Here is a 61,686-nt window from a genome sequence, read left to right as displayed (position 1 = left end):
AGAGAGAGGAGAGAGAGAGAGAGAGGAGAGAGAGAGAGAGAGAGAGGGGAGAGAGAGAGAGAAGAGAGAGGAGAGAGAGAGAAGAGAGCGAGAGCAAGAGAGAGAGAGAGAAGAGAGAGAGGAGAGAGAGAAGAGAGGGAGAGAGAGAGAGAGGAGAGAGAGAGAGAGAGGAGAGAGAGAGGAGAGAGAGAGAGAGGAGAGAGAGACAGAGAGAGGAGAGAGAGAGAGAGAGAGAGAGAGAGAGAGAGAGGAGAGAGAGGAGAGAGGAGAGAGAGAGGGAGGGAGGGGGAGAGAGAGAGAGGGAGCATGCTCTGCCTGGTCTTCTTGCAAGGACATGAATCCTATTACAGGGCTCCACCCTCATTACCTCATTGAAACCTAACTGCCTTCCAGAGGCCCTGCCATCACATTGGGGGTTAGGGCTTCAACCTATGAATTTGGGAGGGGGAAACCTTCAGTCCATAACAATAAAGGTTAGACAATATGGTTGAATTTATTCATCTGGGAAGAATGAACAGACCCCCTACTGTGCAGGGGAGGAGGAGGAGCAGAGAAGTTGTAACAGGTTTAGGGAGCAGTCAGACATGGACCTTGCCCTTCAGTCAGCTCCACAGAAATTCTAGATTAAAGGATGAGAGGTGGCAGTTAAGGAGGCTAGGGAGAGCAGATCCTAGGATCTGAGAAGAAGTAAAGCAGAGGGGTTGGGGATGAGGGCTGGGGAGGACATAGCTGGAATCCCAAATTTACTCTTGATGAGTAGGCATTGGCAGGAAGCCCAGGACATTTTCTGACCCTTCAACACTGAGGATGCATGTCTGCTGGGGAACAGCAAGAGGACTAAGGGTATGGGGGTGTTAGTGCCTGGTTCAGGAGCTCTGGATAGTAGAGATGTCTGGGACTTCTGATGGGTAGGGCTGAGGGCAATGAAGTCCGGAGATAACCTGTTTGACTCTTTCATAGTCTTGACCATTCTGGCTGGGAAACTGGGAAGTGCTAAAGGGGCTGTGCAGAGAAGGGCAGATGTGATAACAAGGACTTCCATCCTAAGAGCACTAGATGAGGGTAACGATGGTAGTGATGACACCCCAAATTAGTGTCATGACATTTTGCAAAGGGATGGAATTGGGTACACTCATAAGTGTCATTTTTATTAAGATTTCAAGATGCCATGTAGGTGTCATTTAAATAATTTGTTGGAAAAAAATACTGTATGCAGATCACCGATCAGTTACAAGTAACTACACTGTCTTCTGCTTCTGCTGAATTAGTGCCACAACATGGGCAAGTCATGAAACTGACTTAAGAGTTAGTTCTTCTGGAAATGAAGTGGGTGATCCTGGTGGGTGCTCTCACTTGAATATCAGATGACTCCCAACATTGCTCACGAAAATAAAGTAGTATTGGTAGCATTTTTGCCCAACAACTATAGTCACTGTTATCCATTTTTGTGGGGAGAGGGGAGGATGGGGATAATATTTCCAATAAGGGCGTTTTCCTGTCGCTTTTCTTCAGGCATCGTTGACCTCGATGGAAGTCTCCAGGAAGGAGACAAGGAGCAAATCTCTGAGTCACTCAAAATCGCAAAGGCCTCTCCGGAGACCCATCTTGAGTCGTTGTTATGGATCAGTTTGCACAGTGCTCTGCAGGCTGACTCTCTCAGGGGCTCCAAGTGGTCAAAAGTGACCAGCAAGTTGGTTTTTAAAATCGGAGACTGAAGAAGCTGGGTACCCTCTGGGGCGGGCGCGTTCCACCTTCTCGGAAGGCCCGGGCGCCGCCCCCGCCAGGCCAGCAGGCGGCGCGCACGCGCCGTGGGGCCCGGAGGGGACAGTGGGCCTGCCGCCCAGGCCGGGGCGTGCGCGTGACCGGCGGCGGAGCCGCGCACGCCAGGGCTGGGGAAGGGGGCGGGCACCGTGGGAGCCGTTTCCGGACGGGGCGGGGAGGGGCGGGGCCACCGGCGGCCGGATCTCTAATCTCCGCGGCGGCGGCGGCAGCAGCGGTAGCAGTAGACGCCGCCTGGGGAGCTTTCGCCCTGCGGCCCGCGAGTCGGTTTCGCGGTGAAGAGGAGCAGGGCCGGCGAGACAGTGTCCGAGGGAAGGAGCGCAGAAGCTGCTCCTGGCTGAGGAGGTGGACGGGGCCGCGGCGAACCCGGAGGAAGGAGGAGGGTCCGGGCTGGGGAGGAGGGCTTCGGCTTGGGATAGGGGAGAGTCGGGACTGAATGGGAGGCGGGTCCTGGCCGGGGAGAGGGAGGAGTGTCTGGACTGCGGGGGGTCCTGTTGAGGAGGGGTCCTGTTGCGGAGGGGTGAGGAGAGGAGGAAGGGCCAGGCCGGACCGAGGGGCTAGCAGCTTGGGGCGGGCTCGGGTTCGGGCTGAGGGAAGGGGCGCCGACCACCTGAGGTCTGAGTGAGTGCAGGGTTCGCGAGTGGGTGGGGGAGGGCGCCAGGGCCGAGAAGGAGCGGGGTCCGAAACTCCACTCGCTGGCGGGGTAGGAGTGGTCTTGGGGTGGGCAGGTTTGCTGGTCCTTCGCAGGCGAGGAGAGGGTTGTGGGGAGGGAGGGATGAAGTCGAGAACGAGGCCTACCTGCTTCTAAAGGGAGTCCACCGGAGGCTGGACCCTGGGACTGGACTGCCTGTAGCGTCCGCTCCTTGGCCGGGTTAGTTTGAATGGGCGGGGCTCCGGGCCTTCAGGCCCTGGTCCCCTGCAGGCTGGGCGTTTCCCCCGGTAGCTACCTGGGGGGGATTGCTTTGTGGGAGGGTGGCTCTGGAAGCGTTTGGGCAGCTGTGGGAGGGAAGCAGAGTGCCAGCAGGATTCTGATTCGCTGGTTTGGGGTGCTGGGGTGGAGTGTGAAAGCTAGGAGTGAAATCTGAGCTCTTAAAGGAGGGATAGAACCCTTTCTCTGCAGCTCTGGCGAATCTCGGCGGGCCGACGGGAGCGTTTAAAGCGTTAGAAGTAAACAAACGTGATTCCCTTTTGCAGAGGGGAGGCACTGAAAGGACGCCTGGAAGAGGAAGATGCCGAGTACGGACCTTCTGATGTTGGTGAGTCCTTTTTGCATCTATTCTCCTTGTTGTAAGTCACTTGTCGTTTACGTTTTATTTTTAGTCCGAAGGATGAGTGTGTAGATTTCACCTCTGATGCTTGCTTTTGGTAGCTGAGAGTTTCTGCCACCTTTTATTTTGGGTTCAATGATTAAGATGGATAAGTGACTGATTTAAGTGTATATGTGTATATATATATATATATATAATGAATATGAAGAATCATTTTCAAAATTCTTGCAGTTGATTTTAATCTCTCCTTTCTTATACTACCAGAACAGTTTTCAAACTTCTATTAAATTTTGTCTGGATCTGCCGTATATTAGTTTATAAGTGTTTGTTTCCCAGACTAGAGTTTTGATTCCCTGGAAGGCAGATATCTTGTCTTATTTGTTTAGAGATGATAAACACCTGTCGTGGTGCTTCGTATATGGTGAATTGCTTAATTGCTGAATTGAGCTGGTTTGAATTTACTTTCTTCTGCTGTGCTGAGGAGTATGCCTGTTTTGGTAAAGGCTGTTTTTTTCCTCTCTCCTCTTGAGATCTTTCTGTGCTGTTTTTTCCCTGAGCAGGGAAAATACAATTGCCAAATGAGTGTTTACCAAAATGACGTTTTATTCTTGGGACATTCATGATTCCATGGAGGCTCTTTATTGATTTTTATTTTTTTCATAGAGGCTTGTTACTGTGAGGAGCCCGTGGTTTTCAAATAGCGATGTAGAAGTGTCTGCGTTTAGTTTTGAATAAGTTACTTCTTTGAATCTGATATCTTTTTGTGCAAAAAACACATTGATTTAAAACATTTCCTTTCCCTCTCTTTACAATTGGTAGTTGGTAGCTGTCACTGGGAAATTGGTGAAAACTAATAGTGAGGTTTTTTTTAATATCCAGTGCTGATGTCCTGTAGTGTCAAAACCTGTAAGGTCTGCAGGAGAGATTAAGAGGGCAACAAAGTTGTGATTGGTTCTGGTTTGAGGTGGGGAACAAAGATGATTTTTAGAGACATAGATCAATACTTGGTTTATCCACAGGTTCAGATGAAGAGTTCACCTAAAATAGTTTTTTTTTGCCCCAGATTTCATGGATTGTCAGTAGATAATAAATTGTGTTGTGTAATTTTGAATTCTCATTACGAGAGCAATGTGTTAGAAGAATTGGAAACTATTAATAAGCAAAAGGAAGCAACCCCTGATAATTCCACTACTCAGAAATAACCACTGTTAGCACCTTGCAGAATGATTTGCAATAATTGGCAACTTCTGTTTTCTGTTTTATGAAGCAGTATGTGTATGTAAATTAAGATTCCTGTATGTCAGTAGGATATAACTGCATGCCCAGCCATGTGCTTATTACTTCTTGGGCCTGTGGGCTCCCTTTAACAGCCTGAGCAGTGAGTGCTTTTATTCAGAATATTAACTCTGGAATCAGTTTGAAGTATTTCTCTAGCTGTCACCACTAGTTTTCACTTCCTTGTTTGAAAATCTAGATGTTTAGGGGTGTTGCTTTGCTCCTTGGTGTAAGGAATAAATTCATATAGATAACAGCTGGCCCTTGAATCATCACTCTCTGAAGACACTGTACATGTTGCTTGAGGTGCTCTCTCTGGAAAAGTTGTCCTTCTTTCTTTGACTGTCCTGTGCTAAATGGTAAAGAACCAATGACCAGGGCTGGGCTTTCAAGGGGGACCCTAAACTGTCATGATCTGAGTTCAAGGTGTTTCTCCGTAGCTGCTTTGTACAGTATGATGCATTAGACATGTTCTTGGTCCTCTAACTGGGAAAAAAGGACCCCAGTTAATAGAAGATAACTTCAGTGTAGGGCAGCATATGGTAGAATCTCAGAATTAGAAACAACCCTACAAGTCATATGATGCAACTTCTTTCTTATATTGTACCTGAATCCTTTTTAGACTATCTCTGCTAAATGAATATCCAGTCATCCATACTTTCTCCTGGGAGAGTAAGATGGCATAAGCTAAGACATAATATGAGGTGGATTCAGGAATAATACTTTAGGTCTGATAGCTAACATTTATTGAGCACATATTATGTGTTGGGTGCAGAAATAGATATTCTACATGCTCATTTAATTTTCCCAAAAACTCTGAAAAATATGCTGGCATTCTCTTTTTATAGGTGAGAAACTAGGCTTAGAGGGTACCATAGCAGTGAAGTGGCGGAGCTGTGTTTTAGCCACAGCTGGTTTGACTTCAAAGCCCTCTTTTTTTTTTTTTTTGGCTGCGTTGGGTCTTCGTTGCTGTGCGTGGGCTTTCTCTAGTTGCAGCGAGCGGGGGCTACTCTTCGTTGCAGTGCGCGGGCTTCTCATTGTAGTGGCTTCTCTTGTTGCAGAGCACGGGCTCTAGGCGCGTGGGCCTCAGTAGTTGTGGCACACGGGCTGAGTAGTTGTGGCTCGTGGGCTCAGTAGTTGTGGCTCATGGGCTGTAGAGCGCAGGCTCAGTAGTTGTGGCACACGGGCTTAGTTGCTCCGTGGCATGTGGGATCTTCCCGGACCAGGGCTCAAACCCGTGTCCCCTGCATTAGCAGGCAGATTCTTAACCACTGCGTCACCAGGGAAGCCCCAAAGCCCTCTTTCTTACCTATTTGTGATGCTGCCTCTGTGTCATATTCATCGAAAGGGATGGAGGTTGCTGAACTGTGTGACTGCTGAGAGCAGGTTTGTGTGGAGCAGGAGTGGGATAGCTCTGCCCTCTAGGGGACACTTCGGAAGAGTGGTGGGGATGCTTTTGTCTTGCAGTCTCGTCTTGTCGGAACATACGTTTTATTATACAAATCTTCTTGTTTTTCTTCCCTTACATTGCAGTTGGGGCGCTATATTGAAATTTTAAAAGTTATGTCTATGGGTATAATGTTATAATCTTTGAATTTCATTTCAGAATAAAGAGCATTACAAAATATTTGTTACAGAAGGGGACGTTGGGTCTGATAGGGTAGAAAGCCACTTTTGTGGACAGTATGCTATGGCAATAAAACTTGAAGATGGACTGGAGTCCATATATGACAAACTTTGGATTCCAGACAAAGGTTCTTGGGCTGTCAGCCCTCAGTGCTTTGTCCTCATTTGATTAAAGGGTTTTGCCTGCCTATTTCCATTTGTTCATTTATGCCACGGACTGTGATATTTCCACGTAACGTCTCAGAATAAAGTGAGTGAGTGTATTCATTCATCTGAGAATTGTGATGCTTTCAGAGGGAATTCAAGTCTGGAAATTTTTTAGCAGTCTTTCTCCACTTTAGCAACCATTCTTTTCATCATCTTCTCCTCCTTCCTAGTGCTAGGGGTCTGTATTGCTTTGCGAGTTGCCAAATACTCCTAGCTTTAACAACAAAAAAAGGTACTTTATGAAGCTAAATCTACTCCCATAGACTATCCAGATGGATGACTCAGAGTTACCGTATGCACTGTGGTAGTGCTGGGTGGGGTGTGAGTGATAAAAGTTGATCTAGGGTCGAGGTTCTCAGCCAGGGGCAGTTTTTGCCCCAACCCCCATTCCCCGGACGTTTGGCAATGTGTAGAGATACTTTTGATTGTCATACTGGAGGAGTGCTAGAGGTCAGAGATGCAACTGATTGCCCTACTCTGCAGTGTAGTCCCTCACAACCTAGAATTACCTGGCCCGAAATGTCAGAAGCGCCCAGGTTGAGAAACCCTGCTCTAGGTTCCTTAACATAAGTAACAGTATCTGTGCAGCCCTGGCATTCATGTGGATGGGGCAGTAGGTCTTTTCTTAGAGTTTAATGGGTCTGTTACAGTGATACTTGGGTTGTTTTGCCCATGGATCAAGCTCTGCTACTTTGGAATATATATTGGAGAGTGTGCAGCATGATATTCTGAAGCACAGTAGAAGTCCTAAGAAGTGCTGTCTTTTGCAACATTTCTGCAGCACTGTTGATTTGGAAACGGTAAGCCTGTCTCAGTTTTGTTTTTCAGGTGCAAAAATCACATCTTTCCAGATATTAGAGCTTTATCTTTGACCCTTGAATCTTTTTCAGGGATGCTTTCTTTATGACTCTCAAATGGGATTTAACCAATAAACTGAAAGATTGACGTTAAAAGCTCATTTCTATTATTTGAATCTGGTGTCTTACTTGTAGGCTTGTCTGTAAGAAAGGGAGGATTCATTGGAACTGGTAGGACATTTCAATTTTTGTTGACAATTTGAGTGGCCATTGTAGGATGAGCACTGTTTTTGGCCTTGTTCCATTCTTGTAAATAAAGCAAAATATAATAACAAGTATGATAATTTCTCCAGCTTTTGGTCTAAAGGAAAGGAAAGTTATAAATAGATAAACCCCAAATCCCAGTCTTTGGCTTGGCTTTGCAGTCTGTGTGTCAGGAATTTTTAGTAACATTTACCTCTTAATTAGGCATTGCCCAATCTAGTATTACATGTAGTTTGTATGCATTGGTGGCAGAAATGGGAATCAGCCTGGGATTAAGACTTTTCCATAGGGAACTGATTTGTAGTGAATCAGTCCATATGTGGAAGCATACAGAATGCAATTACTGAGAGAAAAACAATGCTATGGGGTAAGGGGAGATGGGAGCCATCAGGGATGACGGAACAGTGCAGGCTGAAAGTAGTTTGTTGGGTCTGTCAATTATCTCCTGGTGCACTCCAGCAGTGTGATTGCCCAGAGTTAAGGAACACCAACAGGGGTTGGTGAAACACTTCAGGGCTAAGAGCAATTAGCGCCCTTAGGCCTGACGGAGCAAGAGAGGGAGTAATTTCTGGAACTTGAGAGAGCTTAGCGGAAAGAGAAGGTAACCTCTGGGAATGCAACCACTTCCAACCAGTGGCCTAGCAGCAAGGGAATCAAGGGGAATAAACACCTCACATGTTTTCTTTTCCCACCCTCTGGTCTACTGGAGCTTTTCATTGGTCAAAACCAACTGGAAACCAGAGGATACAGGAACCTGGGTGATTTAATTTATAGGACAGCCCCATGAAGCACATAACAGAGTTGAGGAAGGTTCGGTAGAGGAGTATACTGAAGTCAAGGTCAAGTTAGTTTTGAAATGTACAAGTGAGAAGATAGTGTTGGAGCAGTCTTGAAGAATGTAGGTCATGGAACGTTATAGAAAAGGAATGTTCTTGCTGATAACAGAAGGATAGGTTCAGAGGCAGAGTTGCCACAGCTTCAGAGCTAGTTTGTTCCCGTAGTAGCCTTAGAATCTTAATTGCCAGAAGGGCCTTTAGAAATCTTGCAGTGCCACTTCCCTTCCCATGTGGGAATTCCTTCCACAATGCCTGGCCAGGAGTGGGCGCGGTATAGTTTCTCAGGGAGTCCTTTCCATTGTTGGACAGCTTTAAATGTTAGAAAGTTTTTATTTGTCCAAATCACTGAATGTATCAGGATTAGGTTTGGCTGAATATAAGAGAAAAGTCTACAGAAATAGAGATTTCTAAAAAGTAGAAATAAATTTTTCTAAAGTAAGAGAAATCCAGAGTCAACAGTTGGTGCTGATACTGCCATTCCTAGGTCTTTGAGGAGGTTCCACTGCTCAGTGCATCCTCTCCAGGTCAGGATAACTGCTTTGAGCTTGAGCTGTCAGGTTCACGTTTCATTCAGCGGGAAGAGGAAATGGGAAGGAAAAGAGCTTGCCTGCATTCTTAATTTATTGTACATACAGAAGAGTGTATAAAGCACATATCCTCATTTTAAAGAATAACAATGAAGAAAACAATAATATATCTACCACCCAGGTTAAGAAATAGAGCGTTCACCACCAACCCCATGTGCCCCACCCTGGTTACATCTTCTTCCCTTTTCTCTACTGATATCACTCTACTATCCTGATTTTGGGGATAGTTATTCCCTTGCTGTTTAAGAAAAAAATTGTGTTACCACCTAGTTCTACATCCTGAATTTTAATTTTGTTTGTTTTCAACTTGATACAAATGGATTTATATGTATTTTTTTAACCTTTAAAAAAAATTGAAGTATAGTTAATTTACAATGTTGTGTTTGTTTCTGGTGTAGAGCAAAGTGATTTGGTTATGTATATAGATATATATGTGTCTATCTATATTCTTTTTCAGATTCTTGTCCATTATCAGTTATTACAAGATAATAAATATAGTGCTATATAGTAGGGCCTTGTTGTTTATTTTATATATAGTAGTGTGTATATGTTAATCCCAAACTCCAAATTTATCCCCCCTCCTGCCCCTCCACTATCCCCTTTGGTAACTGTTAGTTTGTTCTCTATGTCTGTGAGTCTATTTCTGTTTTGTAGATAAGTTCATTTGTATGATTTTTTTAGATTCCACTTATAAGTGATTTCATATGATATTTGTCTTTTCCTTACTTCACTTAATGTGATCATCTCTGGGTGCCTCCATGTTGCTGCAAATGGCATTATTGCATTCTTTTTTATGGTTGAGTAGTATTCCATTGTATATATGTACCACATCTTCTTTATCCATTCATCTGTTGCTGGATAGCTAGGTTGCTTCCATGTCTTGGCTGTTGTAAATAGTGCTGCTGTGAACATTGGGGTGCATGTATCTTTTTGAATTAGAATTTTCTAGGGATGTATGCCCAGAAGTGGGATGGCAGGAGCATATGGTAACTCTATTTTTAGTTTTTTAAGGAACTTCTATACTCTTCTCCATAGTGGCTGCACCAGTTTACATTCCCACCAGTAGTGTAGGAGGGTTCCCTTTTCTCTACACTCTCTCCAGCATTTATTATTTGTAGACTTTTTTTTTTCTTTTGCTGTACATGGGCCTCTCACTGTTGTGGCCTCTCCCGCTGCGGAGCACAGGCTCCGGACGCACAGGCTCAGCGGCCATGGCTCACGGGCCCAGCCACTCAGCGGCATGTGGGATCTTCCCGGACCGGGGCACGAACCCGTGTCCCCTGCATTGGCAGGCGGACTCTCAACCACTGTGCCACCAGGGAAGCCCCTATTTGTAGACTTTTTAATGATGGCCATTCTGACTGGTGAGAGCTGATACTTCATTGTAGTTTTGATTTTCATCTCTTTAATAATTAGTGATATTGAGCATCTTTTCATGTGTCTGTTGGCCATCTGTGTGTCTTTTTTGGAGAAATGTCTGTTTAGGTCTTCTGCCATTTTTTAATTGGGTTGGTTCTTTCTCTGATATTAAGCTGCATGAGCTGTTTGTGTATTTTGGAAATTAATCCCTTGTCGGTAGCATTGTTTGCAGATATTTTCTCCCAGTCCATAGGCTGTCTTTTCATTTTATGGTTTCCTTTGCTGTGCAAAGGCTTTTAAGTTTAATTAGGTCCCATTTGTTTATTTTTGTTTTTATTTCCATTTCTCTAGGAGAGAGGTCCAAAAAAAATAATGCTGCGATTTATGTCAGAAAGTGTTCTGCCTATGTTTTCCTCTAGGAGTTTTATAGTATCCAGTCTTACATTTAGGTCTTTAATCCTTTTAGAGTTTGTTTTTATATATGGTGTTAAAGAATGTTCTAATCTCAATTTTTTACATGTGGCTGTCCAGTTTTCCCAGCATCATGTGTTGAAGAGACTATTTTTTCTCCGTTGTATATTCTTCCCTTCTTTGTTGTAGATTGACCATAAGTGTGTGGGTTTATTTCTGGGCTTTCTATCCTGTTCCATTGATCTGTATGTCTGTTTTTGTGCCGGCACCATACTGTTTTGATTACTGTAGCTTTGTAGTATAGTCTGAAGTCAGGGAGTGTGATTCCTCCAGCTCCATTCTTCTTTCTCAAGGTTGTTTTGGATATTTGGGGTCTTTTGTGTTTCCATACAAATTTAAAACTTTTTGTCCTAGTTCTGTGAAAAATATACCATTGGTAATTTGATAGGGATTGCAGTGAACGATTTATATGTATTTTTGGTGATTTTCCTATATTGCCCAGTATTTGCGAGATTCATCCATGTTGTTGCATGTAGTTTATAGTTTAGTTCATTCATTTTCATTGTTATATAGCATTTCATTATATGATTACTACAATTTATTTAGCCATTCCACTGATGATGGATATTTGGACTGTTTCCATTATTTCTTCTTGTAGTTCTATTAGATTTTATTGTACATAACTTGATATTTTATTACTAGGTGCATCCAGATCTAAAATTGTTACATCTTATCTAGTGAGTTGTGATTTTTATCTAATAATGCTTTTTGACTTAATATAACATAGCTATATGAGCTTTTTGTCATGAGATAGGCAAACTATAAGTGTTTGATGAATGAATGACTTGCCTGTTGTATAGGCAGAAACTGCAGAGCACTCGTCCTAGCCTGTTCTCCTGGCACATTGTTATTTACGTGTCCTGTTATCCTACGAAGTGAACAAAGCACTTTTAAATTTAAAAAAAAAAGTGTGGAATTTTCTTTTTGGAGGGATAATTTGTGTACAGTAAAGGGCACAAATCTTAATTGTACAGGCCAATGAATATTTGTATATGGATACACGTACTCACTGCCCAGATCAAGATGTGAAAAATGTCCAGCATCCCAGAAAGCTCCTCATATCCCTCCCAGTTGATACCCACCAAAGGCTGTCATTCTTCTCACTGTAGTTTTGCTTATTTTTCAGTTTTATATAAATGGAAGCATACAATATATTTTCTTTTGTGAATGTCTTTTGTTCTGAATGTTGATTGTATCTGTGAGTTTCAGCCATGGTCTGATGTAGCAATATTTTTAAGAATTATTGCTGTGTAGTTTTATGGTATATAAAATATCAAAATTTATTCATTCTGTAGTTGATGAACATTTATGTTTCTAGTTTTTGGCTGTTATGAATGACATTGCTACATTCTTGAACATGTCTTTTAGTAAACGTAAATACAATTGTTGGGTCATGAGGTATACTGCCAAACAGGTTTCTAAAGTGGTTGTACCAGTTTATACTCCTATAGGGTTTTCTTAGTATATAACTTTTGGATTTAGCTTTGGGCAATAAGTTTTAACATTTTGTTACCTGCACAGTGGAGGGAGCTTTAAGAACTCTTTCCTGAAGTAGTGTAGGTACTTCTAAAATGTGAAATGCCCTTTTCTTTGCATTCTCGTTTACCTAGTCTATAACTATTAATAACCATTTGATGGAAAAAAAAAAACCTTGGTTCTTTTTGAGTATTAAAAGGGCTCTGTTAAGAGCAGAGTTTAGATTTGTAAAACACCGTTTGTAGCAGTTAATTCCAAGGCTGAAAACATAATCCTTTGGAACTCTTTGGAACCTAAGTAGTTGTGGTATATTTACGCCTTGTGCTCAGTAGTGGGAAGACCTTCTTTTTGGAGACTTTTCCTGAGAGGCATTTGAGTTCACTCCTTTGAACTGCATTTTGGTAGATGAGGCTAAAAAGGAATACATTAATCCTGCCTTGAGTTCCAGTCTTAATGGTGCTGAGTCTTTGAGACAGTTGAGGGAAATTGATAATTGTTTCAAATTCTGATGGGGAGGAATTGAGGACAAATATGAGAATGCCATGGTGGACTTGCTCCTTGTTGAGCTGTATTGCAGCCAGGGTGGAAGAAAGCCTAGGATTAGACTATATTACCCAGCCCTTTTTGATAAGCTTAAGGTTTCAGATGCTTTCGCATGAGTCATGCCTGCAGCAATCAACAATAGTCTATCTGGATGACTGAAATCAGGTTTATGATCTGTAAACATAAGTAGGTAACCGGTTTAATCCTGTTCTGTTAGTAGGTAAGGGGACACTTGCAACCTTCTGATTGAATTAGATTGTGGAAAGCTGAGTTGGTTTAACATCTGTCTTACAAAATTGAGGAGCAGCTCACTATTTACCTGCATTTATTACCATCATCTGTAGTAAAATACAGCATAGGCATGGAAATCAAACTACTTAAAGCCTCTCGCAGCTCTACCTTTGTGGCTTTGCCTGGAACATTGCAAAGGTCACTTTTCCTTGCTGCTAATTGAAAAGGAAAGGAAAATGTTTATCAGAGAATTCAGATTCATCAAATAATTTGTGAAGTGTTTATTATCTGCAGTCATTTGCTCATTACCTTGCTGCATTTAATATTCACAACAACCCTGTGAATTGTTTTTTTCTTGTGATTTTTTTTGTTGAACTATAACAATGGCATCTAGTTTTGTTTGCAGATGAGCGAAATCCAGTTGCACAGAGGTTCAATAAGTGCCAAAGGTCACACAGTTTCTAAGTGAGAGCTAAAACTAGAGTAGAAGCCTTTGACACTATCCAGACTTTCTAGGACACCACAGTGGCCTGTAAAACACTATTAACACGACTCTCAAAGAATTCACAGGAGTCGTGATGAGGTGTCAGTTCAGGACAATACTCAGAGGTGTCGGTCCTTTTCAGATATCCTGGGTAGTGGCTGGAGTATGTGTTCATGAAAAAAACACAAAAAGTGTTTTGAAAAAGTTTCGTCATTTTAGCAGTTAGTAATTTTGTTTATAGATTCTTAAAAACTATACCTCTGGACAATAATGACCCTTTTTGTCTAGTTTACCCATAATTACTCTACAAACTTCTACATTATTTTTAAGATACTTAGGGTTGCTTTCATTTGGAGTCCAAAGCTTTAATCTCTGTTTCTGGAATTGCAAAGTTTCTGCTATCTTTGGCCATATGGAAACTTTTTTTCCAGAAAGACTTTTTTAAAGGAAGTCTTTGAATCCAAACAATCTTAGGTGGTTGGTCTTAGCTAAGAGAACATTTGGTGAGCATAAATGGAATTGCTGAGTCATAATGCTTTTTTTTCTTCAAAGTATACAATCCAGTGGTTTTTAGTGTATTCACAGAGTTGTACAGCTGTCGCTACAATTTAGAACATTTTCAGAAGAAACCCCTTACTCATTAGTAGTCACTTCCTCCCCGTCTCCTACTCCTAGGCAACCAGCAAACTACTTTTCGTCTATAGATTTCCTTATTCAGAACATTTCCTATAAATGAATCATATAAATACTACGTGGTGTTTTATAATTGACTTTTTTCTCTTAGCATGATGTTTTCAAGGTTCATCCATGTTGTAGCATGGATCAGAACTTCATTCCTTTTTATTATACTCATGAGGCTTTTCCTGAAGAATTGTAAGTGATGGATATATCCAGTGTTTCTATTTTGTTCTCAAAAATGTTGTTTGCTTTATATATAATAGGATATATATAATAGGATATAATTGCTATATATATAATAGGATAATATATATAATAGGATATAATAGGATATAATAGCTTTATATATAATAGGATAGTTTGTCATATTAAGGCTACTTCTATGATTCGTTTTAGGGAAGGCATTATTAATCTGAGGAATATGGATCCCATATATGACTGGCCTTCAGGATGTCCTGAACCCTTTGTAATTATTTGCAAGATTTTATATTCCCAGGCATTTTTTGGTGGGGGAGGTTAGGGGACTGAGAACATTTAGCTTTTGTTAAAAGATAATTTCCCAAAAAAGGTAAAATCATGACACTCATACAGTTAGGAAATGAATACACACTTTATTTTACTTACAGTGTTCAAAGGAGAAGTCCAAAGAACAGATACATTTATAGATGAGGAATATTAAAATAAGTATGCAAATGGAGGCAAAACTAGTTTCTTCCATAGTGGAGAGGGAGGTCATTTGAACCTTTACTGGACATGGCAGACTTTATATGTTTATAGATTAAGATCAGTTTGCATTGCTATCAGTTATCTACAACTTCCAGACTTGTAAAATAACTGCTATACAATCAGAATCAGAGGGATGTCCTAGACAATGTATGATTTTCCACTGGAAACACACATTTTTTCCTGCACTTTCAACAGATTATCCAAAAAGTCTGAAAGTCTTCCAAGTGTTGATTTTAAATTTAGAGTTTTACTTCAGTTTTAAAAAGCATCTCCTTTGTGACTAGATTTAGAAAAATGTTTGTATCCATTGAGTATCAGTCGGAGACCCAGGGATAGGTCTCTGGTTTATTCTTTTGAACAGGATTATTTGTTAGAAATCTCCAGAGAAGTAGGCTTTGCATCTTAACTTAGGTTACACTTTTGGGCATATATTCAGTATTTCTCATCTCTAATATCAGCATGACTATTGAAGGGAGGGGATTTCTATAACTAGTTTAGAAAAGTCTAGCTTTTCTAGAAAAAAAAAGTCTAGCTATCTTAACTCTGACAAAGGTAGCTAGATAATCCTATTAGTAAAAGAAGTACAGGAAGGGAGAAGCCTAGACAACTTCTTCCCCAGTTGTGGTATGCTCAGGGAAGTCAAGACTTCTCCTTTGTGTGTGAAGAACGTAGGATTATTTCCACTAGACCTCGCTTATTCTCCAAGGGGTTCTCATTTCCAGTCTTCAGAGGATAATGAACCTCTTTTACTTTGAAAGGTAACTTCTGTGCACGTGTACAGTAAGTCATTTAGCTACTGACTTTAAGAGACTCTGGGAGTTCATAGCAAATTTGGCAACATGACATGTTCACGTTTGCAGAGTACTTTTTCCCCACATCTTCCCTACTTCCCTCAGGCTGAGAATGTATTTACCAAGAAAACCCATGATTGCCCTTACCTCTACATCCCTCAGCCTGTTCCTCTGCTTGTTCAGCTTAGTTTTATGCATTTCAGTCTTCTCTGCTAGGTTAAGCTCCCTGTAGTGCCTTTCTTGATAGACATCAGAAGAGAGGTGCTCAGAGTTGTTAGTTGACAGAATCAGCATCTGTCTTCACTTGAAGACAGACTTATGGTCCTGACCATAAGTAAATGAATAAAAAGTTCTCAGCAACCATTTGGCAGTCTTCGGGGCTGCCCACTTTTATGAACCCAGGAGCTTGGATTTTCTGTGAGTGCACTCCTAATGACTGGAGAACATTGCATGGCTGTCTCTCCTTTCTGAGGCCAAGATTGTGTCTCAGTGACCGGGTGCTTTGCCCAAATACTCCAGTGTTAAGTGTAGAGCAATTAGACTTTGTACGTGCTTGTGAACTAGTACTGAGCATGTATACTTGACTCGAGGCATGGCTGGAAGGGAAATCTGGACAGTTACGCTTTTTGAGATGAGCTTCTCAGATACTGGATCTTTTGACTTACATAGTAGAATTTTGGCGGAAGTATATGGTTTGCTCTTTACCTCCTAAGAAATGATGACGCGGTCCCTTTAAACATTTCTATATCACACAGTCACCGTTGGTTGGTTGGAATGACTGTTTGGTTTATTGCACAATTCTTACTTCTTTAATGACCCAAGGGAGTTTTCCCTTTGAGCTTGTGATCTGTTTTTGCTGATAAACTTTAATGCCTTTTGAGACTCTAAAGACAATAGTGTTTTCTTACCTGTTTGCTTTGCACTTTGAAGTTCTGCAGAATGTACTATGAAAGAGAATCAGATTCAGTTCATTTTTTTCCCATTTTTAGAGCAGAAGTAGAGTAAGAATAAATACTTAACTTTTAGGCTTTCTTCTGTATTTTAACTTCACTCCCTTACCTGAGTCTTAGTCACTAGAGTACCATTTGATTTGAAGACATTCAGGCGTGGATGAACTGGGTAAAACAGGTTTTTCTTTTCCTCAACAGCCCATTCCTGCTTTAAAGCTCAGATTTCTGACTCTTCTGGAAAAACTCTTTTGAGTGTTGAATTGTGCACTTGTATTAGAGGTGAAGAAAGTGGAAGGAAGAGGAAAACAAAATCCTTTTTTTCTCTGTAGCATTGCAGAGTGGAAGATTTTGATTTTCTTTAGTATCTGGCCAAAGAATAAATATTAGCCATGAGTAATGCATTGATCTGTGGATTGATGTGGCTGGGCCCCAACTTTAACACTTACAGTAAAACTTGGTGGATGTCTTTTTACCCCCGTCTAGTAATATGTTAACTCAATTATTGGGTAATTCTTTTATCAAAGAAGGTGATGGGGAGAGTAGGGGCCATGTTGTGGTGTAGAGAAAGGGTTCTTAACCAAGCAAGGATGTCTGTCACAATCACCTGGGGGAAGTTTTCCAAAATATATATTTCTGGGCTCCACTCTGTACTTACTAAACCTCTGGGGTGGAGTGTTCTGGAGAAAGCTCCTTGGCTGATTTTGATGCGTTCTACTGGTTCGCCCCCATTAAATCATGGTGAAGGGATTGTTATTATTAAGGAAAGAAGCACCATCCAGTGTGGGTCTGGAAATGTCTTCTTTCAGTGATAATCATTTTTAGAATGTTTCTTCTGGTATAAGTTGGTAATTAAGGACATTTAATGGGGGAAAATTATCACTGCCTAATTGGCAGTTGGTTAAGTACAGTAATAGTTCTCAAAGAAGTTTTCTTCGGGGGAATGGGGGTGTGGATAGTGCCATTATGGGAAGTCTGCTTACAGAATCTTGTTCTCTTGAAGTGATTTAAGGACTGAAAGAGTTTATTATCATTGGGGAGAACCGTGGCTAGTACTGATAGGAAAGTATCTTGTGATTGGAGAATTCTGAGTTTCCTGGACTGAGTCACTCCATCACGTCATAATCCTGGCCTCACAAAAATGTTAAGAGAATAAATCCTAAGTATAAAAAGCACTGAGATTGTGTTGAGTGGAAAATAACCTTAGTGTTAACTCCCTTCACTGCATTACAGAACCGCATTCTAAATTTAAGGAAGCCAGGAGTGAAACCACTGTAACACACTGGTTTTAAAACTGAAGGTCATGATCCATTTAGAGGGATGCAGAATCAATTTAGTGGGCCAAGCCTTTGAAAAAAGGAGGAAGAAATAGAAAAGAAATGTAAGTGTATTACAAGTAATAAGGTGTTAAGTATTATTTTGGAAATTTTTGTTTTGGTTTTATATCTTTCTGTTGCTGTGCGTGCTAGTTTGTGTTGTAAAATACATTTTTGTGGGACTGTATTGGAAAAGTTTGAAACTCTTTGGTCTAAAAAGTGACATGCCCTGGGACTTCCCCGGTGGCGCAGTGGTTGAGAATCCACCTGCCAATGCAGGGGACACAGGTTGGAGCCCTGGTCCAGGAAGATCCCACATGCTGTGGAGCAACTAAGCCCATGTGCCACAATATGGAGTCTGCACTCTAGAGCCCGTGAGCCACAACTACTGAAGCCCGTGTGCCTAGAGCCCGTGCTCCGCACCAAGAGAAGCCACCACAGTGAGGAGCCCGTGCACCACAACAAAGAGTAGCCCCCCGCTCTCCACAACTAGAGAAAGCCCACGTGCAGCAATGAAGACCCAACACAGCCAAAAAAGCCCAAACCATATGCTTAAAAAAAAAAAAAAAAAAGTGGCAGGCCCCAAATTTACCAAATTTGTAGACTGCTACTATCATGTTCACGAAAGTGTCTTGCTCCCTTGAAGTGATTTGGGGGGTGAGAGGGTTCAGTATGAGAATAGTAGGCTACCAAGCTCCCATACATTCCAGCAGCTGCCTTTTGTCTAGTAATGATTAGGATTATTGAGTACTATTTTGATGTCTTTTAGGTATCTGCTAAAACCTAAATCTTTAGATTGAAGTGGGATGAATAAAAAGAGAAAGTCTGGTTACTTTATTCATCCTTATTTGACAGTAGCTTCTTCAAAGTAGTTAATATTTTAAATCTTCACACTAAAGTTGATATTTTTTCCTTTAATATTATACTTTTAAAAGATTTATGGTATTCTTACTATCATTTTATATACATTCATTGGGCAAAGTATTTTGTTTTTTTCCTCTAGGGGAATACATTTCCAATTTTATAGAAGTGTGAAGGAAAGAATGCTTTTTTTTGTGGAAGTTTTACCAAAACTACTTTTCTATTAAGCAAATATTGGAGATAAACAGCCATAAACACCCACACATACCCACAGACACACATATACACAGACACTTTATTTTGTGAATATTCTGTGTCCCTTCTAGATAAAGAAATGAAGGCACAGGTGGGTGAAATAATTTGCCTGGAGTTGCACAATAAGCTAGTGGCCTTCATAGATGACCACTTATGGTTCTTGTATTTCCAGAGACACAATGTAGAGATTAAGTTGAAATAGACAGAAGCCTAAGTATTGTAATTATAAATAAATATGCAAGTGTATATAGACAAAATATATTTCTATAAGAAGAAAGATGCGGTGGGAAATAGTAATTATAATTATATTACGTTCTCGTGCCATCTCTGTCTGGATGTTTTTTCTGTAGTCATGACCAAGCAGTACAATTTTGGTTTGTTGTATGTTACCATATACCCAAGGTATATTCTGCCAGGAGCATAAATTGTGGAAAGAAAATTCTTGGGGTAGTGCTGGATTGTAATGTGTTTAGTGATCCTCTGCCTGTGACACTGAGAATGAAGCATTGAAAGAGTACTAAATACTGGCAGGAGGCCTGGGTTCCTACTCTCCACTCTGACACAAGCCCGTCTGCATGAGCTGAGTGAGGTACGCCGTGCTGCTTCGGGGCCTCTGTAAAATGAAAATGTGGGCTTGATCTCTAAAGTTCTCTTCAACATTTAGATTGTATACTTCCCCAGGGCTGGACTATTGCATCAGAACCCAGCCTGGGGTTGCTGCTGGTTGCAAGGCCCCAAGGAACTGCCTCATCCTTTTTTCCAAGGAGATAGCACACGTTACCCCACAGAGCCCTATAGTGCAGCGAGTTGTCAGTGTTGTGAGGTGCCTCTTTGTTGGGACTGAGCCTAGGTTGTTTGTAGTAACCTAGAAGAACCTTGGAATGAGGCCAGGAGATATAATTTCTGTGACCCACTGGTTGCCCATTCAAAAAGCTTGCTAGGACCCCTCCAAGTACAGTATCATTCTGTCACTGGAGTAAGAGAATATAGAAATAGATCTCCTTGAGAGGTGTTTCTCTATATCTCCTCTTAAGGAGATATATTCAAGGACTCCCATTATCTTCTCATAGCAATTACAAAGAAAATATACTTCTGCTGAATATAATTTTGTAAATGTTAGCAAGGAATGCCTTCATATCTTAATAGGCTTTTTAAAAATGGAAGTAGTTTGCATGTGCTGATTCTTTGCTCTTTCCCTAATACTAGTTGTGTTACTCGTTTGTTTAGTCAGTGCTGTGATAATATCTACAGTCATCTTTTGCAATTGGTAACCTCTGTTTTCTGGGTGAACCAGGAACTAGAATCACCAGAGGAAAAGCTGATCTGTCTGATTGTTCTTCCGTCATCCCATTCATACACACCATTCAACCATTTGGTTTGATCACAGCTTTAACACTAGAAGATTCTCTATAATAGTTGAAATTATGACATACCTTCAATGATGGTAGACTCCTCTGGTCTTTCTCTGGTGTCGACCAGCACTGCCACTGCTGTGCAGGATTGAGATTGTTGATAGCAACAGTGGGCTCTAGGGAATGGCCACCAAGAACTATGAGGGGGTTGCAGATAAACTGTGTTTCCATGGATAGCCCTCTGGGAACCCAGTACTTGTCTAATGCTAATTACCTTATACTGCAGCCTAATTGCTAAGTGTATAAATGCTTTCAACAAACATTAGTTGAGCACCTGTCCTCCTTCTGAGCTTTCATGCTGCTCCTCGAACATTGCATGTAGATATCCATCAGGAACATAAACCTACGGCATTATCTTGTTCTCAGAATCTCCTCTACCATCTTCAGCTTCCCTTCCTCTTCTAGTCTGCCATGGTTAATGCTGTCACCACTAAGCCAGTCTCTCAAACTTGAAAATCTGGAATTATCTGTATTTTTCCCACTCCATACTTTCTATATCTAATAAGTTATCAAACACTGTTCTAAAAATGTTGTTCAAATCCATACCATGTTTTGGCCCAGATACCATACTGCTTAAGGTGAAACCCAGTTTATTTCTCCCCTGGACTTTTTTTAAAAATTAATTAATTAATTTTTTTTATTTATTTATTTTTTTTGGCTGTATTGGGTCTTTTTTTTTTTTTTTTTGCGGTACGCGGGCCTCTCACTGTTGTGGCCTCTCCCGTTGTGGAGCACAGGCTCCGGACGCGCAGGCTCAGCGGCCATGGCTCACGGGCCCAGCCGCTCCGCAGCATGTGGGATCTTCCCGGACCGGGGCACGAACCCATGTCCCCTGCATCGGCAGGCGGACTCTCAACCACTGCGCCACCAGGGAAGCCCTCTGTATTGGGTCTTTGTTGCTGTGCGCGGGCTTTGTCTAGTTGCGGTGAGTGGGGGCTACTCTTGTTGCGGTGCATGGGCTTCTCATTGCAGTGGCTTCTCTTGTTGTGGAGCACAGGCTCTAGGTGCGCGGGCTTCAGTAGTTGTGGCACAGGTGCATGGGCTTAGCTGCTCCGCGGCATGTGGGATCTCCCCGGACCAGGGCTAGAACCCGTGTCCCCTGCATTGGCAGGCGGATTCTTAACCGCGGCGCCACCAGGGAAGCCCCTCCCCTGGACTATTTAAACAGTCCTCTTAACTAAAATTTTTGTCTCTAATTTCTGTCCCCCTTCTATTCCTTTCCCATGAAGTTATCTTAAAAAAAAAAAAAAAAATTGCTCTCCTGATTAATACCCAAACCTTTCGTTTTGTTTTTGTTGTTCTGCTATTTGCTTTTTTCTTTTTTTTTTAACTCAACATCGTGTTCTGGTAATTTTTCCATGTGGTTCATTTAAATCTGTCTTTTTTTAAATATATAAATTTATTTATTTATGTATATATTTTTTATTTCTGGCTGCATTGGGTCTTCGTTGCTGCTCATGGGCTTTCTCTAGTTGGGGCGAACGGGGGCTACTCTTTGTTGTGGTGCACAGGCTTCTCACTACGGTGGCTTCTCTTGTTGTGGAGCATGGGCTCTAGGTGTGCGGGCTTCAGTAGTCGTGGCTCACGGGCTCAGTAGTTGTGGCGCACGGGCTTAGTTGCTCTGCGGCATGTGGGATCTTCCCAGACCAGGGCTCGAACCTGTGTCCCCTGCACTGGCAGGTGGATTCTTAACCACTGCGCCACCAGGGAAGTCCATAAATCTGTCTTCTTTTTAATGCTGCATAGTATGGGTACATAAAATGTATATATTATAGTTTATTTAACCATTTATCAATGGACAGTCATTTATATTTTTTCTTTTGCTGTTACAAAGAATACTGAAGTGAAAGTCCTTGAACATGTACATAGGTGCAATTATATAGATACCAAAAAGAATTTCTGGGTAAAAATGAATATACATTTACAATGTTAATAGATACTGACAAATCACTTTACAAAAAGTACCTATCAATTTATACTTCCAATCTCTATGCGTTTTTTTTCCCAAGACCATTTAAAATCTGGACCTAGTGTATTTCTCCCAGCCTCAGTTCTCTTGTAACTTGATGTGTTCACTCATTTACTTGGTCACTGTCAAGCCACTCTCCAAGCTTTTATTCAGTACAAATTGTTTGCCAGGCACCATGCTATATGTTGAGGATTTAGTGCTGGAGAAGACAGATATGGTCTCTGCCCTCATCTAGCCTGTGCTCTTACTACACAGAGCTTTTTGCCATTCTCAGACTCTTTTTATGCATTTGCAGCTATTATTCTGTCTTCCTGGTATGACTTTTTTTTTCTTTTAATTTTTCTGCCTAGAGAATTTTTTTTGATCGTTGTTAGATTTTATCCTCTGTCGTATCTTCCTTATCTGCCCTCAGGTAGAGTTAGATAGGCCTTCCTTAGTGGTCTCTCTTAGCACTTCATTTACAACCTTTTTATAGTGTTTATCCTGAAGAGTTCCAGTTACTTGTTTATATATGTGTGTGCCCATGTGTGTCTGCATGTGTATGTATGAACCTCCCTCATTAGATTGTAAGCTCAGTAAGGGCAAGAACTTAGCATATATACCTTAATGTTCCCCCAGCTGAATGCCTTAAACACTGGAGAAGCTTCATAAGTGTTGAATAAGTGAGTGAATGGCAGACTGAAGATGAACGTATTTTGTACAGGGCACTCGGTGGCTTGTGAATATGACTGGGATCCGGTCAGTCTTCAGGGGCCTAATCATGTTGTAAAGGAGATGAGAAACAGATGAGTAGACTGCAAGGCGCATTGTGATCAGCTCTGTGTAGAGGCACAAATGAATGTTTGACGAGAATTTAATGGGGGAGATTAATTCTCATGAGTTGGGTATTCTGGTAACTTCAGGGGAGAGGATTTTTTCTTGCTTGTGCTATGTATTGTGAGGGATACACATAGTGATAAGATATGGTTCCTGGCTATAAGAGTTTTCGTCAAATAGGGCCTTAGAGCAGAGATTGGCAGGCTATGGCCTACGGGCCAAATCTGGCCTGCTGCCTGTTTTTGTATAGCCCATGAGCTAAAATGATATTTTAACTTGAAATTGTTTTTATAAAAAGAATATTTTGTGATATGTGAAATTACATGAAATTCAAATTTTAGCATCTGTAATTAAATTTTGTTGGAGCACAGCCACGTTCATTTCTTTACCCACTATTTTGTGACTGTGTTTGCGCTACAGCAGCAGAGTTGAGTAGTTGTGACAGAGATTTTTGGCCTGCAGCGCCTAAAATACTTACTATCTGGCCTTTTACGGAAACAGTCTGCTGCCTTTTGTGTTAGAGGTAGGGAAAGATTCAAGTAGAGAAGAAGAGAAAGACATTCATATTGAGAAGATTAGTTGAGTGGGACAGTGAATACTGCAGTCATCTAGAAACTTTAGAGCTGAAATGATGATCTAGCTTAACCTTTTATTTATTTATTTTATTAATTTTTGGCTGCATTGGGTCTTCGTTGCTGTGTGTGGGCTTTCTCTAGTTGTGGTGAGCTGGGGCTACTCTTCATTGCGGTGCGCGGGCTTCTCATTGCGGTGGCTTCTCTTGTCGAGCATGGGCTCTAGGTGCGCAGGCTTCAGTAGTTGTGGCATGCGGGCTCAGTAGTTGTGGCTCCTGGGCTCTAGAGTGCAGGCTAAGTAGTTGTGGTGCATGGGCTCAGTAGTTGTGGCTCGCGGGCTCTAGAACACAGGCTCAGTAGTTGTGGCGCATGGGCTTAGTTGCTCCGTGGCATGTGGGATCTTCCTGGACCAGGGCTCGAACCTGTGTCCCCTGCATTGGCAGGTGGATTCTTAACCACTGCACCACCAGGGAAGTCTAATTAACCTTTTATTTTACAGATAGAAGATCAAAAACGCTGTCAAAGTCCACTTGTCTGTTAAGGGGCAGTGTGCACTGGAGTTCCTAGCGCAGAAGCAGGATGATAAGATTATTGCTGGGGTAGGGCCAGATCATGAGTGGCCTTGCCCTTGAAAAATGAGTTGAAGAGCAAACTAAGAATAGACTTCCTTTCTCTCTTTGAATGTAATATTTCTTTTTTCTTTTGTATTTCTAGAAGGCCTTTGAGCCCTACTTCGAGATTTTGGAAGTGTATTCCACAAAGGCCAAGAATTATGTAAACGGGCATTGCAGCAAGTATGAGCCCTGGCAGCTAATTGCATGGAGTGTCGTGTGGACTCTGCTGGTAGTCTGGGTATACGAGTTTATCTTCCAGCCAGAGAGTAAGTATACTGTCCTCCCTGTAAAGATACAGTGGAGTTACACTAGCTTTGGAACTGATGGCTAAGGGACTGTACTAATTTCTTGTCTGGGTGGTTTGGTTGTGATTTTTAAAATCTGTTTAAATAGAAAGGACATTGCCTTCTGACTGGTAAAATTTTAATAGGACTTGTGTAACTGTAACTGTTACATTGATTTTTTCTGGATTTGCAGTTTACATTAAAACCCCTGAGAGATTAGTCCTGGTAAGGATCCACAGAGTATGGCTTAAACTCTCTTCACGTTCAGCTTCTTGCCTAGAACATAATTGTGTCACCTGGAGTTCCCCAAGCATGAGTTTATGGCTTTCATTTTAGGCCATTGTTTCAGTAAAGATTATGTGACATTGGAACGGCACTCATGCAGTGACCATTGGAATGTCTGCTTTGTGTCAGGCACTGCCAAGCTCTAGGGATCTATACAAGTAATACAGGGTCCGTGTCCTCTTGGAGTTGAACCTCTGCTGTAAGGGGACAGTACACTTTGAGCTTCCTGGGTAGTGACTCTGGGAGCCGGACTGACATGGGAAGAGGAGGCTGCTTCTCAGGGAGTGTGGAAGATGAGAAGTCTATTAGTGATCAGTTTGAACATCCTCCATCCTTCCTCAGATCCTGCCCACACTCCCTGCACCCCTCCCAACCTCCCAACCGCCTGGTTGTGTGGTACCTCCTTACAAATTCTTTTCCCCTGCAGGCTGTGTTTTGTAAGTAAATGGTAGGAGAGGTGGTGGGTGCTCTGTACACTCCCCTGCACCCCTTCCTCACCCTTAGTAGGGTATCTGAGTTAATAACATCGATGAGAGTTGCTTGCCATTTCTCATTTGTTTAAAATTTCCATAACTATTTGCTTCCCCGATAACATCTGTTTGAAGGGGCTCTTTAACAGAATACTGTTTCTGCTTTTCTTCCTCTTCCCCCAGAAAAGTCAACTTAGAGGCCAGATTCTGTTTCCTCTCTTTACCATGCAGACAGCCATCCAGCTGTTCTAGTAACATTGCCGGGTTATGGCGGAGTCAGCATTGCACTTAGTTAAAATGGAAATGAGACGTGACTGCCCTGTCTGAAGTTTAGCTCACTCCAGCTTTAAAAACCCTGTCCTCAATTTCTGCTCCTAGTCCGTGCAAGATTTTCTCATAAACTCTGACAAATTAGACAGACCTAACCCTTGTGCTTCGTTTGCTCCATGGTTTGGAAACGGACGCAACCCCTGTCTCTTCTGCTCAGGCTTATTCCTTTCCTGGGAAGCGTTTGATTCAGTGCTGCCCACCATCCTGTCCGATTCCAGAGGCCTCTAACGAGTAGCAGTAAATGTACTTCTCTTTTTTTTATTGTGATAGAATATACATAACATAAAATTGATCACTTCACCCATTTTTAAGTGGACAGTTCAGTGACGTTAAGTACATTCACATTGTTGTTCAGCCATCACCACCATCCTAGAACTCTCTCATCTAGAGAGCTCTCTCATCATTGTAAGCTCCGTACCCATTAAACACAAACTTCCCACGACTCCCTCTCCCCGGCTTCTGGCAGCCACCATTCTGTGTACCTTTCCTTTTAAGATGGTGCATTTGTAAATCCAAACTAAGGCCAGAGATCTTGAGGTTTATGTTTCTTTACTGTGATCAGTATTAGCTTTAGGTTTTCACTTCTGTTTTCCATTGTGCAGCCCTCGGTGCCCGTGTGCATTTTGCTTAACCGGTAGTTGAAGCAAAGCCGTCTTAGGTCTCAGGTACTTACTTGCCTTTAGCGTTCAAAAAAGAATGCTCTGGCTTCTGAGTACACCATGAGAAAATTAATAGGAGCAGTGTGTTAATGGTATGTGGCCTCTGAATCTTTGTGAACTCCAAGGCATTGTGGTTGTTTTATTTTTAATAACATTTTTTCTTATTATAAAAGCAGTACATGTTCATTGTATAAAATTAGGCAATGTAGCTAAACCATAAGAAAAAAATTCAAATCTTATTACCTAGAGACAACCACCATTTATGTATCTGTATCTCTTTCTATATCTGAATCTGCTTGAATCATATAAAATGTAGTTTTTGTCGGTCAAAAATTGTTGAATATTGGCAATTTCATATTGCTTTAATACATATACACAAACAACACATTTTTTATTTTGTAACTTCCAACTTGAATTTTAGACACAGATAGAAATGTCTTCCCGCCAGAGATCGGAGGTGATTTTGATAGAACTGCCGATTTCCTCAGCACCTTGCTCATGTAGAAGTATTCCACGTATTACTGAACATCCAGTCACTTTTAGTATATTGCCTTAGAGGAGTCTAAGGTCCGTTTAGTGATAAATTTTGCTGATCTTCAAATTCCGGGTACCCTTCTGAGGGGGGAGGGTAATTGCGGAACACAGGACAGACACGGGTAGATAAGAAATGGAGGCGGCAGGAGGGTGGGACGGGGCAGGGCTGGAGCCCTCTAAGGTGTGATCTCTCCTTTAATCCTGCTCCATCCTTACTAACTCATGTTGACTTAAACTGTGGGACTGTCTGCAGTTCATCAACAGAAATCTGAGTTCTGTGGTAGGAGGAGGTTGCTAGCCATGGCACCTTGGGCAACACCCTTAAGCCTGGTGGCCTGTTTCCTCACAGTAAAATGAGCATAATAATACTGCTTTACCCAGTCTCAAAGAGTGATGGGAGGATCGAGTGGCATAAGTGGTGTGAAAGGAATTTGTAAACTGTAAAGAGCCAAGCATTGTCGTTCTTACACTGGCATTTCTTATTGTATTACCTTAAAACATTCTCGTTACCTTTTTTTCCTGTACCACTGGGAAATTTTGCTTTTGAGATTATCTTTTTAGGTCTTGACCACATAATCTTTTCATTCTCAATTTCTCCATCTCTGGTCTGTATTCTGTTCTTTTTACCCTGTACCATATTATCTCACAGCTTCCACAAAATTCGTTTACTCTTTTCTCCTCCACCTGTGGTCACATCAATGTACTTTTGGACACCTGACTCAGCTTGCTGATTTCTAGACCTCTTTCTACCTCATTAATTAATTACTTCATCTGTTAAATAAGGAAGTGGTTCTGAATCTTTACAGCTTTAACATTGTTAGAAATAATCAAATAACAAGCAGCTTAACTATCCAACACTAAGTTATGCTCATTTGATGGACTACTGTGGTAACACTGAAAAATACGTTTAAGAAGAATTTTTAATAATGTAGAAAATGCTGTAAATGAGAAGAGGGTATGACATTGTACATACAGTAAGATCTCAGGACTGAAGGGAGATACTCCAAAATTTAAACAAAAAGTAACAGTGGTTTCAGTCCCTTTGTCTTAGTCAGTCTGTGTCTTAGATAGTGGGTTTTGTCCCAGACATTTACAGAGTGTTGACCTCAGTGCTAGGCACTTAGGGATGCAACCTAAGCAAAAACAACTAGTAAAGATGCAAGGCATCATATAATAAATACCCAAAAAAGGTACAGACATTCTTTGGCTGTTGAAAGCACCTTCTGGCCAAGGAAATTGGATTTCCCAGATCTCCTAGGAAAGCAGTGAAGTTCATTCAGTTCATGCCTTGTATCTTTGCAGAAAGCCTACGTGTAGATTCCTTAGAAACTCACTTGGGTTAACTGAAAATTCCTGTTGTGCATCTGAAGCAGTGTAGAGGCCTGGGAATCTAGGACTAGAAAAACAAAGACTTCAGTTAAATCCCCGCCCCATCACTGATCTGATCTGTGGCCTTGAGCAAGTTAATGCTTTGATCCTTAGCTGCCCTTGGATAGTAGGTAGTGCCTTCTTTGCCAACCTCAGAATCTTGTTGTCAGAGTCAGTTGAGATATACTGAAGTGAATTCATTAAAAGGCACGACTGTCTATTTAGATGCCATGTATTTATAACTATTGTAATTGATAGGATCAGAATTCCATATTTGTCCTGTGTACTGCCCAACAGAATGGAGTCTGATTGGTGTCTGTGATATTTGAAGGCCTTTTTAGGTCCAGAAAATGTTGTTGGGATGTGTGTTGGATGAGAGACTGGAGCATAGATCCTGAAGAAAAGCACGGGTTGGGCATTTGTTTTGAGGGAGGGGAGAGAAATGTTGGGCATCCAGAAACCTTGGGAAGGTAAGGAGCTCTGCAATATACTTGACCCAGCAATTCTCTTTCTGGGAATTTATCCTGTAGGTATACTGTCACGTACACGTACGGTGTGTGTTACAAGGTTAGCTATTTCAGCATGGTTTGTGATAGCAAATATTAGAAATAACCTAAGTTTCCATCAGGAAAGGGCAGGTTAAATAAACTAGGGTACATCCATCTAATGGAATGCTCTACAGGCATAAAAATGAATGAGGAAGCACAGGTCTTTAAGAGAATATTGCTAAGTAGAAGAACAAGGTCTAGTACAGTGCTGGAGTATGCTACCTTTTGTGTAAAAGAGACAAATAAGAACATACCTCTATTCTTACTTGTATATGCATAAAGAAATTCTAGAAGAGTATCTAGAAACTAGTAGTAATATTAACCTGGGGGTAGGATGAGGGTCTGGGGGATAGATGAGAGAGTGTGTGTGTTTATTTTTTTATTTTTGAACCATGTAAATGTATTACTTATTCAAAAATTAAAAGGTTTTTTAAAAAAGGAAAGAAACTACCTTTGCCATCTGAGGGCAGGTGAGATTGCAGAGGACATGTTGAATAGTTCATACATTATGACTGTCAGGTCATATAATATGTGGAAATTTATTTGGATAATAGAACCATTTGTTTCTTTTAGGTTTATGGTCAAGGTTTAAAAAGAGATGTTTTAAGCTTATCCGGAAGATGCCTATTATTGGTCGTAAGGTAAGCAGAATCCTGTAGATTTTCCCTACCGCCTCCTACCCCCATGGTCATCAGACCTCTTCCTGTATAGTCACTGAAACTAGAAGTTCAAGGGGGCTGGGTGAGTTTTGTCCCCCACCTCCAAGAAACATCGACAATGTCTGGAGACATTTTTGGACATCACAAGAGGAGGTGGGTGCTGTCGGCATCTAGTGGATAGGGGCCAGGGACGCTGCTGAACACCCTCCAGTGCACAGGTCAGCCTCCACAGCAGAGGACTGGCTGACTCAAAATAGCAGAAGTGCCAAGAATGAGAAGGCTGACCCAGCCCTTTCTCCAACGTATCTGACCGAAGGAGAAAGATGCTATTCAGGAGAAATTTGACATTCGACAACCTGACAGAAGTGACATGAAGCTTTGGAGCAATATTTGGCTGAATTTAGATGCTTATCAGGGATTGAGTGCTTACATGGTTTAGATCAGGGTTGGCAAACATTTCCTGTAAAGGGCTAGGTATGAAGCATTTTAGACGTTGCAGGCCCTGCCATGTCTGCCACAGCTCCTCACCCCTGCCCTTGCAGAGGGAAAGCAGTGATAGTACGATGGGTAGAGGAATGAGCTTGGCTGTGTTCCAGTGAGATTCTCTTTACAAAAACAGGCACAGGCCAAATTCAGCCTATAGTTTGATTTGGCCTGTAGTTTGCTGATCCCAGGTTTAGAAACTTAGAGCAGAGCCATTCTCTTGCTCTTTGTTCATGTCTGTAGTCTAGTACATTCCCTTCACTGGATCCTCTCGATCCTCCTCCACGCTCAGGATAAGACAGTCACGTCTGTGCCCTTCCCGCAGATTCTTTATCACAGGTGAACATAAATAGGGCAGGCCCCACTGCGGGCTGTAAGGAACGCACATGATCCTTGATGGCTTCATCTTCCTTGCTTCCCTGCCCTGCCCCTCAGCTTTGCTGCAAGCTTTCTTTCACTTTTGGCTCTCAGTTCCTTTTCCCCTTTCCTGGCCAAACCAGGAAAGATGGCAGTTATCTTTTAGCCTTTGAATGAAGTCCATTCAGACCCCTGTGCTAAGTCTCCCAGGACTTTGTATTTTCAGGTTCATTTCCTGTGGGGAAGTGGAAGGAATAACTGGGGTGGAGAAGGAGCATGAGGGCTTTTATTTGACCTCTAATCATATTAAGTCCTAAAATTAAATCTACTTTAGTCCTTAGAAAATGAAGGGTAGGGGAGAGGGAAGATAGAAAGGATGGACTGATCACAAGGATAATAGCTTTTCCCCATATTATTCCCTGTATTTTTTCTGCCTTTATTCATCACATTTTTCTCCTTCAGTTTCAGATTTTGAGACAAATAAACGCTGGGGTTCCAGAACCCATTAAATGTATATGATAACAGAATTGGAAGGTACTTAGAAACTGTATAATCACCTTTCAATTTTTAGATGCAGATTTTGAGGCACAGAGACAAAAGTTACTTGTTTTGAGTGAGTGTGTGTGTCCCTCTGTCATTCATTGAGCACCTGCTCAGGGTCAGGTACTATTCTGGGTGCTGGGGACACAGTGGTGAACAAGGCCAAGTCCTTCCTCCATAGAATCTATATTTCAGTACTAAGGAAAGACAGAAAATGAGTGAGTAAACAAATACATAAGAATTTCACTTGGAAATAAATGCTGTGAAGAAATTAAAATGCAGTGGAGGTTCTGAGGCAAGAATTGGGGTGAGGATGTGTTTGCTGTGCTTTCTGACCTGCCTCTCTATCATTTCTGTCTGCTTCATTACAGCAGCAGCATCTGTGCATGGAAGCTCAGCTTTCATAGTTCTGGTTACATTTATGCAGCATAATTCTTTATTTACAACTTAAAAAATACCTTCATGTCCATCACATGCCCTGGCATTGCCCAGGAGTGTGGACCCTGCTTCCTGCCAATGTTTGCGTGTTAGACTTTGCAGACGTGTTTTAAAGGAGAGGCTTTCCCTGTGGTTCCGTTGAGGGCCACGTCTGAGAAGACCCTCTTGGGTTCTAATCATCCATGGCACTTTTCATTACCTGACTTTTAGTTTCTGACTGTGATGCTAAAAATAAGCTCAGGAGAACAGGACACACACACACACCCCATTCCCGGCCTAAGTTTGTTTTGTTCACTGTGTATCTCTGGCCCACAGTAGTAGTTCAACAAATATTTATTAAGTAAGTAAGTGCATGAATGAAAGAAAATGTCTGATGAGGATGGAAACGAAATAACCATAGCTGATAAGTGATGTAGCAGAAAGGACTTCAGCTCCTCCTAGCACTTAAGAGTCAAGCAGTGCAAAGCTGTCAACCCGAGGAGACAGGTGGCAGCCTCCCTGGCTCTTCCCAGCATGTCTCGGGCTTGTGTGTGGGGATTTGTGTAGGGCCTCCAGATGCCTGGTGTGCTCTGGGCGTGCCTTGGTGAAGGAGCTCATCCCTTGCTCAAGCACCAGAATCTGTTTGACTGCTGCTTGGCCTGTTTTCTGGCTACTGTTCATGGTTCTACCTTAGTTTCTTTGGTGCACACACTGTAGCTGCTGCCAAGGGTCAAACAAGGTCCAAATACTGCCCTCAGAGAAGTGCTGACTTGGTGAGGTCGTCGTGGCAGAGGAAAAGGGTGGGGGTGGAGTAGGGAGTTGAGTGTCTCTTTGACCTTCAGAGAGAAAGCTGACTTTTCAGACTTCTTAGAGGCTATTGCCCAGGCCAGAAAATAGCTGAATGGTCAAAATGTCACCACACCTTTTTAAGAAAAAATACCATCCTTATTCTGAAGCACTTGTGCAGTGCCCAGCGTTGAGCAGTTGGTTTGGTGTTGTAACTGGTTCTTCTACTCTCCGCACTGTATTCTTCTAGCTCCCTATTAACTTTATCTTCCTTATCTTTGGAGATCCAAGATAAGTTGAACAAGACCAAGGAAGATATTAGCAAGAATATGTCATTCCTGAAAGTGGACAAAGATTACGTGAAAGCCCTGCCCTCTCAAGGAATGAGCCCGGCTGCAGTTCTGGAGAAGCTCAAAGAATACAGCTCTATGGGTACGATTCTCAGCAAATATATGCTCCCTGCTTCCTTAATGTGGCTGCCTATTTGGTCATCATTTGATGTTGGCAGAGGTTAAGAAGAGTTCATCCCGGGTGCTTCTATATTCAGGAGGGCCCACTCCCTGTCTCAAAGGCTGAATTTCGTATTTTAAAAACTGTATTTATATAGATTCATCCTTCACCCATAAAGCAAACAAATCTCGGAGATGGTGGCACTTGGTTCCATTTTCTTTTCTAAGCCGGAATAAAATAGACCGATTTGTTTTTTGGAAAGAGAAGGTATCTAATAAAATGAAATACAGATTCATTATAGAAATTGTGAAATCTGTAAAGAGGCACAGAAGAAAATAACAAGTCAGTATAATTTCATCCTCAAAAGAAACACAGAATATATATATGTATCATCTCAGAATGTTAGTAGTGTCTTGTGTAATAAGCACACACACGTACATATATGCATGAGCACGTGTGGGAAGGACAAATGAACTAATAAGTAGCTTAGTGTTTAAGAGTACAGCCCGGATTCACTCAGCCCGGATTCACTCAGCCCGGATTCACTCAGCCCGGATTCACTCAGCCCGGATTCACTCAGCCCGGATTCACTCAGCCCGGATTCACATCTGGTTCAGCCACTTAAAATATGGCCTTGGGTTGGTTACTTAACTTCTCTCTGCCTCTGTTTCTGTCTCTCTACAATGAGGATAATAACAATGATACTTATCTGAAAGGATAATTGTAGAGATTAAATGAGATTATGCATGTAAATATGTAATACCTGGCTTATAATAAGTGCTCGATAAGTGTTAACTATTATTAACACAAACATGTTTGTTACAAATTAAGATCATATTACAAATACCTTTTAAAAATAGGCTTTTTAGTTGGCATAATTTTAGATTTATAGAAAATTTGCAAAGATAATAGAGAGATTTCCCACATACCCCTTACCCAGCTTCTCCTGATGTTAACATCTAAAATAACCATGGTACATTTGTCAAAACTAAAAAATTAACATCGGTATAGTGCTATTAACTAAACTACAAATTCTTTTCCTGTTTCACCAGTTTTTCTATAATGTCCTTTTTCCTGTTCTAGGATCTAGTCCAGGATACCATATTACATTTTTAAATTTCTAATTGAAAATGTTGAATTTTTGACATCAGATGGTACAAAACTCGATACAGTGCAGGATTTATATATGATATAAAGCAAGGATTAGCATTCTCTGAGGCCTGTGTATTAAAGATTTCTATGATTATGGGGGCTGGTTAGCTGCCCCATATTTCCTTCCCTTCCATTTTTAAGTCACTGTCCATTGCCATACTCTGTAGCCCCAGTAAAATAACAGGAAATAAAACCATATATCCTGCTTTTGAAATGCTGGTGACCTCTGGTCTGAAGACATACATGGCACAGACCAGTGTCCTCTAAAGAAAGAGGGAAGGTCAGACTGGCCACAAGCTGGCAGATCACGTGAGAATGAGGGGTTTGTCGGGATATTCACTACTCAGTCTTCTGCTCTCATTGGAACTGCAGAACTTGGCTTTGTAGAGCCCATGGCAAGTTTTCAGTTAGGGTGCTTCTGTAATTCTCACTACCCATTTTCAATAGGGCACAGCCATGTTGTCCTAAAAGGACCTGAGACACCCACATGAACAGATTTGTTGGTATTGTAGAGTGTCTCTGGTGGCGGGGGGGCACCTCAGACAGAAAGTGGAAAGTCGGACCTTACATTCTGGTCAGGAACCTGTCCTCTGAGCCTTCTCCCAGTGATGGCTGTGTTCCTGATGCTGAGTGCTGCAGCAGAGGTTGCTGGAAGCAGGTGGCTAATTCTGTATGGGTTTCCGGGCTTGTCTGAAGGAGGGGTCCCTGAGGACAGGATGCCAGTGGTTCATATCTCACCACGATTTGTCTAGTCAGGGATTCAGTTCCCTGGCTCCAGCTCTGGTGATAGATAGTTTACGGAAATTCTGCACCTTCGCCTTACTCTTTTCTGCTAACTCTGCTCATAGCAGTTCCCACACTTCCTTTGACTGGCTAGGAAGGGGGAGAAGAAGGAAGCCACTGCCAAAACAGGTCAAGCTGAGCCATACAGAGAACAGAAAAGGAGTACAGATAAAGGGAAATTGTTCTGCTGCTGGAAGGCAGCTGGGGATGGTGACATTATTATTGGACTGTCTTCACTGCACCTAGATGCTGTTAATACCTTTTTCACACTGTTGTTGATGGTAATCGTTGACCTTTCATCTTTATTTTGCTGTGATAGCTCTTCATTGGAGTTCTTTTTCTTGATTTTATGTAAGAACACCTTTGGGTTTCCACTCCAACTTGTTTTTTCTTTTGTACGCAGAGGAGTTTCTTCCTATTTCTTCTTTATTAGAACCTGTCTTCCCAAAGGCTCGTGCTTACTGATCCAGTGGTCTTCCCTTTCTCTGTAGATGTCTTGTGGCAAGAAGGGAAGGCCTCCGGAGCGGTGTACAGTGGGGAGAAGGAGCTCACTGAACTCCTTGTGAAGGTGAGCGAGTGCCCCGTACTTGCAGGGAGTGTGTGGCCCTGCCACTTTAGATTACCGCATTTTTTCCTCCTTATTTTTGTAATTAAAAAAAATTACTTAATGAAAGTTTATTGTTAAAATAAAACTAAAGAGGTTTAGAAAGTGTCTCTTTACCCAGACATAGGCGAATATGCATAATATCGATCAAAGACATCTTCAATCTGTAAAAAAGTAAAATGTGACTTGTGTTTCCAGGCTTCACAGACGCCCTGTGTAGGAGGCAGATACTAGGGAAGGTAGTCCATCATTTGACATTATTAATGACAAGGTATATTTTGTTGGATCAGAAGAGACAAGGGATGGAAACTGGGTCATAATTTCCTTACTACATGAGTCTCAAATCTCATGATCTGAGAATGAGCAGTGGTCTCAATTATAATTCAAATAATTCTCATTTTTTGTTGCCTTTAAAATTGCCTTTAGCTTCTTCCACTTCTAATGAGATTTATTTTTTAAACCCCACTTTGTCGTATAAAATTGGCATTGGACTGCTGGTCTCTAAGGTCTTTGGGTTTGATTATTGTAACTATGAAACTGTGCATACCTTACTAAATATTATAGGTTTTGCTCAGCTGTATCTTGACAGAATACCCTGACCTTACTTCTACGCTTAAGAATCTTTCAGTGGCTTCCCATTATCTACAGGACAAAAGTCAGGCTGCCCATGCAGCAGAAAATACAAGTCCCTTCGTGAGCCAGCTCCCACCTATTTTTTTCAACCATTCCTGTTATTTTCCCTCATGAATACTAACCACTCCTTTTTCTCTTTTACTGAGTACACCTTGCTCCTATGTTGTTTTCCTTTCCCTCCTGTTCTAAGTGATGAATTCCTATTCATGTCTCAAGGTTCCACTGAACAGATAACCTCCAGACCACTCAGGATATTCGTTATCCCCTCTTTCAGGCCCCTTACCCTCATGTACGTATGTACATCTGGTATCGCACTTAAAATAGTTAAAGTGCTTCGCGTGCGTTACCTTATTTACTTATGGCTAGAACCCCATCAGGTAGGTACTATGATTATCCCCTTTAGCATATGAGGAAACTGAGCCTCAGAGAGGTTATCTGGCCTAAGAATACACAGCTAGAAGTGACAGGTAAAGCTAAGATTTCAAACTGGGGCTGTTTGGTGTTTTAGTCTGTGCTTTTAACCGCATTTATACTTCCTCTCTTACCACACTGTAAAATAATTTTTATGCCTGCCTGTCTCCCCCAGTATATTTTGATCTTCTTTAGATTGGGGAACATATCTTACCATTTTTCCAGTTTCTAGTGTTGTGTCTGATACCTAGAAACTTTTGTTTGTTGCATGATTCTTTTTTTTTATACAATGTAATCGTCTTCACATCTGCTTGCATTTCTCTGCAGGCTTATGGAGATTTTGCATGGAGTAATCCGCTGCATCCAGATATCTTCCCAGGACTACGTAAGATAGAAGCAGAGATTGTGAGGATGGCTTGTTCCCTATTCAATGGGGGACCAGATTCCTGTGGATGTGTAAGTATATGCAGGTGGCATCCTATAATCTGATTTTTTTAGCTTAAAATGGAAGAGTTTATTCAAAACATTTTATTACACAAGTAATACATGATTATTGTAGGAAGATCGAGGTTAACAGCGATTTTTAAACGTTATGATTTTGTAATTCATGGAGTATCAACATTTTGGTAAATATCTTCTAGATATTTTTTCTCTTCAGTCTTTTATTTTGAAAAACTTTGAACTTACATTAAGTTGTCAGAATAGTTTAAAGAACATCCTAGATTCACTAAATATAAATATTTTGTCATATCTGCTCTCTCCTCTTTCTCTCCCTCCCTTTCTTCCACCCACCTACCTACCTACCCACTTATCTATATAATTTTTTCAAACCATCCCATAGTTTTTTGATATACTTGTTTTGCTTGAGCTGGATGTTTATTATTTTGCTATAAATTGAATCTCAGTTGGTTTAGGAATAAAGGAAGAGGGTGTCATTGTATTTAAAGATGCACATGAGAATTCCTTCTTTCAACTGTTCTTTCCAGTAGATGTTTGTTAGTTTTCCTAAACTGTGATTGATAAACTTCTGTTGAGGTTTGGTACCACAAACTGATCTTGCCTTCTCTAGAAAAAAGTAAATTTCATCTTATCAGGATAGGTAGATTTAACCCAGAGTGCTGTAATGGTAACCTAGGGGTGCTAATCCTATCATACCAAATACTTTTGTAATCATGAGAAAGTCTGCAAATTTAATTTTGAAGGGCCCATCCCAAGACGAGAACATTTTATACTTTTTTGTTTTTTCCCAATAAGCAGCATTAGGTTTTACTTTTTTTTTTTAACATCTTTATTGGGGTATTAATTGCTTTACAATGGTGTGTTAGTTTCTGCTTTATAACAAAGTGAATCAGTTATACATATACATATGTTCCCATATCTCTTCCCTCTTGCTTCTCCCTCCCTCCCACCCTCCCTATCCCACCCCTCCAGGCGGTCACAAAGCACCAAGCTGATCTCCCTGTGCTATGCGGCTGCTTCTCACTAGCTATCTACCTTACGTTTAGCTTTGTCACAGCTCACCCTTCCCCCTCCCCATATCCTCAAGTCCGTTCTCTAGTAGATTTGTGTCTTTATTCCTGTCTTACCCCTAGGTTCTTCATGACATTTTTTTTCTTAAATTCCATATATATGTGTTAGCATACGGTATTTGTCTTTCTCTTTCTGACTTACTTCACTCTGTATGACAGATTCTAGGTCTATCCACCTCATTACAAATAGCTCAATTTCCTTTCTTTTTATGGCTGAGTAATATTTCATTGTATATATGTGCCACATCTTCTTTATCCGTTCATCCGATGATGCGCACTTAGGTTGTTTCCATCTCCGGGCTATTGTAAATAGAGCTGCAATGAACATTTTGGTACATGACTCTTTTTGAATTATGGTTTTCTCAGGGTATATGCCCAGTAGTGGGATTGCTGGGTCATATGGTAGTTCTATTTGTAGTTTTTTTTTTTTTATTTTTTTATTTTTATTTGTAGTTTTTTAAGGAACCTCCATACTGTTCTCCATAGTGGCTGTACCAATTCACATTCCCACCAGCAGTGCAAGAGTGTTCCCTTTTCTCCACACCCTCTCCAGCATTTATTGTTTCTAGATTTTTTGATGATGGCCATTCTGACCGGTGTGAGATGATATCTCATTGTAGTTTTGATTTGCATTTCTCTAATGATTAATGATGTTGAGCATTCTTTCATGTGTTTGTTGGCAGTCTGTATATCTTCTTTGGAGAAATGTCTATTTGGGTCTTCTGCCCATTTTTGGATTGGGTTGTTTGTTTTTTGTTATTGAGCTGCATGAGCTGCTTGTAAATTTTGGAAATTAATCCTTTGTTAGTTGCTTCAGTTGCAAATATTTTCTCCCATTCTGAGGGTTGTCTTTTGGTCTTGTTTATGGTTTCCTTTGCTGTGCAAAAGCTTTGAAGTTTCATTAGGGCCCATTTGTTTATTTTTGTTTTTATTTCCATTTCTCTAGGAGGTGGGTCAAAAAGGATCTTGCTGTGATTTATGTCATAGAGTGTTCTGCCTATGTTTTCCTCTAAGAGTTTGATAGTTTCTGGCCTTACATTTAGGTCTTTAATCCATTTTGAGCTTATTTTTGTGTATGGTGTTAGGGAGTGATCTAATCTCATACTTTTACATGTACCTGTCCAGTTTTCCCAGCACCACGTATTGAAGAGGCTGTCCTTTCTCCACTGTACATTCCTGCCTCCTTTATCAAAGATAAGGTGACCATATGTGCGTGGGTTTATCTCTGGGCTTTCTATCCTGTTCCACTGATCTATCTTTCTGTTTTTGTGCCAGTACCATACTGCCTTGATTACTGTAGCTTTGTAGTATAGTCTGAAGTCAGGGAGCCTGATTCCTCCAGCTCCGTTTTTCTTTCTCAAGATTGCTTTGGCTATTTGGGGTCTTTTGTGTTTCCATACAAATTGTGAAATTTTTTATTCTAGTTCTGTGAAAAATGCCAGTGGTAGTTTGATAGGGATTGCATTGAATCTGTAGATTGCTTTGGGTAGTATAGTCATTTTCACAATGTTGATTCTTCCAATCCAAGAACATGGTATATCTCTCCATTTACTTTTAAGTTGGCACCATGAAAAATCAACATGTTCAAATACTCAGTAGCTAACAAAACTGGTATTCCTGGCATTCATTTTCCCCCCAAAAGTTCCAAAACTGTTACAAACCAGCCATAATCTAGCAGTGGGTTCCCTTATGGCATTTAGATGAATGGGATGATGTAGAGGGGAGATGCCAGTATACGTACAGTACGTGGGTATTCTTCTGTGCCATTAGACTCTTTATGAACTTTTTTTTTTTAAGCCTCACTAAATATTTTTTTAAATAATTTCTTCTGAAGATCAGTTGCTCAGTTTACCTTTTTTTTTTAATGGAGTGTAGTTGCTTTACAGTGTTGTGTTAGTTTCTGCTGTACAACGAAGTGGATCAGCTATATGTATACCTATATCCCCTCCCTCTTGGACCTCCCTTCCACCCCGCCACCCTGCCGAATCCCACCCATCTAGGTCATCACAGAGCACCGAGCTCAGCTCCCTGTGCTATGCAGCAGGTTCCCACCAGCCGTCTGTTTTACGCGTGGTAGTGTATATATATCAATCCTAACCTCCCAATTCGTCCCACCCTCCCCATCCCCCTCTGTGTCTACATGTCCGTTCTCTACATATGCATCTCTATTCCTGCCCTGAAAATAGGTTCATCTGTACCATTTTTCTAGATTCCACATATATGCGTTAATATATGATATTTGTTTTTCTCTTTCTGACTTCACTCTGTATGACAGGCTCTGTGAACTTTTAAGAGACCACAGTTTAAACAAGCACAAAAACACTTTGGCCTTATCCAGTGCAGTTGAAGGTACCTGTATCTTATGACCCTGATATGCCACTACTTGGGATATATTCTAGAAAAACGTACATGTGTGTATCAGGATAGATGTATATTCATAGCAACATTGTTCATGATAGCTAAAAACTGGAAATAATTCAAATGCTTATCAACAGTGGGGTGGATGAATCAGAATAGTGTGTGTGTGTCAGTCTGTTGTAGCTGTCACTCAGAATGATACTCAAATTACTCCATTTTTGGCCAGTGGGAACTTCTTAATTTTGGCTCCTGGGTCTTTTTGCATGATTCAAGTAGTCTTTGCAAACTTCCTTTCTTTCCTCCTTTTTTTTGGGACAATTTTTTTTTTTTTTTTTTTTTGGTTACCCGGGCCTCTCCTTGCTGTGGCCTCTCCTGCTGCGGAGCACAGGCTCCGGACGTGCAGGCCCAGTGGCCATGGCTCACGGGCCCAGCCGCTCTGCGGCATGTGGGATCCTCCCAGACCGGGGCACAAACCCATGTCCCCTGCATCGGCAGGCGGACTCTCAACCACTGCGCCACCAGGGAAGCCCTGGACAAAATATTTTTATTTGATGAGATATTCCAGGTTTACCTTTTACATTTCCTGCTCCAGACCCAGAATCAGCCATTTATTCAAGGAGCCCTAGTTCATTTATAGCCATGTAAAATATTTACATGGTTCCTAAGTCAAATTTATGGGATAAGACAGTTTTAAAAATTAACCAGAATAAAACCTGGAGAGACAAATAGAAAGTTAAGAGACATGAATGATAGAGTGAGAAAGGCTAACACACCTCTAGTTGGTATTTAAAAGCAGCCAGAAGACATAGATAACCTGTAAAGGTTTAACTTTTAGAACGACTGATATTCTCAATAGCAACAATGGCTGGGGCAGTTGCGGTTAGAAGAAAGATGGGCTATGAGTTGAGAATTGTTGGAGCTGGGTGATACATGCAGGGGTTTTATTAATTCCCCCTTTAGCTGTGTATAATCCACTCTTTAGTTCTTCCATTGGGTTTTTAAATTTCATTTACTGTGTTTTTCATTCTTGAGAATTCTGTTTGGTTCTTTTTTTAATTTGCTTGGTTGTTCTTTGTAGTCCCTTTCCTTGTCTTATGCTTTGTTTATTTAAATATATTACACATAATTATTTTATAGTCTGTGTCTGATAATTCCATTATTCATGAGTCTTACCTGTCTTTTTCTGCTGGTTTCACTTATGCTGTCTTGTATCCTTATATTTGTGTTTTTTTTTTTTTTTTTTTTCTGTGAGTCACTCATTTTCTTGGAAACTTAACTTTGAGGCCTAGATTGAAGTTAAGTTCTTCCAGAGAAGATTTGTATTTTTGTATTTACTCCTGCCAGTTACTGGGGATTTGCTGTGAAGTGCTGCCACACTGGAACCAATTTAAGTCTGATTTTCAGCTCACAGTTTTGTACTATGGAAGTAGTCTGAACTCAGACCACAAACTCGAATAAAAGCTGTCTTGGCATACATTCTTGAGAGATCCTTATTTTTCTTTACCCTGAGCATCTGGGTTGAGAAAAGTAATTTTTCTTGCTGTTCTCTTCTGTACCAGCGGGGTTTATTTCTTGTACTGCTAAGAGTGTGGGTGAAGTCTCTGTTTTCAGCCATCGCCTCTTAGATTCCTTATCTTGAGCAGGCCCTACATTTATTTCCTGTTTATTTGTCAAAGTGGGAGTTTGAGGTCTAGATCTAGGAGTTGGCAGTAACCTTCAAAGTTAAGACCAGCTCTGACATTCACTTATCTTGTAGGATTCTTGATCTTGCTCTGTTTGGGGGTTCAGTGTGTTCCTTTATGTTAACTCAGTGGTGGATGTAAAAATATTTTTTAATGTTTTATCAAGCTTTTTTAGTTGTTCTAGTTAGGACGGTTGCCCAAGGTATATAATGTAGATTGCTGGGAATCGAAGTTCCATGATTGTTTTTTTCCACGTGGGAGACCTTTGTATACTTGAAAGCCTCTTTCCCCCTGAATCTTCTCTTCACCACAGTTTCCCTAGGATTCTCCGCTTTTCTTAGAGAATATGATTTCACAGATTTCCACCCGTGCCTGTCCTTCCTCTCTGCACGCCTTTTGGTTATCTATGACCAGCCAGGTGGACGCAGTTCTGCAAAGGTAGAGCAGCACTGAGCTTTCAATCTCTTTCTTATCTGGGTTCACTAAATTTACCTTAAACCTTTCCTCTAAGTCAATATTTTTACTCTCAGCCGTGTTTAGTCTGTTTCTTGCTGTTCCTAATGTATTCAGTAATTCTGGAATCATGCTACTTGGTACTTTGGGGGTTTTTTCAGGTCTGTGGTCTCATTCTGTTGTTTCAGTGGCCAGTCTTTCAGCTTTTTTCTTGAATTCATGTTCTTATGATATTGTCCTACAGTGAGAAACAGGAGGAATTTCCTTCTGAGTTGGCCTTTACTTTGCAGGCTACCTTTTTTTCTTTTTATATGTTTGCATAGTTACCATGCCATTTCTTTCATCTTGGCTCGTGCTTCAGTGATTGTCTCTAGACATTCTGTTTGTTCTGATGCATGATGGGTCATTTCTTGTCTGAGAGGCAAGGCTTGGGTGAAGCTTTGTTCCACCTGTATTAGAATATCTAGGCCTCTTCTGAGATTTTGTTAAAAGTTACCTACCAGAGTTCACTCTGCCTAGCTGGAAGAGAATAATACTCTTTGGGCTTTATTTCTTTAGCTCATCCTGTATCCCTGGAGTCTTCACTTTTAAAGTGTCAGTCCTGGTGTCCTCTCTCCCCAGGCTGCTTGTTTCTCCCCAGCCGCTATGTCTACCACCCACTCATCTGACAATAAAGAATCCGCCTCCATTTGCTTCTCTGAAGGTTTGGGGGTGTTAATGAGAATTCTCAGGGTTTTGCTGACTTACCCGGACAATTTCCATGTCTTGGAGGAGGGATGAAGAACTGGGTTTTACTCTTTGCTGTGCTTTAGAAACTTGTTTCTTTTTCTCATCATCAGTATTTGAAGTTTATTGTGTTAGATTCCCTCTTTCTTTGTTTGGTTGTTGTTACTGCAGGGTTTTAATGCTTTTTTCCTTTATTCTTGCACATACTGGGGGAGACAAAATCTGTGAAGTAGTTTCAGTCTTCCATCTTAATCCAGAAATCCAACTCTGGGTGGGGGGGTTGCATTGCTACAGTTTAACCATGCCTCTCCCATTAGGACCCTTTTTAGTGCTGTGTCAGGGGTCAGGAGAAGGAAAGACAGAGTCTAAGATCCACAGTCTCTTCTGATACTTAGACTTTTATAAGAGAACTAATCACCTCTGGGATTACGTGAGTTTCTCTGTTTCTCTCTGTCTCTCTCCTGATGAGCCACCTCTGGTGAAGACAGTTCAGAGCTCAGAGGTGGGAAACAAGAAGACGCGGCCAACTGGCTGGGCAGTCTTTAGCCTGTTCCCAACTAAGGTATTAAGCTCTTCTCATTCTTTCTTCTTCAACCTTAAACTGTCCTTTTATTAGCTTCATTTGCCCCAGTTAGAACGGGTGAGAGGTGACTTTATTTACTGAAAGAAAGTGTTGCCATGGGAAACAGCCTTGGCTTGCGCAAATGCCATCAGGTCCAAAGAGTATCTGAAAGAAAAATTTCCAAATGTTTCTGTTCTCTTGTTGCTGAGTTAGATGCCATATATTAGAGTGAGAGGGTTTAAAAATGTTGCAAGATGTTGACTAACGTAATAAGTAGTTATTGAGGCCTCTGTCTTCTTACTTCAGAATTAGATTTCCATTTTTGGAGGGGTGGTGCCAGGGGTAGAGGGAAATGGGAGAGTAGCAGCATATTTGAACACAGAATTTAGGGATCAGAAATAAAAATTGGAAGTAAAATTTAGGTGTTCCTGCTTTTACAGTCCAAAGTACACTGGTGTTTGCCTAACAGATAATGATGTTGATTGGATTAGTTATTGGACTGAAAATAGGACATGTGAAGTGAGTGAGTGACTAGGGGTTTGGAAATATTTCTGCTTAGGTCATTACTGGACCTTAGTGAGAGATGAGTGCGCCGAGGACTTGATCCTTTCTCGACTTCCTTCACAACTGGCTTGGCTCCTCATATGATGTTCTGAGGTTTTATGCTGGACCACAGGACATGCCGCGATTTGCAGCGCTGACCTCAACTGTAAGCAGAGAAATGCAGAGGCCTACAAACAAGTGTCCTGTGCCTGAGTGCAGTGACTTACTGTGTGGATGACGGTCACGTTTCCTGAAGGCTTCCTCAGTTACAAAATGACTGACTCTGCTCAGCTAATCTTCCATATAATTCCTGACTACTGGGATTTTTTATTTTTATTTTTGTCTTCGTTGGGTCTTTGTTGCTGTGCGCAGGCTTTCTCTAGCTGTGGCAAGCGGGGGCTACTCTTTGTTGCAGCGCGCGGGCTTCTCGTTGCGGTGGCTTCTCGTTGCGGAGCACGGGCTCTAGACGCGTGGGCTTCAGTAGTTGTGGCTCACGGGCTTTAGAGCGCAGGCTCAGTAGTTGTGGCTCACGGGCTCTAGAGCGCAGGCTTCAGTAGTCGTCGCTCACGGGCTCTAGAGCACAGGCTTCAGTAGTCGTGGCTCACGGGCTCTAGAGTGCAGGCTCAGTAGTTGTGGTGCACAGGCTTAGCTGCTCTGCAGCACGTGGGATCTTCCCGGAGCAGGGCTCGAACCCATGTCCCCTGCACTGGCAGGTGGGCTCTTAACCACTGCCACCAGGGAAGTCCCTCCACTGGGATTTTGTATCCTGTGGTATTTTTGTCTTATATGTGGATATTACTTTAGGAAATTTCAGTCATCGCCTGCTCTCATTTCATCTCATGTTAAGTTACACTAAATATGAAAATATAGAAAGTTTTACTTTTTATCAAAAGATGGATGACACTGGATGAATCACTTAGTCTCTCAGTTTGGGGGCTCAGTTTTCTTACCTGTAAAATGGAAAAGCTTTCTAAGATTATATGAATCTTTGGAGATGATAAATCTAAGGAAATATCCACCTAGCTCAGTGCTATGGCTTTTTTTTTTTTCTCTGTTTGTTTTGAAATTATTTCATTCTTAGATGTTATCAAAGGATAGCCAGATGGGTATGACATACCTGTATTGGTCATGGTTTACTGAGAGTCAAATCAGGCATTAAGAAATGTTAACGGAGGGTCTGGTAGGTGTCAGCTACTAGCTAGGTGTCAGGAATATTGTCATGAACAGAACAGTCCCCACCTTCATGAGTTTTGTAGTCCAGTGAGGAAGACAAGATGAATGAAATGACCTCTGAGTATTTTTGTATCAACTCTGGTAAAGAAATTCACCTGTATCAGAGGTGCTAGGCCTAGTAGCTTCAGGAGAACATTTTTCTTCACTCTAAAAACATTAGGATGTTTTTTTAAAATTTCAGATAAGTTAACAAACTTCTAAGTAGAGGCTTCTGCTTTTTTCTGTGTTTCAAACTTGTCAAAACCACAAGTTTACTTTGGAATATCTGAGTGTCTCTTTTTGGTCTTCTAATGTATTGCATAGCTGACTAGAGCTGTAACTTCACAGTTTCACACTCTTCAATGGGCATTAAAATTTAAATCAAAGTCAGCAATCCTGATGCTTTTGGATGGAGTAAAATGCCCTATGCTATCTGCAACTGGACGAACAACAGAAATGTAGGCAGATTGTGTGCAGATGGGATCTGGGCAGATGTACATTTGTTCGCACAGTGTGGAGCTTCTCATCATTTAGTAGTTTTTATTCTTCTCCTGAACCAAGACTGGGCTTAGCCAATAAAGTCAAATTTTCCTTCTGGTGGACAGAAGCATTTGCTCTGCAGCATGCAGAGCTCACCTGTTTCTGCATCAGATACCCTCAAGTCCAAGGCAGGAAGTGCATGCTGATAGCTATCCCAACTCCCTTCCACAGATGGCCTCTCTTTTTTATTACAGGTGACCTCCGGGGGGACAGAAAGTATTCTGATGGCCTGTAAAGCTTATCGGGAACTGGCCTTCGAGAATGGGATCAAAACTCCAGAAATGTATGTACATTTCCCTTGGTATCCATGGAGGATTGGTTCTAGGACCCCCATGGATACCAAATCCTCGATACTCAGGTCCCTTATATAGAGTGGTATAGTATTTGCATATGGCCTATGCATATCCTCCATATAGTGGTTTGTGTTTTTTTTTTATTTATTTTTGGCTGCATTGGGTCTTTGTTGCTGCACGCAGGCTTTCTCTAGCTGCGGTGAGCCGGGGTCTACTCTTCATTGCGGTGCACGGGCTTCTCATTGTGGTGGCTTCTCTTGTTGCGGAGCACGGGCTCTAGCGCGCAGGCTCAGTAGTTGTGGCGCACAGGCTTAGTTGCTCTGCGGCATGTGGGATCTTCCTGGACCAGGGCTCAAACCTGTGTCCCCTGCATTGGCAGGCGGATTCTTAACCACTGCGCCACCAGGGAAGCCCCTCCATATGGTTTTAAATCATCTCTAGATTACTTAGAATACTTAATGTGTAAATGCTATATAAATGGTTGCTGGTATGCAGCAAATACAAGTTTTGCTTTTTGGAACTCTTTTCCCCCTGAATATTTTCCTTCCTTGGGTGGCTGAACTCACGGATACGGAGGGTTTGACTGTATGTGTGGCTGGGTTTTTTCCCCTGTTAGGTTTGTCTGTGTGGAATACTGCTGTGTGAAACAGCCTGATAATCTGTTTTCTGATTCTTGTCTTCCTCTGGTAATTCCAGTCCTCTTCTCTCCCATCCTGTGCCCTTGACCATTATCCTTCACATTCAGCAAAATCCTAAGTGGATCTGCTAGTTAATATTGAAGGTCATTCCCTTCCCCAACCACCCAGATTTATACATGGTGTATACTGCAAGAGATCCTTTTTCTAAAAGTTGACAGAGTTATAGGACTACATCTTTGAATTCTGTGATGCTATAAGTTTATCTCGTGCCTAAGGAAAGCTCTCTACTTAGTTCAGTAAAAGTTACTTAAATATAATAGGCTGCCTCGGGGTGCTCCCTAAGAAAATTTCAGCCTGACAGCTGTGTTCTGGGAGGAAAATTTTTAAAAATCTTCTTGAGATGTACCCATATTGCCACCCCATGGACATAATTTTGATATTTGGTTGCATTTTTTTTCTCTAGTTTCCCTCCTTGTACAGTGTGTTTATACCACATCTTTTGGGTTAATTTTTTTCCACAAGTGTCAGTGACTAAGGGTTTTGTTGTACATGATCTCATGCTGTGATTCATACCTAGCCTAAGAGAGTAGGTCAGGCTGCCATCTCTCTCCATGCATGAATCTTTGATGCTTGGTACTTGTTCAGTGATAGCGATTTTTCTGCCTTAAAGGGAACAGATTAATTGTAAGAGAGAAGTGATTGAGGGAAGTCTGAAAGCAAATGACTTGGTTTCCTTTTTCAATACTGTTTGAAATGCTGCTCCCAAATATGTAGGAAAAATGGGGATTGTAGTTTTTCATAGGATCATGGTCTTCCAGAGATGGAGAAGAGCACTGATCTGACGCCTGACTGCTGCTTTAGTATCCCTGCTGAGAAGTCTTATGTTTCGTGCTTGAACATGTGTTGTGTCAGGAAGCTTGCCCCTTACTGAGGTACCCGTCTCTGGGCAGGCAGCCACCTGAGGATTCGACCGCATATTAATCTGATCCAGATTCCCCGTCAGCCTGATTGATGCTTGGGGTCCCTCCATGTGGCATTATTTCCAAGTTCTTCCTGCTACCAAAATGGTTTGGTAGCAGGAAGAAGGAGGGAGAAGGTTTCTCTAGAAAATCAGGTGACCTCTTTTTGTCTGTGCTTAAAAAGAAAAATAAAACAATATAAACAGTTTTGAAAACTGGACTAAAGATAATCAGAAGTTTCTTCCTGGTGATTTAGATTAGCTGCTAACCATGTTATCTCTTGAACCCTGTTTTGATTTGAATTTCACTGTTTTCTTCTTCCCTGTCCTTTAGTGTAGCCCCCCAGAGTGCCCATGCTGCATTTGACAAAGCAGCCAACTATTTTGGGATGAAGATTAAACGGGTTCCACTGAACAAAGTGATGGAGGTGGATGTTCAGGTGAGTTCCTCTGAAGGAAGGGCTGTTGTCTGTCTTGGGCTGCAAGAAGCAGGAAGTGCTTTTTCCAGTGTCACACACAGATAGGCTCAAAATGCCTTTGATTGTAGTAGCCAGAGTTGCAAAAACTGCCACTGGCGGTGGTGAGTCACTGCAGCTCCAGTCTCTTCATGAACTCGAATAGGAAGATGAGACTAACTTGAGACTTTAAGGACCTGGGTTTTGCTTCAGCACCATCACTTTCTCTTCTGTCTGTAAAATGAGCCAGGACTAACTTGCCCTAAGACTCTCACTGTCATTTTCGATTGGCCTGAATTAGTACCATTGCCATTATAATAGTAATTTTTTTCAGAAGTAAACTGTACAATTTATTAGCAGTAGCATTATTCCCCCCACCTTAATTGAGGTATTAATTAATTGATAAGTAAAAATTGTGTATAAGGTATACAACTTGGTGTTTTGATACATGTATACATAGTGAAATAATCACCACAGTCAAGCTATTTAACGTCGCCATCACCTCACGTAGTTACCATTGTCTTTTTTCATGGTTAGAATACTTAAGACCACCCTGCAGATCTCAGCAGATGTCAGCTGTACAGTGCAGTACTGTTCAGCATAGTCACGTGGCTCTACATTAGAGCTCCAGAACTTACTCATCTTGCGGAACTGGAACTTGGTACTCCTTGACCAACATCTCCCTGTTGCCCTCATCCTCCAGCTCCTGGCAACCACAGTTCTGCTCTTTGCGTCTATGAGTTTGTTTTAGATTCCTCATATAAGTGAGATCATGCAGTATTTGTCCTTCTGTGTCTGGCTTATTTTTAGTAATTACTTTTATGCCTTGCATTTACACAGAAGAACTCTGTAGTTTTCAGTGTTATCAGAATCGCATTTGAGCCTCATGACAACCTGGGGAGGTCGTAGAAGCTCTTAGTGTTATTGCAGCCGAGGAAACACACTGGCTGGTTACGTAGTTTCCTCAAGGCTTCACTGCTAATAGGCGGGGCGAGGACTCACATTTGGCTCTTTTGCCTCTTAGCCGAATATTCTTTTTTACTCTCACAGTGATTCTGCTGTTTTTGTACTGTGCTCTCAGACTGTTCCCCCCAAATGTTTATATCCGGCCAGCACAGCAGGGCGGTGGTGTTCTTCCAGGTTGGAGAGGTGAAGCAGGGGTGCTAGTGGAACTGGAACTCGAGGCTGGTAGCCTAGATTGCTCCTGGCGGCAGAAGAGAGGAGGAATTGTGATGTGGCTTCTCACTTTCCTTTCAACTTTCAACCCCCAGGCCATGCGAAGAGCCATCTCCAGGAACACTGCCATGCTCGTGTGTTCTGCCCCCCAGTTTCCTCACGGTGTGATAGATCCTGTCCCTGAGGTGGCCAAGGTATGTGTGAGAATGGACGACTAGGCAGGCAGACGGAGATTTTAAAGTAGCATCTAATGGTGCAGTACTTGGCAGAAAGAACGATTTCGAGTTTAGATTCTAGCCCAGTGGTGATGAACAGCTCTCATCCGCCCTGTGATAAGCTGCACAGCTCTGCCGAAGCCTCTGAAAGTGACTCGCTTCTGCTATGGGGGAGGGATAACACGGGGAGGAAGCCTTTGTTTAAACTGGACATTCTGAAGCAGTCCTGACGTTTTGATTCAGATCAGGAAATAATCTGCATTTAGGGCATGCCTGTCAGAGCTCACCGTGCTGCCCCCGAGCACCCCCCCTCCTTCCCCGCCCCCAGCCTAAAGCAGAGTGCGTCTCATTTCTTGCTGGATTTTGCAGGTGAGTTTGAGGCCCCACGTATTTAAATATAAAATAGAAACCACATTCAGATGAATTATTTTGAAGGCTAACTACATTTGAAAGACAAGCTTTATTAAAAATGTCAAAAATAGCCAGGTTTTTAATACGCGGAAGACAGTACATGATGCCTTGGGCCTGTATCCCACCATTCCACCCGTGTCTTGCAAAGTTTTCGTTGTAGAGCTATAACTGATATTGTCTATGGTCTTTGGTTTATGGAACTAGCTGGCTGTCAAATACAAAATACCTCTCCACGTGGACGCTTGTCTGGGGGGCTTCCTCATCGTCTTTATGGAGAAAGCCGGATACCCACTGGAGCACCCATTTGATTTCCGGGTGAAAGGTGTGACCAGCATTTCAGCTGATACTCATAAGGTGAGTGAGGGAAGAGACCACATGTTAATCAAAGTAGACAGTTGATTATTTTGACTACTACCAGTAAAATAAATCGGTTAAAGCATTAGTTTCCCCCATTAATATAAAATTAAATCTGGCTCTTTGCTCACACCAAGGCAGCTGATTCATATGACAAGGTACAATGCTAGAGGTGACCAGCAGTAGTGAAAAGGAACCTCTTATCTTTATGTCACAGCTAAGAGAGTTTCTGTATCCAGTGACTGTGTGTAACTGCGACATGCTAGTGTAGTGGCCCTTACACAAAGGTTCCCTGAAGTCTTGAGATCCTTGTGGGTGGGGGGAGGAGGTGAGGTTGATAACCAGAGTTCCTAAGAGGAGGTACGCTGATGCTGCAGCCCCCATGCTCCTGGGGCTCCTGTACCTGCGTGACCGGAGTTTATCACTGGAAGAGCCCTTTTGAAAAAGGGATGAACTTATGTGCTCAGGAATGTTTGGCTTGTAATGTTTGAAATGTCCATGCCTGCAACCCCTGATGGACTGAGGCAAAGTGCCCTCTTTCTTACTGTCTATCCGTGTGGCTCAGGGGGTAACATCAGTCACGTGTTAGCTTCAGTGAGTTAATTAGGAGGGCACACTCGTGAAGTACATAGTTCATTTTACAGCTGGATTAAGTAGCTTCTAGCTTTTGAGCACCATGGTGTTCTTACGAAGGAAGCATGATACTAAGCCAAAAAGGATGGAAAGGGAGTCAGATCGTGATTTTAGTTGCTAGAGGTGACCTCAGTTCCATCCTGTCCTGGCTTCCAGTGGAAATTTATCTTTGCTTCCATCCTGACATACCTTCCTGGGGTACTGTCTTAAATAAGGAAAACTCTATGCTGCATGAGAGATAGGAAGCAAACCGATTAACTAGACGAGACGTTGCTTTTCCTGGGGCCTCAGATTCCTCATTCCTAAAATAGAGAATTTAAACCCCATGAACCCCCCCCCCCGAAGTTTCTTATACTTTTTAATAAATAAGTTGGAAATCTTAATGTGAGTGGGAACAGAGGGAAACTGACAGACAGGGGGAATCTGCATGAAGGGAGTTCTGGGGCAGGTCTGCCGCATGGAACTGTACACTCACCTGTCTGCTTCTCCCCCTCAGTACGGCTACGCTCCCAAGGGCTCTTCAGTGGTGTTATACTCTGACAAGAAGTACAGGCACTATCAGTTCTTCGTTGACACAGATTGGCAGGGCGGCATCTACGCTTCCCCAACCATTGCGGGCTCACGGCCTGGTGGCATCAGTGCAGCCTGTTGGGCCGCCCTGATGTACTTCGGTGAGAGCGGCTACGTTGAAGCTACCAAGCAGATCATCAAAACCACTCGCTTCCTCAAGTCAGAGTATGTCTGGAAGGTTGGGGGGCTCCGCCGTGTTGCTTGCTTTGTCTGCTGTAGGCTCAAGGCAGCTGCTAGGCCCAGTGCCGTGGCTGCAGCCTGTCTGCAGGCCCGGAGTGTGGTGGTGGCCTGGGGAGATAAGCTCCCTTGCGTGCTGGGACTTGGAGGCCACACCCGGGCTTCATCCGTGGGCCGTGTTGTCTCCCTAACAACTGGCAGCTCTTACCAGGTGCTGGTGTACATCTTAATGGTTAAGACAGTGCTTCTCAGAACGTGAGGTTGAATCCGCATCAGTCACGTGGAGGGCTTGTTAAGACGCAGATTGCCGGGGCCCACTCCTAGAATTCTGACGCAGTAGGTCTGGAACGGAGTCTGAAGATTGGCATGTCTAAGTTCCCAGTGGACACTAATGCTGCTGGTCTGAGTCACACTTGGAGGATCGCTGGAGTAAGAGAAGAACTGGAGAGGGGGAGGGCGGAAGGGGTGGTGACATCCGGGGTTAAGGCTAGAACCAGCTCGTGTGCTTTGTCTCACACACCTCTTCGTGTGTCACCTGCCTGGCTCTCCGTGTGTCACCAGGATTGGGGAGGCCTCTTCACGCTCTTGAGGGTGAATGGAAGCAGCCAGTAGGCACAGCTCACTTGAAACAGGCCTGCATGTGGTCCTGACACACCCGTCTGCTGAGCAGTGCTGTGCCATTTCTTGCTCTAGGGATTACATGGATGACTTTTTATTTTTTTATTTTGTTGCTGCGCGCGGGCTTTCTTTAGTTGCAGTGAGCGGGGGCTACTCTTGGTTGTGGTGCATGGGCTTCTCATTGCCGTGGCTTGTCTTGTTGTGGAGCACGGGCTCTAGGTGTGCAGGCTTCAGGAGTTGTGGCTTGTGGGCTCTAGAGTGCAGGCTCAGTAGTTGTGGCACGTGGGCTTAGCTGCTCCACAGCATGTGGGATCTTCCCGGACCAGGGCTCGAACCCGTGTCCCCTGCATTGGCAGGCGGATTCTCAACCACTGAACCACCAGGGAAGCCCTACATGGATGACTTTTTTAAAGAGAGATGGATTATTTTTCCAGGATTTACAAAAAAAGTACATTGTTTATCCCTCAGATACCCCTGGGGGGCATATCATAATTCGGGGGTTGGGCAGACAGGTTAAGAGCCAACAGTCTTGATTCATTGGATCTAGTGGGGTTTGAGCCTTAAAATATTTTTAATATTTAGGAACCAGTGATCTCAGTCTAGCCACCTTATGAGAAAACTTAAGCCCCCAAAGGTTAGATTTGTTATAATGGAGACATGAGAGGACCAGAAGAATGTACGTGCCTGAATTTCCTTTCTGTTCCTTTTAAGGCTGGAAAATATCAAAGGCATCTTTGTTTTTGGGAATCCTCAATTGTCAGTCATTGCTCTGGGCTCCCATGATTTTGACATCTACCGACTATTCAACCTGATGAACGCCAAGGGCTGGAGCTTGAACCAGTTGCAGTTCCCACCCAGGTGAGCTTGAAGACTTTCCTTTGCTCCATGACTGCTGAAGGACGTGGGCAGCAAGATGACCTGGAGTATAGAGAGTGACTGCTAGAGCCCAGCACTTTAGTGGCAACTGTAGTATCTCAGGATGTCTCTTGCCATTTGGAGTTATTCGATATCAAGAACAAGACTGTTAGCTTTAACGTCTGGCAAATTAGGTGGCAACCTTGAGATGAGTGGTCGGTCATGAGATCGTCTCCCACCGCCCCACACACACTTGCTCTCTTTCTGGGCTCTGTTCTGTCCTGTCCGCAGGTGCTCTCATGACCTGAGTAACGGAGGGCCTCTAATCCAGGGCCTGTAGTCATTCAGGCCTGCTGCTGTCGCCTTCCATAGGCATTTCTAACCTCATCTTCCAGGATGCCTTTAAACAAACACTCTGCTTCAACAGAGTAGGTCTCCTAGTGTCCTCCACACCCCCGATCCTGTCATGTGTCGTGCCACTGCCAGTCCCATCTGGATTGCGTGTTTTCCTCTTCACAATCCCGCTGTACCCCAGTCTCCCTCCAGGGGCAGTTTCTTCTCTGCCCTGAAGACCTTCGAGACCCCAGCCATATGGCCCTAGCCCATGAGGGTTCACCACCTAAGATAAAAGCGTCCTGTGGGTTGTCACATGGTTGAAGGAACAGCAGTGGAGGGGGAGGACAGGACAGCCAGCTGTATTCATCTTGTCAGGGTGGTTCTTGGTCACGCTGAGGGCATGAAGCCCTCTCGACAGCCCGTGTATTTGAGAGCCCTGATGCCCACAGCTGGGAGCACTTTGACTACACTTGTCACGAGCAACATGAAGAAGCAATCAATAAATTCCTGTACTGGGGGCTGCCTGATTTCAGAACTTCCCCCCCGTCTTATTCCAGGATTCATCTCACTTTGTCTTTCTTCTCCCATAGCATTCATTTCTGCATCACACTGGTACACACCCGTAAGCAAGTAGCGACACAGTTCCTAAAGGACATCCGGGAATCCGTCACTCAAATCATGAAGAATCCGAAAGCAAAGACCACAGGAATGGTAGGGACACTTGGGGTTTTTTCTTCCTGTGGAAGTTCAGGTGGTGTTGGTGGGCTTGAAAGAATCAGATGATCTCCAGTCTGTTCCTGCCTCTGTCCCTTATCCACAAACCTCTTTCCTTATTAGTCAGAACTGATGATCTCTGCTCACCCATTCCCAGGGTTTGTTTTAGTCTCAATCGAGGTATGCTAGATATAGTAAGCACCTTGTAAATTTGAAAGTGCTGTACAAAGGCAGGTGGTGGTAGTGTCCATTTAAAAAGAAAATTTTGACACAGGAAAGGCAATAAGCCTGTTTCCTCCGGAATTTTCTACACCAAATCCCGTAGGACAGTTCTTTAGGCAGAACGGCAGGCTGGCAAATGCCTGTGAAAAACATCCTATGCCTTTCTGCTCGCATCGTGCCTGGGCTGGGGAGGCGGGCATGGTGGGAGGAGGAGTGCACGACCGCAGCGCGGGCTGCTCCGGACCCCTCGTCTCTAATGACACTCTTTGACTGGGTTTGTAGGGTGCGATCTACGGCATGGCCCAGGCTACAGTCGACAGGAACCTGGTGGCAGAATTGTCCTCCGTCTTCTTGGACAGCCTTTTCAGCACAGACACTGTAACTCAGGGCAGCCAGATGAATGGTTCTCCAAAACCCCGCTGAGCTGGGATCCTCCGTGGCCCCGAGGTACATCTGGCCTTCAGAAGGTTCTCGGGGTGTGGGACGGGCCACGTGGTTTCAACATCTGGTCTTTGCTCCGTAGAGCACAACGCAGCAGACCATGAGACAGACTGACCCTCAGGATTCTTGTTCCCATCCGTTTGTGGTTTTTAACGTGAAGACTCTAAAGGATTCCGTGACGTCATTATTTTGCCCTTGTTCTAAATGTTACCCTGGGAATTGTTTTAACCATTTCCTTCTCTAACCTCTCTTGCTTTCAGCTTCACTTAATTACAGTGTGGCAGCTCTGACCTATCCTGACTCCTTAGGGAAGGTGGGCTACAGTTTACGAGATAGGAAAAGGCTTGCTTTGTTACCTCAGGCAGGTGAGCTAGTCAGACGGGAAGTGTTCCATAACCGATGTTTCCTTCAGTGGGGGTGAGGTCTGCTCTAAGCAGGAGGCTTTTCCAGTCCTCCTCTGTGAGTGGTTAGCTGTCTCAGGGTCCCTTCTGTTGCAGCTTGTGTTGTCTCCTGAGGACACAGGTTGACCAGCCATCGTTCTTGCTATGCGGGGCCGGCGCGGTCCAGCAGATCTGCTCAGTCCACCACGGCAGGGTCTGGAGCAGTCGCTGGTCCTCGGCGGTGCCTGCAGTTCCCACTTGATACTTGGTTGTCGTCATCTTTGAAGACTGTTGTTGGAAATTATGCTCCCACTGGTTTGTTCCTGTTTCCATGGACGAGGAAAAGAATTCGGTTTCAGAGAATCTAGGGCCTTCTGGGGCTGCCTCCCTGAACTGGCAGCGTTGGGGCACACCTGAACTCTCTGCTGGGCCCTTTTCTATACTTGCCTGAGGATCGGGGTGGGATGGGCACCCAAATTCAAATGTGTCACCAGAGTGGGCAGCAGTCCTCCCCTCCCTGCCGCTCTAAGCCGTCAAGCATGTTTGCTTGCCTGAAGGACAGCTCAAAGCACCTTCACAAATTGCCTCGACTTACCCAAGGTGGGCGTGAGAGAGCCCCCAAGGCAGGGAAAATCTCTCTCCATTCTGTGTTCTTCCTGCCTCTTCCCCCTTTATTCAGCTCCCAAAGGTACGACGGCAGTTAAGCCTCAGGTACTGCAAGCTCCTCGGCCCTGGCTAGGATGAGGTAAACCTTCTGGAATAGGAAGACATGATGGCAAGTGTCAGTTGTGGCCCAGGGCCTGGGATTCCTTCGTCAGACTAGTTGCTCAGGGTGGCGCAGGGACAGGACCCAACCCTGCGCCCGCTCCCCACGCTCCGCCTCCCGCGCGGGGCCCTGATCTAGGCTGAGCCGCAGTCCTGCTCTCATGCTGACACCCCATGTGCCTTCTTCCTCAGCGGGGCCGGGCTACTCCTGACCCGGGCCGAGGGCAACTGGATCGGTCCTTGAGGCTTTCACCTGGGTAGGGGTAAGTCAGGAGGAACTTTCCTTTGTCCCCTACCCCTCTCAGGGACTCCTGAATATTCAGCCTCTTCAGGCTGGACTCCTCTAGCCTTCTTCGCTGGGAACGCCGGCCGGGAGAGCCATGATGCCTGGACTTCCCGCCAGCTCCTTGGCACGGTTGTCTGAAGTGTTCTTTAGCTCTGTACTTCCTCCACACTAACTGTGACCAGCTGGCCATGTCGTTGCAAGGCTGGTGTGGTGTCTTTCATCCTGTTTTCTGTGGGTTCCAAGGATGGTTGGATTATGTTTCTCTTAGAGGCTCAGATCCTTCGGACGTGAGAGTCACGTTCCCCCTGGTGGCTGAACTGCTGGGCACCTCCTGAGAGAGAGACTGTGCATGAACCGTCCCTGGATCTCCAGTGTGTGCAGGTTGGATAGAGGGAGTCCAGGGGCCCAGGACCACCCGGCAGGCACCACTGTGGTTTGTCAGCTGCTAAAATGGAGAAGCACGTGTCCTGCAGAGTATGCTGTTGCTTCCGGTGTCTCCCAGGACCTTCCTCTGTGCTGTGACATTGCTTGTTGCCACTTTAGGTTATGGTCACGAGCATTAGTCTGACCCACCACTTGTGGGCTTTCTATTCTGTACACCTGTGCACGAGTAACAGTCTGGCAGTGGTGGGTGGAATGTCTTGATGACGTCTTGTTGCTAGCAGGTGTCACATCGGCCTCTGCAAAAACTGTACTGTCTTTTCTGGGTTAGAATTAAGTAGTCGCATGAATATACTGCCATGTCACTTTTAACATGACCAGTTTTATACCTGGAAAACGGTACTGGCCTCTTTTAGATCTTTTCAGTCTTTAACCTCCCCCTTTTCCATCTCAAGGCTCCCTTCCTAATTGCAGCAATAATCTCTTAAGAAGCAGTTAATAAAACGTCCCCAGTTTTAATCGCTGTGGATGACTATATTCGTTTGTCTATTTAGGCACACAGGGAAGACACCTACTGGGGTGGCGGCTGCTGGTGAGAAGTGCCCCTTTGTGTCGAAATGGTTGCGTGTGACCACTGACACCAGAACCGTTCAGACACGGACGAGCGGCAGTTCTGCTCAGTTCCAAGCACCTTCCTGGTAGCTCCACCAGGAGTGGTGGCCACACCTGTTTAAAGGTCTGGAACTCACATCTTCAGTTCCTCAGGGCCAGGGCCTTCTCGTAAGTTTTCAGTCACCTCCCTCATCCACACCTGCTTACATCTTACTGATGGATTGAGCCATCGGGGGTGGTCTCCACCCAGCTGGGCAGTGTGGATCCATTTCACCAAAGGACACTGATTTCAAGCCCTACATTTGGTTTGGGAGCTGATGGAACTCCTCAGATATCTGCACACATAACCACTGGGCCTCTTGTCCCATTATGAATAGGAAGTGAGAAGTCTTTCTGAAGGGTTATTCAGGCTCTGAAGTTCTGTCCTTCAGGTAACCCAGCTTTTCATTCTGGCTCTCAGCCCATTCACACTGCCAGAATCAAGCCAAGGAATACGCCTTTGCCATATGGTTTCTGCCAAAGGACTCGGTTCCCTGAGCCCTCACTTGCTTTGGGGTAAAGCCTAGAGAAAAAGGGGCCAGGATATGTTTGGTGAGGAGGCGTGGTCCACCCAAGAAGTGGTGTCCTGATGCTCACAGCTGTGGGCCCCTTTGCCTTCTCTGTGGGTCTTGACAGCAACAAGCTGCTTTTAGCTAGACCCAGGAGTGACAGAAGTAATGACAGAGGCCTAACTTGGTAGCCACCAGCTATAGCCTGTAAGCAGAAGGCATGTGTTTGAGAGCCTTTTCTTGAGCTGGAGTTGTAATTGCCTTACTTTTTCTTGTGTTTTCTTTGGTCCATAATAGCTCCTTAACATCCTCCGCTATAATTTCAATTATTTGCATTAATTTTAGAATAAACATGTTTATTTCCAAAAAGTGTTCCTTGTGTCTTTGTACCACATCAAGGTGCTTCATATAACTGTAGTGCCCTCCAGGTTGGCACTTTTCAGTCTTTGATCCATGAGTAAGCAGAGGCAGAAAGGTGACATAACAGTCCAGACTGCCATGTCTAGTGGCTTGTCCCCTGATCCAGTCATTAGGTCAAAGCACATTTAGAAGAATTTATGTCAGAAGTGAAGCAGATGGGGGAACCACTGTCTGAACCTTGTTGGTTCGACATTAAGCTTTACTGAGAACTTGTTACTAAAAAAGGTATCGGACAGAGATCAAGATGGCAGAATATAAAAGGACATGGAGCTCACCTCCTCCCATAAATACATCAAAAATACAAGTACATGTGGAACAATTCTCACAGAATACCTACAGGAGGCTGGCAGAAGATCTCATACAACCAAAGCTTCAAGAAAGATCACCATATAACTGGGTAGGATGAAAGAAAAAAAAAAAAAAAAGAATCAGGATGGGACCTGCACCCCTTGGAGGGAGCTGTGAAAGAGGAAAGGTCTCCTCACCCCAGGAACCCCCTTCACCAGCTGGGAGATCAGCCGGGACAGGGAGCTTCAGCAGCTCAGAGGAGAGTGCAGCCAGCCGGCTTGCAGCAGGCAGAACAGAGAGAGACCAGCACAGACAGTCCCGGCCACCTCGTTGCACTCCGCAGCCCAGATGCGCATCTGCTGGAGCACGTGGGGCTGGGTGCTGAAACTTGGGCTTCAGCAGATAGACCCAGGGAGAGGACGGGTTGGCTGCACAGAGATAGCCCAAAGGGGCTGGAGTGTGGTCCAGGCTGCAACCAGGCGTGTGTGCAGGACAGAGTATGGGTTGGTCACAGAAGCCCCGTTATTAACGTGCACACCAAGGGAGTGGGGGGACTCGCCATAGCAGCCTCATTCTCGGGGCTTACAGTGGGCACGGCTCCCCCCCTACAGCTCTGGGGGCCTGCGAGTGCTGGCGGGTTGCCCATGTGCAGAGGCAGGGCTGAAATCTGAGGCGTGTGACTTCAGTGGATTTATGTGCTGCAGGCAGCTTTGTACCTTCATTGCCTGTGGGACACCTGAGCAGATTACTGGTGCTCCTGTAGCTATGGCGGGTCCGGCATTAGTAGCTGCAGGCTTTGTGGGCCCCGTGCATGCAGATGCATGGTCAGGGCCTGAGATGACTCCTTAGCTCCCACGGCGGGTCCAGGTGTGCAACTACAGCAGTCCCCATGCCTGACTTTGGCGGATCTGTGCTAGTGGCTTTGTGAACACAGCACCTGAGGTACACCTGGGAGACTGCCTGCATTCCCATGGCTGACTCGGGGCCGAGGGCAGTGCCAACAACAGGGTACTTTGTGAGCCCGCACAACAGGTGACAGGCAACACCACAGAGTGCATTTCCTAGTGGACAGCTCCGGTGGAAGAATACTCAGTGGCTCCTCTCTCAGCGGGAGTGCTCCAGTCCTGCCTACCTCACACCACAGCTCAGAAATGGATCTGGGGCTTCTTCTCCAACAACTGGGGAGCAGACCCGCCCCAAAGAGGGCTGTGACAACCACAGAGCAAAGAGGAGGCCCTGCTGAACATCCAGTGCAGGCTCTGGTCACCACAACACCTATCGTACCTCCTATAACATCCAGCACAACCTGAAGACAGACATGGCAGGCGTCCACACTAAAAAGTCCTCGCACCAAAAATATTAGGCCACACAGGGATGCTCCCACAGAAAAACAGCCCTTCAAGACCACAGTATATAACTTTGTCTTAAATCCATAGAGTCAGGAAATTTAAGTGAAATGAAAAGGCAGAGGAACTACTCCCAATTAAAATAAGAAAATCCCCTGAAAGAGCAAATAATGAAACAGACCTCTACAGACTACCAGACCCCCAGTTCAAGAAGGAGGTAATAAAGATACTGAAAGAATTAAGAAAGGCTATCAACAAATACAAATCACTGTAAAAAGGAACTAGAAACTATAAAGGGGAGACAATTAAAATTATAAAACTCACTTGCCAAGATGAAAGCCAACCTAAAGGCAATAAATAGCAAACTAAATAATGCAGAAGAATGAATAAGTGATCTGGAAGATAGAGTAATGGAAATCACCCAATCAGAACAGCAGACAGAAAGACAAGAAAAAGCAATATATGAGATCTATGGGATAATATAAAGCATGTCAATCTACGCACAATAGGAATCCCAGTAGAAGAAGAAAATCTTAAATGTATTCGAAGAAATTATAGCTGAAAATTTCCCAAACCTAAAGAAGGAAACATATCCAGGTATAGGAAGCACAGAGGGTCCAAAACAAGATGAACCTGAAGAGAACTACACCAAGACACATTATAATTAGAATGGCAAAAGTGAAAAATAAACGGAGGATTCTAAGGACAGCAAGGAAAAAACAAGGAATTAATTACAAGTGAACCACCATAAGACTATGAGCTGACCGCAATACAGAAACACTGCAGGCCAGAAGGGAGTGGCAAGATACATTCAAAGTCCTGAAATGGAAAAACCTGCCACCTAGGATACTCTAACCAGCAAGATTATCATTTAGAATAGAAGGAGAATTTCTCAGAGAAGAAAAAACTAAAAGAATACAGTAATACTAAAATCTATCCTAAAAGAAATATTGAAAGGTATTCTCTAAATAGAAAAGAAGAATCTATAGGAAAGAGAAAATCACACAATTGGAAAAAAAAGTCACTTAAATAAACCAGTACAGAGATTGAGGAAAAATAATCAAAAAAATTTTTCTGAAAGTGATGATAGCCACATTGAACAGCAAAAGTATAAATGAGATGTAAAAGAGGACATCAGAGTCATAAAATGTGGGGGAAGAAAGTAAGACAATGTAGATTTTTCTTCTTAGACTATGCTTGAGCCTATATGGCCACCAGTCTAGAGCAAGTAGATACAGTAATGGGTAAACGTACTTGAAAACAGGGTAATCACAAAACAAAAACATATTCACAAAAAACGGAGAGAACAAAAAGCATAATACAAAAGAAAACCATCAAATCACAAAAGGAAAAAAAAGAAAGAAATACAAAATCAATAAGAAAACAAGATTTAAAATGGCCATAAAAAATACCTTTCCATAATTACCTTAAATGTCAATGGACTAAATGCTCCAATCAAAACACACAGACTGGCAGACTGGATAATAAAACAAGAGTCTACAATATGCTGGCTATAACAGACCCACTTTAGGGTGAAGGACACACATAGATTGAAAGTGAGGTAATCAAAAACAACATTTCTTGCAAATGGAAATGACAATAAAGCAGGGGGTAGCAATATTCATATCAGACAAAATAGACTTTAAAGCCAAGGCCATAAAGAAACAAAGAAAAACACTATATAATAAAGGTATCCATACAAGAAGAGGATATTACACTCATTAACATATATGCACCTATTATAGGAGCACTTAAATACATAAAACAAATGTTAAGAGACATAAAGGGAGAAACTGATGGGAATATAATAATAGTGGGAGATTTTAACAGCCCACTGACATTAATAAAGAGATCTTCTAGATAGAAAATTGATAAGGGAAAGAGATCCTAAATGACACAGTAGAACAGTTAAACTTAATAGATATTTTCAGCATATTACATCCAAAAAACTAGAATACACATTCTATTCAAGTGCACATAGAACATTTTCTAGAACAGGCCACATACTGTCTCACAAAACAAGCCTAAACAAACTTAAGATAGAAATTTGAAGTATCTTTTCTAACCACAATGGCA

The 61,686-nt window shown here is 42.9% G+C and overlaps 1 protein-coding gene across 2 annotated transcripts; it reads left to right on the top strand.

Moving 5' to 3' along the window:
* The first annotated feature begins 1,943 nt into the window (after window positions 1–1,943).
* Window positions 1,944–57,925, top strand: SGPL1 (sphingosine-1-phosphate lyase 1). 2 transcript variants are annotated; one of them, XM_027129977.1, is made up of 15 exons: window positions 1,944–2,124; window positions 2,974–3,035; window positions 24,261–24,426; window positions 29,212–29,279; window positions 32,165–32,312; window positions 34,757–34,833; window positions 36,241–36,369; window positions 45,713–45,801; window positions 47,742–47,847; window positions 49,134–49,232; window positions 49,869–50,018; window positions 51,148–51,386; window positions 52,728–52,874; window positions 53,798–53,918; window positions 54,426–57,925. In XM_027129977.1, the coding sequence occupies exons 2-15, from the start codon at window positions 3,009–3,011 to the stop codon at window positions 54,564–54,566; spliced, it is 1,707 nt and encodes a 568-aa protein (XP_026985778.1). In that variant the 5' UTR covers window positions 1,944–2,124; window positions 2,974–3,008; the 3' UTR covers window positions 54,567–57,925. The 2 variants fall into 2 exon arrangements, with proteins under 2 accessions (XP_026985778.1, XP_026985779.1); XM_027129978.1 differs by lacking the exons at window positions 1,944–2,124; window positions 2,974–3,035 and adding exons at window positions 17,581–17,726; window positions 28,422–28,560.
* Window positions 57,926–61,686: the final 3,761 nt, after the last annotated feature.

This window comes from Aethalodelphis obliquidens, unplaced genomic scaffold, assembly GCF_003676395.1.
Source record: "Aethalodelphis obliquidens isolate GAN/ISIS:26980383/991018 unplaced genomic scaffold, ASM367639v1 scaffold37, whole genome shotgun sequence".
In the NCBI taxonomy this organism is placed as follows: domain Eukaryota; kingdom Metazoa; phylum Chordata; class Mammalia; order Artiodactyla; family Delphinidae; genus Aethalodelphis; species Aethalodelphis obliquidens.
Note: the sequence above shows the minus strand (reverse complement) of the source record. Positions and strands in the feature narration are given on the sequence as shown.

Coding starts and splice junctions, on each gene's coding strand:
- SGPL1 (XM_027129977.1), top strand. CDS start 3,009: ATGCCGAGTACGGACCTTCTGATGTTG. Junction 47,848..49,133: donor TGATGGAGGTGGATGTTCAG/GTGAGTTCCTCT, acceptor TTCAACCCCCAG/GCCATGCGAAGAGCCATCTC. Junction 49,233..49,868: donor CTGTCCCTGAGGTGGCCAAG/GTATGTGTGAGA, acceptor TTATGGAACTAG/CTGGCTGTCAAATACAAAAT.